The sequence below is a fragment of the Nyctereutes procyonoides genome, unplaced genomic scaffold (assembly GCF_905146905.1).
Source record: "Nyctereutes procyonoides isolate TBG_1078 unplaced genomic scaffold, NYPRO_anot_genome, whole genome shotgun sequence".
NCBI classification, from domain to species: domain Eukaryota; kingdom Metazoa; phylum Chordata; class Mammalia; order Carnivora; family Canidae; genus Nyctereutes; species Nyctereutes procyonoides.
The window spans coordinates 5612276-5684364 of record NW_026575119.1 but is presented as its reverse complement, the minus strand read 5'-3'; positions in this window follow the sequence as shown (position 1 = coordinate 5684364).

Sequence of the window (72089 nt, the reverse complement as noted above, 5' to 3'; positions counted from 1 at the left end):
CTTGGGGAGCAATCCAGTTACCTCTATAAAGACCACTTCCTAAGTCCAGCTACCTCTATAAAGACCACTTCCTAAGGCAGTTGGTTCTCATTGAAAGATCTTCTTCAGGGTGTATGACAAGATAGTGCTATCTACCCAGGGCATAAACTGGTGCATGATGGGGGACATTATTCTTCACTACTAACATATTTCCTAGATTTCATCTACTGAGTTCCAGTTATTTCCAACAACTCCGGGGCTGTATGACTTGTATGGTCTCTAGGTAAACTGGCCATTCCACTAGATTTTGAATCCAACTGGCTTACATTTGGAATGACGTCTTCTGCTATCTTGGGTCAAAAGATATTCATCACCAAGGGAAAGAAAATTTGATACTTTGTACAGTATGCTCTGAGGGTAACCTGCTTCAAAATTGCTTGCGATGCTCGGTAAATATGAAGATTTTCACGCCTGCTCCAAAGACACTGAACCAGAATTTCTAGGATTTGAATGCTAGAAATTACATATTGAAGAAACACTGGCTAATCCTTATACACACACAGCAAATTTTGAGAGCCCTGAGACAGATGATCAAAGAGGTAAAAGCCAGAGAAAATATACTGTTCTAAAAAATCATATTTTCTTTAAACCTTTGATCCTGAGTTTTTTGCCTGGTGACCTCCGCTTCTGCTTTTTTATATATGAGGTTGAATTTAACAACTAAGAGGTAGGAGAGGGAAAGAAGATATAAAAATAAGAGTAACAAAGGTAAATTTCCCATTTACAAGGAAGAGTATTAAAAGATACCACCTATAGGTGTTGAAACAATAAATAAAAGCGTAAGCATATGATTTCAAATGATAAAGGTCATCTCAAAGATCTAAAAGTAGTGAACAAAAGTGTATATTTTCAAGACCAGAAGCAGTATTAAATAAGCTAAATCTACAGGATAATTTTTAATATAGATAGGTATTATTTTATATTAGCGTTTAAATATACTTTTCAAAATAAATTTTATTAAGCACACTGATATACAATGAATTCTAACTTTTAGTGTGACTCCTACAGACTCTTCCTCCCTTAGGGTCTGAGGGATTGCTTCAGGCGTGTCTTCTGAACATTCCAGGACCTTCTTTTCCTTTTAGGTCTGGAATGCTTTGAAATGTCTGCTTTTGTGCTCTTATTAGCTATTTCATTGGTGAAATCAGCATCCTTCTGCTATCAAAAAGGGAAGAGAAAATGAAAATTAAACTGTTTCTTTTAAGAAAGTGGATGAGAAGGAACTCCCTGTTTCCACAGAGCAATGACACTGCCCATAAACACTATTAAACATCCCCTGTTAACAGTTGCACAGAACATAACAGTTAAATCATTTCATGCTCAATGTAGTAGGAGTTGTATTCCCTAGAGCACTGATAGGGTGAAGGCAAGACCTGACCATTGATCATAAGCTTTTATTTCCACTAGATACTTTCCAGTGTTTCCAATGATACATACACTATGGGAGCTCTTTCCCTGAGAAGGTTCTGGGTGAAAGATGGACATTTGCCTTAATTTTAATGTAAAATGGAAAGAATGTAAGAAAGGAAACATTTATTGAGTTCTGATAGTATGCTCAATATTTTAAATTACTTTATTTCATTTCATTTTTATCCTGTGAAGTAGATTATTAATTTCACTAATTTATTAGATTGGGGAGACTGGTATTCAGGGAGGTTAAGTAGTTTGACCAAGATCCATTTAGAAAGCAGTGAAGTAAGATTCAACCCTCAGTCTGTCTAAAAATCTATTCAGGGCTACTGGCACTGGTAGATATGCTATGGGAACTCCATCCCATTACAGGATTCTTTCAAGGACTAAGTATTGTATACTGAATAGAAAGGTTTCTAATCAAAATACAGCAAATGTTAGTTTCTTTCTCCTTCAAAAACAAGGCCTCCAAAAAGACTCTCTTGGGGTTAAATGAGATGAAATTGTCTCCCCAACTTGAATTCAGACTCCTTTGCAGGCAGGAAATTTTGTGTTCATCATGGTGTCCATAATGCTTAAAATCATGCACAAGGCAGATATTTACTATTTTCTCCTGAATATTAAATGACTAAACAATAAGATGAAAGAAGATGGTATTAAAGATTCGATTCCTCATCCAAAAGATCAAAGAATTAACTGAAAAGTCTAGAAAACAACAAAAGAGATAAAGATGGACATTTTGATATAATCAGCCTGAGGCACTCATGTTGACATTGCCTAGGCAAAGAGTCATGTCAAAATGAAAATACTGATTTTTTCTTCTTCTTTTTAACCAAGTATTGCATGGCATAGAAATTGCCAGCTTCTTTCTTCTTTTCTTCCTGGGGTCTAATCACAGATATGTTACTTATAACCCCTGCTCCCCTGTTCATGAATCTGGCATCATGTCTACAACCTATAGGGCAGCTTATAGTGTGAATGTGCGATAGCCAGGCTGGTATTAGCTGGTGAATTCCCAAGAACCCTTGTAACTATTGGAGTCACTATGATAATGGTCATAAATAGTGTTTATGAATTTCAAGAGATGTTTGGGCTTTGAGTTGTACATGTGTCAACCAGAATTCAGCCTGTGGTATATAGATAGCTCTGTGCTTAACTCCATGGACTCCTCCAAGAGCTTGAGTAGATGACTATAAAAACCTTCCAGACTGGTCAACGTGTCCATTATACATCCAATCGCCCTGGTTAACTTGAAATTCACTTTCACAAATCCACATTTTCTTTACACACGCTACAACACACATCTACAAATACATGTAGACAGCTACAAATGAGGAATGTGGCTGGTTGCTGAGGGAGGAAAGATATATCAAAATATATTAAATCTAAGATTATGTACAAAAAATCAGTTGTTTCAAGTGGAACATTCACACTATGGTGAATATCACTTCTGTCCTTCAGTCTTTAATCAAATAGGACATTCTTCACCTCGATCTTTAAAAGTTATCAGCTATTTCTGATGCATTTTTTACACTCAAAATTAATCCAAAGTCTGTGCTATGACTAACAACTTCCATTATAAACAGTAGCATCTAGCAATTGATTTATTATCTACTCCCACTTGCCATAATACACTTTGGATCCTTTTTTAAAACCTTGTGAGATTCACCTTGGTCCTACATGGCTAAGTAATAGAATCAAATCCACTGTGGTCACAGCAGAATCCAGGTGCAATTTTACTTGTCATCTTGAAAAAGCTCAGACCTTGTTTCCAGATTCAACTTTCTCTTGAACTTGGGGTCTGTTTTGCCTGGTTTGCTCTTTGGTGAGTTATCATTTTTTCTACTTTAATGCAAACCCTGCAAAATGCCAACATAGCTGGTCTTTTTACTGACTACATTTGAACAGTGGTCTGCTTTACTACCTTTCTGACTAGCTCCATTTGTCTTCATGACAGCAAGTTAAATAAGAGCACTAATTTTATACAGAGAAGAGGGTTTTCCTAATGAAAAATGAGCAATGTTAAATCTACAAAGCATTGTGGGAAATGAGTCCATTTTGTTTCTCTGAATTTCAAACCCTGGAAACATCACTCTGAAACCAGTGGAGACCCATTTGTGTATTTGGAGAGCACCCACTGTACTCTCTAAATAGATTAAACAATTAAAGTCCTGGAAGATCTACTGAACCATACAATCTACTCCCTGATAGGACAAGATACCTTGAAGTAACAGATGTTGGATTGGTTTGTGGTATCAGGATGTTCCTGCTAAAATAGATTCTATAACTTCCCTTGAAGAAATGATAAATAGACCCCTTAATATCATTTCCCCTTAATCTCCATACGATATAATAATAAATATCATTGCACAAGTAATGTGACCTAAATATCTGCCTAACCTTCTCTACCTCCTGTTTAACTTCTTTCTTATGACGTAGAATGTGAATTTCTTGTTATCAAGGCATAAATGAAAATGACCTGCCTCTCCAAGAGAAGAAACGCTTCAATTAAAGAAGAAAAAAGAAGGCAAAGAAGAGAACTCTGACTTCTTAAACCTATCCACTTGAAGTTCCACCCTCAAGAGCTGGCAGGACATTGTAAGACAGACCTGGCATGTGCTCCATGAGTTCTGTGTGCTGTAACATGACCTCTGTTCATAAAAGAGACAATCCTTCAACTCAAAATTAGAGTGAAAAGAAAGAAAATGAATAGTTCCATCCTACATAATTACATATTGTTCTGCTTCCATTCTAGTGGTTCTTAACGTGGGACCTATAGATAGAACTGAGAAAGCCCATGAGATTGGACTAGAAAAAAATAAATCTTTTATTATCTTAAATGCCTTTAATTGAAATTTAGCATTGCATTCAATTATATAAATGTAGAAAAGAAGTATTAGTGATATCTGTCATTTTGTCACATATCATACTATAGTTGTCACAGACATCTCAAAATATTATTTATGCTCATGCCTAATTTTAAATCATAGTAGTTATTAAATCTACTTCCAGACTTCATCCAATTTTCCTGTTTAAAGATGCTTGTGCACTTGCTGTGATGAGGACCAGGTGTTGTATCGAAGTGTTGAATCACTCTATGGTACACCGGAAGCTAATACTACACTGTATGTTAACTTACTGGAATTCACATTAAAAACTTCATAAGTAAATTAACCAAATAAATATGCTTCTGCAACAGAGCTGGCCAAATACTGGATAATTCCTCTTCTCTCATAGATATCTAGTTAGCAGTGAAATCAAGTATTTGCACATCAATACCCAGAAAATGACTATGTTTCCAGTGTTCCTTGTCTACACCCATTTGTGGACCAAATGCGGAAAAAGGAAAACTTACGTGTTAATGTTTTTAAAATCTAGGTGGATCCAGTTTCAATTCCTAATCTTCCATAGGACAGCACAGTTTCTGAAACATGAATAGGTCACAGTCTACAAGTAGTTAGCCTTCACATTGATAAATATTAAAAAGATAACAATGAACTTCAACTTCCTATATTTTAAATTATTTTGTCAATTAATATGTGAATAGAAGCACATTTATTACTAGATCACAATCATGTTTAATCTGATGGTAAAAGCATTTTAATACAATTGATTTCCTTTTTAATTCTATAGATTTTATCATCTGAATAAATTTTACAATATTATCCTGAGAATGGATTCATAGCCTTCACCAGACAGCCCTAAGGTGTCTGTATGAGTTCCCTATGCTGCTGTTACAAATTACCACAAATTCAGAGGCTTAAAAAAACACAGATGTATTATTTTACAGATCTGGAGGGCAGAAGTCGAAAACGGGAATCATGAAGCTAAAATCAAAGTGTCAGCTGAGCTGTGCCCTTTCTGGAGCCTGCCAAGGGAACCTGTTTCCTCACCTTGAGAGAGGCACACATGTCTTGGCTCATAGCTCCCAGCCAGCAAGTACATCTCTCCAGTCTCTGCTTACATCATGGTAGCTCCTTTCACCATCTAGCCTCCCTCTTTCCCTTACAAGGAAACTTGTCATTACATTGGGCCCACCCAGATAATCCAAGAGAATCTTAATCACGTCTGCAAAGTCCCCTTTGCCAACTAAGGTAATATAGTCACAGGTTCCAGGAGTTAGGACATGCACGTCTTTAAGAGACTACTGTTCTACATACTATAGTGTCCATAACACACACACACACACACACACACACACACACACACATAGACATAAAGTTAAGAACTCCTGTTGTATTTCCTACCACCCTGCTGATATTACAAAGATTTCAGTGACATCCTACACAATTCAAAATAATGTGCCATGCTCTTTAATTTTATTCAAAATCTTATTTAGCTAATAACTACTCTTGAGATTCACAGTCATGTTCTGGAGAATAGGGTAAACATTGTAAACACAAAATCTGTAACATTAACTCCAAAAACTCAATGAAAAATGATTATATACACAGATCTAATAAGTTGAAGTCTGGAATTTGTGCAAAGTTGGTACAATGTATTGAATAAAGCAAAATTATTTCAAGAAGAGTGTTTTTCTATTGTATATCCCTTTGACTCATCCATGTAAAACCTTCAGTGAACAAATTCAAAAGTCTGTTTTTCCCAACAAGAGGACACCTAAATAATCTGTCCTTAATTCTAGGTCAAAGTTGATTAACAATAGCAGCATTACAAGAAGTAGTTAGAAGAGTTCCATTTTATTCCATTTGAATTTTATTAAGTGTCTCTCAACTTGCCATGCAATGCTGGAAAACTTGTGCAGAGCTGGTTTGCTCAAAGCACACATGCATTCTCCCTCTCTCTTCTTTACTAAGTAAGTATTGATAAATTTACTTGGTATTCTTAGATATTTAAAAACCTTACACAGAATGTATAAGCACAGTATCAAGTGTTTGTAACTAATGATCAGCTTAAGCTCTCCCACTCTCCCCTTCATACCTAACAAGAGATTAGAACCTCAATGATGTTCCAAGAGCCTGCCTGGTTTGACAGCATGAAATCACCCTTCCTATTTCTTCACCATTGAACTGATATCTCTGTTGTGGTCTTTTGTAAAGATCTGACTCTACAATTGTTTAAAACTACAAAGCATCTTCTTAGAGATTACCGGTGACTACCTTCAAGTAATAAGCATTAACATGAATTATCTTAACATGTAATTTGCTTATATGATTCTAAAGCTCCAAAATAATCATAAGTTTGCTATTTTATAATAATAATAAAAGGTGGGATCCCTGGGTGGCGCAGCGGTTTGGCGCCTGCCTTTGGCCCAGGGCGCGATCCTGAAGACCCGGGATCGAATCCATGTCGGGCTCCCGGTGCATGGAGCCTGCTTCTCCCTCTGCCTGTGTCTCTGCCTCTCTCTCTCTGTGACTATCATAAATAAATAAAAATTTTAAAAAAATAATAATAATAAAAGGTTTTCTTTTTATTCCTAGATGCATATGCAGAGACATACACACATCATAGTATATATACCTCATGTCAAAAAGTCAGATTAAAAAAGAATGGGGGCACCTGGGTGGCTCAGTAGTTGAGCGTCTGCCTTCGGCTCAGGTCATGATCCTGGACCGGAGTCCTGGGATCGAGTTCCACATCAAGCTCCCTGCATGGAACCTGCTTCTCCCTCTGCCTGTGTCTCTGCCTCTCTCTGTGTGTGTCTCTCATAAATAAGTAAATAAATAAAATTTTTTAAAAAAATAAATAAAATATTTTAAAAATAAAATAAATAAAAATAAAAGAACGAATTGGCAGAAATGTCTCTACTCCCTGGTATATATGGTTATAATGCTCTGTATAGTTCAGGCAGGCAGGCAAAGTTTTCAGACACTTTTCACCTTGTTGCTTTTTTATTACAAAGCTGCTGCAGAATTCATTTTACTCTAGAATAAAAATCACATTATTATCCTCAAAATAAAGAATTTTAATAGAAAAAATTCTCCAGATATTCTTAAACATTTTTGTAAAGTCATGGTTTCTTAATCAAACTTGAAGCTTTCTAGAATCAAAGGACTTTAATAGTCAATTTCTGCCCTTTCCCTCATTTACATACAAATTCTTTTCTCCTACTTAAATGCCATCAAGTTATCTTAAATTAGTGATGAGGTGGGGAAATAGGAAGAGCAGAATATTCTAGGAGGTAAAATAATTATTGCTTTTGCAGTCCAGCACAGCTAATTGTCTTTGGTGCTGTGCTATTTAACAAAGGAAGCTCAGGAGAGGTACTCTGTCTACCTGTCTACATGCGCAGGAGTGCTGTTGCCATCTTAAGTAATTCACCAGTAATTCTCTCCTTAATGACTTTCTACAGTTAGCACCACAACAGGACTGTTATTTTGGACAATGTGGCTCCACCAGATTAAATATGTAACATTTAGAGTTTGCTTATTTGTTTATTAGCTTTCATTATTCTTTGTCCGGAGAAAAGCTAAAAGAAATGTGGGGAATTAGTGTGGTATAATGGAGATAAGTCCTGATCTTAAGTGAACAACTACCACTATCCACAAGTGGCAGGACTTGGAGTGAATCATTACCTCTCCAGGCCTCACCATCCCCGACCTGCTCCGTGCTTCTTGGCAAACTTAACATATAGATTTCAATTTTTTTTTAACTCTAGCTATATTGTTTCTTAAATATTTTAATAAATCTTAAAGCAAAAAGTAGAGTAAAGCAGCTGACACACCATCAATGAGACAATGCTTTTTGTTCAATGTCATTAAGAAAAAATGGATCGGAAGATAGGAAATGCAGTCCTATTAACAGTTGGAAAGGTTTCCTCATTGGAGGTAAAAATGTGCCCTGAGAATGCTGGTGAGACCCTAAGAGAGAATGTTTTAGGTGAAACTGAGCTTTATTAGATATGGAATGAAATCTGCCAGACACTCCAGACAGGGAGAGGGTCAGGTAGAAAAGGGAAAAGAAAGCATGGGGTGTGATCCAAGAAAAAAGTAACAGAGCATGCCTGCAGTGTAACTTCTCCTCAGATCATGATCAGAATAATTACTAAAGTCATTAAAGCCGAGGTGGGAGTGAATCTTGTGTAGAATACTGAAAGACAAGTCTTAGGTTCTACACCAGAGATCAGCAAACTTTCCTCTAATAGGGCCAAACACAAGTTATTTCAGTCTTCATGGGTCACAGGGTCTGTGTCCCAGCAACTCAACCCTGCCCTTGTATCACGGCATAAACAACATGTAAATGAAGGGGTGCATCTCATATCTGTCCTAATAAAACTAACATTTGAATTTTATATAATTTGCATGTTCCACAAAAGATTATGCTCCTCATTTTTTCAACCATATAAAAATGTAATATCCACTCTTTTTTTTTTTTTTAATTCATGATAGACATAGAGAAAGAAGACATAGAGAGAGAAAAAGAGAGAGGCAGAGACACAGGCAGAGGGAGAAGCAGGCTCCATGCCGGGAGCCCGACGCAGGACTCAATCCCGGGACTCCAGGATCGTGCCCTGGCCGAAGGCAGGCGCCAAACCACTGAACCACCCAGGGATCCCCTAATATCCACTCTTAATGCAAGGGGGATTACAAAAATAGTCAGTAGGCCAAATTCGACCTATGGTTCTGGTCATAGTTTGCCAATTCTTGCTCTAGATCAGTGAGAAGCAGAGGAACCAAAGCAGCATTTATCTAGGTAATAAAGAAGTGACCCCAGCCACTCAGCAATTGAAGGAAGAGTTCTAAACTATCACTGCCTGGGGAAGTAGGTTTGATTGAATTTAATCAGATCCTTAAGAAGTAGCTTGGGCCCCAAATGATATTTAGATTACAGATTGAGCAGACTGGGAGTGCTGGCCAGGTGTATTCATTGTAACTCTGCAAATAACTCAAAATAACTTTTATCAGTATGAAAGAAAAAAATAGGAAGGTAGAGTTAGCAAAAGGATTCAAGTGTGTCTCACTGAACACAAGTACAAGATAGTATGAAGTAAGTCTCTCAATTCCCGAGAGACTCTTGGAAGAGATAAAATGACAAAAGCCTTGAAAGAGATGAGTCAAATTTGGAAATCTAAAAAGGATTCCAGGAAAGAGGAACAGCTTGAGTGACGGCCCAGAGGCACCTTATTGTCAGATGTGCTGTGAGTCACCCAGAGAAATTAGACTATGTTAGAGGAAATGCATGGTGGCCCACCCATCCCATCTCCTGCCTGAGCTCTGAACCCCTCTCTTGCTTTAAGGCAGGACCACATCTGAGACCAGAATATAGGAGCCGAAGGCAGGCATGCCCAGGAGCACTCACTCAGCTGCCCTCAGGTAACGTGGCACACAGAACTCACCCAGGAACCAAGAGCCTGGGGAAAGGCCTAAGGTTTGAGCAGCTGAGGTCATGAAACTCCAAAAGGAAGGGGGGAAGGGGTGACCAGGCCTATGCCAAAGGCTGGTGTATGCACCAAAACAGAGAATACACTGAATTGTTTGAATTATATTGGCTGGAATGACTGACTTCCAGGAACGGGTCGGTGCTTTTCTTTTTCTCTATCTATTCACCTCATCCACCTCCAAGGAGGAAAGTAAGTTCTAATAATAGTCAAGGTAGAAAGGGCTCCAAGGACACAAGCGTACTGCAAAAGGGTGGGGATTATTTTAGAATACAGAGAAAATAAAAGGAAGTTCTGAAGTAAATAACCATTCAGGCTCTGGGTCCTCTGTACCCTTTTTGGTGGCTTCTTCCCATGGGAGCGGGGCTCAGTGTGGCAGAAGCAGGGAGACCAACCCTGAGCTGTTCTTTGGAGGGGAGGAGCCCCCAGCCGGGAACACCTCACAGAACTTTTCATGGGTTTATCTTTCCATGCCCTTCTTCATCTTCAGAGTGATAGGATCATGCAGTGTCAGGATCAGAGGCCCCAGGCCTCTCGGAAGCAGAGGCTTAGATGAGAAGCCAGATGACCCCAGTCAGCCCCCTTGAGGTCTGCTCACCAGGACCACAGAGGTGTGTAGCCAAAGTCCTGCCTCGTGGTAAAGAGGCATCCTCTGCTGGACTATCCTCAGGTCACTTTGTCTCCTTCAGGAACCTATGAGGAGGGACAGAGCTATAGTTGAGTTACTGATGGAAAATTCAGGAATTTAGCATCTGAGTCACATCCTGTTCCATCAGAAACTAATTTGTTTCCATGCTGGAGGTCAGGTTGACATTCTCTACCTGAGCCAGGAAGAGGGTATGGGCAGGGGCTGGGCACACAGCATGGCAGCAGGCCCAGGGGCAGGGCAGCAAAGGAAGGCACAGTATTCACCTGAGGGGAGGAAATGTGATGGGGAAAAGGAGCTCACTCTGTTCAAAAGAGGTTACTTTCCTTTTAAAAGACTCAATAGGTAATCTTGGTGCTGTATCTTAAGGCCTGGGGAGGAAAGAAAAATCTCCCAGATTGGTCGTCAGAAAATAGTCCAAGTCTGTTTCTATCGTGTGCCTTAGGGAGAGATCTCTCTGGACACCTTCCAGGATGAACACAGCATCTGTGCTGGCACCAATAAGGCAAAAATAACCAGGACTATCAACCCTCCTCCCTTAGATCAGAAACTGATCATTAGTTGGAGAGAGGGAGCAGTTTTTGCCCACCTGGGACTATGCAATTAGAAACAGTCTGGAAGGTTTTATGTTTTTCTCCGAGGCAGCCGAAGGGATGAAGAGCAGAGAAATGAGAAAGATCGACAAGGGACAGCGCTCTGCTGAATCTCACATCTTCTTGTCGGAAACGTTTAGAATGCAAGGAGTTACTGGGCCTTGAGGAATATGACTCCCCGGAGCGGGCTCTCTTCCTTGCTTACATAGGGATGTAGCTATCCTGAGGTGGTCAGAGGCCCCAGGGCATGTGACAGTTCTGAATAGTATTCTTGAGGGGGGAAAAAAAATACTTGTGCAACTTATGCTCAAAGAGAGAAAGACTATCAATGCTCAGATTTCCCTACTGTGTGACATTCAGTTTAGGATAGAAAAGAAAATGCAAAACTAAAGGCATTGTGAGTCTTCTGCATCTTTGATTCACTCACCGGAGGCAACAAACAATAGAGTTAATAGGTGTTCTCTAGCTTTTGGCCTGCAGGCTTGCCTATGCCATGCTATTCTCAGACTGAAAGGATAGAAAACAAGCTTTACCAATGGCGTCCTCCAGAATAACTTTAAAAGTCGTTGCTTTAAGAGCTGTATTAAGAAATAAAGATGTTGGGGACACCTAGGTGGCTTAGTGGTTGAGCGTCTGCCTTTCGCTCAGGTCATGATCCCGGGGTCCTGGGATCAAGTCCCACATCGGGCTTCCCATAGGGAGTCTGCTTCTCCCTCTGCCTATGTCTCTGCCTCTGTCTGTGTGACTTTCATGAATAAATAAAATCTTAAAAAATAATAATAATGATACTTCCTGAAACCAGTGTAATGTAGCATTTGTCTCTGAAAATAGGCTGCATACAATCACTATTCAACAACCACTCATTTTCTCACTTACTCTCAGCATATGTCTATTACATATGTATTATATAAATATCTTCTCTTCCAGTAAAGGCTGTAACACACATACACATCAATACACACATACAAAGACTCAGTTCCTTTCTTCAAGGGGTTTACAAGTGGTTTGGAATTACTGTTGTAATTATTCAGTATCACATGATACCAGATGCCACTTCCAAAGTTATTTTTTCAAACAAAGCTCTTAAAAGCTGATTTTAGAGAAAACGATTTTATTGCAGGAAAACTATATCATTGGGAATTTCTAAAAACACAGAAAGATAATATGCAAATAACAGAGTCAAGAAGCAACAAAAGTTCTTAGACTTTTACTGCACTCCTCTCATCACTGCTACAAACTTTCAAATTAGTAAATTGGGGCTACAGAACAATTGGGCTAAAATCCAGGATGAAGTCAAACTTTTCTACCAAATCATTTTAATTATCAAAAGGAAAACATAATTTCACAAATGTTTCTGTACTAACAAAGGCCTAGTTCTATATGTAACCTACCTTACCATCTTAACCATGTCTCTATCTTAGAAGGGCTACATGTTTTGTTGAAAACCAATCTTTTCCTAATATTATATAACTGAATATTTCTTTTTTTTTCAATGTATTGCTACGGCATTTGATCAAACAATAAAATTAATTTTAATGGAAGGACCTCTGATAAACTTTGAGCCTTTAAGGAAGTGATTAATTATAATATGAGGAAAAATAAAGCTAGTTTCAGAAAGAATAAGAATTAGGGATCTAGAATACTAACTTAACTGCCACATTGGAAATATCATCCGATCTCTTTTTTTCTCCAGTATGCAAATTCCAACTTAGGGAGAGAAAAACAATAGTGAAGTATATAAGGTTAATATTTCTTTTCTTTGAAGAGAATTGGTAGAGAACTGGAAAAAAGAAGTAATGGGGAGAATGGTAAAAATGATACATTTCACTCAACATTTATTCAGGGTAATGATTCTGCCAATCACTGTGCTAGAGACTTGGAACACATAAGTGAGCAAAATTCAGGTTACCTTCCAAGGAGTGACCTATTTGCTCACACTGGAGAAAACATTTCTTAGTAAGATGCCTGCCTCCTCTATGTCTTTCATCCCTGGCCACATCCCTAAAGTCTCTTTGCTAGTGGAACATTAATTAACAGAAAAATGACTCAATTGTCCTTCACTGTTTCATCGTTCCAGGTCCCTCAAGCTAGAAGACTCTGGGCTAGCTTCAGCTCTCCACATTTTCTCTCTTACCTCTGTTACATTGTCAGGCCAGCCTAATCTATCACAGAAATGGCTCTTCAGTGCATCTTCTCATCCATCTTATGCTCTTTCCCTAATTTAAGAACTCAAGACCTAGGCGGTGAACTGATGAAACACTCAGTGCCTCTTCCAAGCTCTTTCTCTCCCCCTTAATTCCTTTGCACTAACACAAGAGCTATCTTCCTGCAGCACATGAAGATCTGATGGTGTCTCACTATCATAACTTGAAAACCTCAGCTGAGAAATACTGCCAAGCTCTTTTGAGTGGCATTTAAGCCCCTACAATATGGCACAGCTTAACATTTAGAGTCCACTGCACTGTATGCATCCTCACACCTCGTGCTATGCTGAATTATATCCCATTCTTCCAAAAAACAATCCAGATGCTGCTACTTGTAAACCTCTCTCCCACTGGTCTATGTGCAGAGTGCTCTCTTGCTTACCACCACATCCCCAGACTACACTGGTCGGAAATTTCTGGTTGGATGCCAGAAAAAGAGTAGAGGCTTATGGAAAACTAGTCCTTGAAGCAAACGCATGTGGATGGACATGATCTGGTCAGACATTGGCAAGGTTTGAGATTAAAATGACAAATTTGAATGTATAGGGACCTTAAAATCTGAGGGGAACAAATCCAAGTGCAAAGCTGGCAAAATCTAATAAGGAAAAAGGCATACTTTCCCTACAAGGCATTTGATGTATCTGTAGAATGGTCACGAACAGTGATTCTCGGCCTGGTGCTTCTGTAGAGGACCCAGGACTCCACTCCTGCATTCTCAGGGGTGTTCTCATAAGCACAGACCTCAACGTGGTTGGAGCCTGACAAAATGTAACATTACAGCCCATTCATAGCAGCTGAGCATTAGGCAATGTCACTTGCTTCGAGAATAAGGAACTATTTCTCTTACGTTGACTAACAGGTGGGTTTCAAATGTTTTTGGTAGCATCTGCTTCATAATGTTCTCTCTTTGGCATACTTCCTAACTCTAAGATTTTTTTTTAATGAAAATATTACTGCCATGCAAAGGAGAGCTAAAAACAGCATATGCAATTTTATATAACCAGGCTTATCCTAGCATATCAGGTCACCTTAATCCCTCAGTGAATAAGCCCTAGTTGAACGACTGAGATATTTCCATCCATTATAGTCTCATTTCTTGAATGTCCAAGGCATCTGTAACCATGAGCCAATTACCATTGTAGTTCATTAATCATCAGCTTTGCTTAATGCCAAGAACTGGAGTGAAGCTGCCTACATTGTTTTACTTAAGTTTCTCTAACAAATGCACAAAAATGAATGGCTGGTCCTATAAGAAGAGACTGGTCTTGTCTAGGCTCTGGATAAACTGCACATTAAGCTTCATAAAACATTTCTTCCAACAAAATATGGCATCTCGTGCAGTTTATGTGTGACTTTAATAAGTTTTAGCAATAAGCCACAAATTCAAATACCATGTATAATATTTTTGTTTTATAAAGTAGATATTGGACTATTCAAAACATATCCAAAGTTTTTACTGTATTTAGAGATCAGTTATGGGAGTATTTTTTAAAATCTATGCTATCGGGATCCCTGGGTAGCGCAGCGGTTTGGCGCCTGCCTTTGGCCCAGGGCGCGATCCTGGAGACCCAGGATCGAATCCCACATCGGGCTCCCGGTGCATGGAGCCTGCTTCTCCCTCTGCCTGTGTCTCTGCCTCTCTCTCTCTCTCTGTGACTATCATAAATGAATAAAAAAAAATAAAACTTCATTTAAAAAAAAATAAAATAAAATCTATGCTATCAAAAAGTGCAGCCTGTGATGTGCCCAATGAACTTAAATTTGAAGCCTAAGCCATCTAAAGTATTTTTTTTCCAAAATGAATACAACTTCCCATATAGAAGAATGTTCTTATTTTTTAGAAAATTATGTTTAGTTTAGCACATACAGAATTTTAATGCCTTCATAGAGCCGTAAAAGAGTAACACTGCAAAGGGGGTGCTTCTTGTTCTAAATGGACCCCACATATTAGAAAAAATAATTTTATACACAAATGGGTAAAAATTCTATGAGATGGATTTTGGCTCAATAATGAAAGCATGTCCTGATCGTCAGATGTTCTAAAATAGAATGCAGTACTTTGGCAGAGCCCCCAGGGGGCTCAATCCATTAAGCATCTGATTCTTGATTTCGGCTCAGGTCATGATCTCAGGGTCCTGGGATTAAGCCCTGCATCAGGCTCCATGCTGGTCTTGGGGTCTGCTTAAGATTCCCTCCCTCTCTCTCTGCCCAGCCACCCCCCCACACACACACACACACACTTGCTCTCTTTCTAAAAAAAGGAAAGAATGTAGTATCTTGGCAAAGAGAAAAAATTAGGACCATGAAAATAAAGGGAGGCTGAAGCTTGAGTACAGGAAACCATCATAACTTCCCAGTGCAGAAAATTATGACTTTTAAGAAAACAGATACTTAAAATTTAAATTTATGTGTTGTTCTATAATTTTAGGTATTGTCATATCCCCCAGTATTCTGAATCTCTAACACAGAACTTCAGGGAATGAAGGATATGAATCATACCAAATAGGCCAATAAGAGTAGAAAAAGGGAAAGCAGAATGCAGAATGGAAATGGAACATTCAGAGGAATAGCAATTCAGAGTCAGTAGAAACTGAAAAGAAATAGCAGTTTCCCAGGACTCACAAGGAGATAAACACAAAGTGAAAGATTTAAGCCAATTTTGATTTGGATTTCAGAAGACACTGTGAGTCCAGAACATATCTGGGTTATTACCATTGTTTATCCAAATAGATTCAGCACCTATTATGTGCCAGCCACTAATCTCAGCTTTGGAGATAAGGTATGGCAAGTGGAGCAGAGAGAGTGGAAGCTGAAACTGGAGAGCCAACAGGAGCAGACCATGGGGCCTGATAGGCCTTGAGAAGGGCTTCCGTAGTGAGTGGGAGTCTCTGTGAGAGATGGAAGGATGCTGGAGAGCTCTGAATGGAGGAATAACTCAACCTGACTTCATTCTGTCCAAGGTGTTTGAAATAGTCTAGTACCATGGAGCAAGGGAGGAAACAGATCAGCCTGAAGGCCAGTAGTTTGAAGGTCCTCCAGGTGAGAGATGGTGGCAGGATGGATGTTTTCAGTGGAGATGGTGCGAAATGCACATCGTGGATATATTTTGAAGCTAAAGAGGACAGAATTGGCTGACAAATTGGACATGGGGTACAAGAGAAAGAAAAATCAAGGAAGAATCTAAGGTCTTTAGGCTGAGCAGCTGCAAAAATAAAACCCAATTCAGATCTCCAAATCAGGGACTTTTTACCCTCCCTTTAAAGTCTAGGGAGATGGGCGCCTGGGCAGCTCAGTGGTTGAGCATCTGCCTTCCATTCAGGTCGTGATCCTGGAGTCCTGGGATCCAGTCCTGCATCAGGCCCCCTGCAGACAGACTGCTCCTCCTTCTGCCTATGTCTCTGCCTCTTTCTGTGTCTCTCATGAGTAAATAATAAAATCTTTAAAAATCAATCAATCAATCAATAAAGTCTAGGGAACTGAAAATGTGCAAGTGGCAATATTAGAATAGGCAAGGATTTTTCAGCCACATTAAGCCAGTTTCCTTCCTCATTCTCAATCTAAAACATAAAAAAGGCAAGGTTTCTCCATTTTTAACCTACAAAGACTTAGGCTTTCAACAGTTTTTAATAGTACTTTGTAAATAATAACACTTCATATGTTTTCATTAAGTGTAATTAGCATCTTATTTTTATTTTAAATAACTTTTAAGCAGGTTTTCCTTATTTGCAATTTTCTCATTTGGAGGAAAACTGCCTTTACTTGTGAGCAGTCTATATAACTTTCGAAGTTCCTTGGATGAATATTAAGGTAGCTCTGAAAACATGACCATAAGTCTGACCCTGCATTAATTCTGGAGGGGTATGGAAAAAGGGAACAGAGCAAGTTAGAATCCAACTATTAGGGACAATTTGGACTATGTAAGGCTACCGAAGACACACTAATCTCTGGGCCTGTTTCCAGTTGCAAATTTAAGGTGAAAAATGTATCACAGCACTAACATAAGGAAATGTCTTATTTTTCAGATAAAAGCATTTAATGAACTATGTTGATATCACCAATGTTTGGGGTCTATCTTCACTAACCAATAAAAATAAAATTTGGTCAGAGAAAAAAAATCATGACAGTTTACCTGCTTCAATCTGACAAACACCAGGACCAACTTCTTTTTGGGGAAATATGACCATTTTTAGCCATAACTAAAGCCAACATATCCAAGAGGGTTGTTCCCAGAGTCACACGGTGCTGTGCCCACTCTCCTTCATGAGGATGGGTGAGAGCCCCCAGGAAAGCAGACTTCAGCCTGGCTGTCCTTCAAGCTCTAGCCTCACCCTCACACACTGGGAAAGGTAGGACCAATCAGCACTAAACCCAAACTATTATAGTTTTTGTTGCTTCTATTATTTTAATCACTGTATTCCTTTTGCCACTGTTGCACAAAATGCTTCATTTCCTTTCAGCAGCTCTTAAACTTTCTTGCCTTATGGACCTGTCAGGCAGGCTGGGGAAGCCTATAGGTCCTTCTCAAAATCATGTTTTTAAATTTATTAACATGAAATGCACAAGACTACAGAGAAACCAGTTACCCTTCTATTACCCATAGAAGGCAGTTCTATGGCAATCCCCTTGGCAGTCCACGGACAAAGTAACGGTTCACAATGATTTCTCTTTAGTCATCTTGGAAACCCATTTCAAAATTACTTATATTTTAGCTCTCAGTCTTTATGCCAAACAAATGTTTCCTAAAGTAAGATTGTTCATCTCAAGCTTTAAATAAATTGAGAATTAACACAGACTTTGACAGTTTTGGCCATTAAAGGAAGTGGTTAAATTGTCTGATGCCCCCCTAACAACCCAAACTACACACAGTGCAGGTCTATAGCCCTCATCCCAGCATTTCATAATCTACATGTCTAACACACTTGCCATAAGGTAAGCATGAGATACACTCAGACCTGCACAAAGGCAAACATTCCAGACTGCTTTTTCATACATTAATGCAGGCATGATAGCATAAGAGTATAATCTGGAATAACAAAAATATAACCAGGGCAATGGCAGGAGCCTCCAGAGCATCTTTATTATTCACCAGGACCTAGCACCTCCAAGCTTTTACAGGTTTAAATGTAGAACAGCCTGAAACAGAAGAGTTGTACAATAATTCTTTTTTGAATCACTAATAATGACTATAGAGCCTTTACCTCATAAAAGGGATTCACACATGTTGGATTCATGTATTTTATTTTGATGTACAAGCTGGGTTCTCTGTTGAACAAATTCAAACAATCAACTGTTAAAGGTTCTGGTACTTAAAATATATACATTACATATATTTTTGTGTATATTACACATATGTATTATACAAGATTACATATGTATTATTTTATTATATATAAATATATTAATTGCCTGAGCTGTGTTCCATTTCTTACTAATTTTTTAAAGAAGATGACAGAAAGCCTCTGTGGCTTTCAAGACAATGACCAAAGAGGTACACATTCCTGGTTGATACCACAGGGTCTAACAAAATCCAAAAAGACTTCAGATTTCAAGAATTGGCGTGTCCAGAAATTTTATATTTCAATCAGCTTTGTGGTCTGTCAGATAATAAGCAGAACAAAAGAAAGATTTCCAGATCAAGAATGAAAATCCAGCAGAAATTGGGTTTCTGTACAGTGAGTGTTACCTGTGTGAATAGAAGGGGAAATAAGAATGGCCTCCTTTCAAGTAAATTATGAAAATAAAAGAACAGTTATCATCCATAGGTGATCCAGGTGAATCTATCCTCCTACCTCCATAATTATTAACCCTACCACATAGTGTACTACATGAACCTAACCTCCAGTCAACTAGAAACTTTGCTATTTTGTAGTTTTTTTCAAAGGTTCTAAAACCCCAGTTCTATTTCTTGAGATGGTTTTGATGTGCCCTTTAATTAGGGGCAGAAAGATGACCTAAACTTTAAACTCTATAATACTTACTGAGTTCCCTTCCAGTGTATGATTAATATGACTTTCTGCTTTGTTTTTAAATAAAACTGAAAACCATCGGCTAAATTTGATTATTAGAACTTCCCTGAAAAAAAATATTTAAAGTGTTTTTAAAGTTCTCAATGTCTCAAAAAAAAAAAAAGGTATTCTAAAAATTACAGTTGGAATTGTTTGGGGATTACTTTCTATTAATTCCGTGAAAATCGTTTCTTAAATATCAATTTGCCCTTTAGAAATATTCTGATTAATACATATCAGTAAGAGTCTACTTCTTAAGTTGGCTACTTTAGGCCACAAATAATAGAAAATCTGACTTGGAGTAGTTAAACCATAGGCTATTTCTTGTGTATTAACAGAAGGCTGGACAAAGCAATCCCACAGGGGCTCCAGGATGACTCTTGGGTTTGCTTGCTGGGTCTTGGTTTTTCACATCCAGTTTGGCCACAGCCAGTTGGCTACTGCCAGACATAAGGAGTTTCAACACCAGAGAGAACATTTCCTCCCACCCTGTCCTTTCAGGGTGGACAGCCTCTCTTAGAAACCCCAGATGTCTTCTCCTTACGTGTCATCATCCAGAATGGAATTTCATGCCCCCAAATCAATCATGGCACTGGAAAATGGGATTACCATGATGGCATTAAACAATCACAACTAATCCTCTGGCCTAGGCATGCTGTCACTCACATAGCCTCAAGATTCTTTGGGCAAGAAAAGAGTAAGGAAACCCAACAATGTCTGCCACACACAACATATGCTACATACTATGTACCCATTTTTTAAATCTTTAAAATACCGTAGTGCACATACTCTTAATTCATAAATGAAGAAATTAAGGCTTCGGTCAATCCAATGATTTGACAAAGAAACCCTAATCATAAACAGGCAAGTCTGAGCTGAGGACTGACTGGCTTCAAAGATTCTATCCAAACTACGCAATGGCTAATACAACCAAACCACAAAGAAAACAATGGACCGAGTTACTGTGGCTTGAAAGCAGCAACTTTAGGCTCTGTTCGCCAAAATGTGATTCAAATTTCAGACCATTTCATGGAAAAAGATGTTCATGTGTATCTTCAAGATATCCTCCAAACACTAGTGGATTCTTCAAAGAAAAACTCTCTCTGAAGTTGAGATGACAGGAACCATCAGTCCAGGAGAGGAAAAATATGACCCCTTCTACAGTCTCCATAAACTGCTGCCATGCGCCTTGAGACCAGAACAGGTCATATGTCATAGGTGGCATCTTTCTGATGATCTGAGAGCCTCATAATTGTTTATTGACTCAAGCCCAGCTTCACTTCACTTCTGCTTTAGAAGAAACTATTGTTCTATAATTTAGTGGTAAATGATTTTTGAATAATGAGAATTTGAGGGAGGAAAGAAGTTATATGAAGCGAGGCAAATAATTGAAGATGTTCATAATATAAGTCATTTTTCTCCAGAAATAGCACCTGCTGGATTCCCTGTCTTTTTTCCCTGAGTGAGGAAAAAAAAACAACAACAAAAAACAAGCTCTATGTGTATGTGTGTTAAAATATTGATGCTTGGGTATCACATGGCACAGCAGCTGCTATTCATAAAATTAGACAGTAACAAAATTGAATATTCTCAACAAGATGCTAATTATTTATTCTTACTTGATAGATTCTTCCTAAAATCTCCTATTCCTGTTCTGTCTGCAATCCTCCATCAAAGAAAAGCATATCACCATCTTTCTGTGTCATTAACATAATGTTTTACAGTAAATGTTTACTTTAGAAATACTTTCAATCCCAAATGCTAATGAAAATATAATTGTATTTGATTAGTGAGTAGAAGTGATAAAGAAATGACACCATGGGGCCATATCCCCCCATAGCACTAGCATTCAGCATTGCTAGTTGTCATTCAGTGGTAACCCTTGTCACATTTCCTTTTCCTTAAAATGGAACTTGTAAAAACTGTTTTAAGAAAACAGTTTATTTTGGTACTGGTGGTGCAAGAGGTTACCAAAGGAAATGTGTTACATATATTTTACTTAAAACAGCCGCATAAATGATCTGTCCCAGATGCCTTCCCGTCTACTTTTGTTGGCAAAATATAAAAACAGCTCCAAGAGGCAGAGTTAGGAATATGATAGACTTCGGTTGTTTGTGGAAAATGAGAGAAAAGAATGAAGCAATCTGCAATCTGAAATTGCACAAAATATAAATTCCATTTTTCCTTAATTTCTATGTTCCATGCTTTTTCTAAGATATGCCAAGAAAATCGTTTTCATGTTTCATGTAATATCTAAGGAAATTTGTCAATTCTCCTCACTATTTTTATTCATGCCTGTTAGCTTAGAAATGTATTTTTAAGTGCCTTACATAGCCCTGATCATCAATCATAGGTATATATGGAAACAAAAACAAATGTCAGCTCTCTCAGCATTTTAAATATCTCTCTGAATGTTTACAATGAGCACACAGCTTTATTTGGCCTATATAAAAGCTTTACTTTTAAAACTTGACAGTTTACAAAGTTCTGGGCGCTACATACTATCTCATTTGTTCTCACATAACCACCCAACCCTTGAAGTAAATAGGTGGGTAAGAATTCCTATTCGACATATTAAGGTGGGTTCCAAGATAAAGAGTGGTGTCCCACAGGTGGTAGCAGAGTCTGGAATATAACACGGGTCTTGGCATTACAGCCATCATACACAGCATAAGGCTAGAAAAAAGTGGCTGGCAAATACCTTAATAGAAATGCAAATGAAAAATCTAGTTGCTTCACTCTGGTTTGTTTACACATAGCCCTACAAACACTGTTCTGGACAAATGCTTTCTTCAGTACTGATGCCCCAGTCTTCCTGAAGTTGGTGTTCAGAGTAGCTTAGCATTAAAGTAAGCCCAATAAAGTAAACCCTAATGTCCTATTAATGACATTCTTCTCTCTTGTTGATTTTTCTGTTTTGATTTTTTTAATATATTAACATTCTTATCAAAAACCTATTGTCATTTTGTATGTCTAGAGATGCAAAATTAAAGAGTCCTGCCATGACATTAACTTCGCCATATTTGTAAACCTGCAGATCAAAAGCCTGCTATTCATTAGCTGATTTAAATGCAAATTATTTGTGATGTAAAAACCATGATTTTTGGGTTTTTTTATTTTTGTTTTATATAGACATTTGTAGCTATGAGAAAGTGCCTTTTCATAATTTTAACTGTGTACTAACATATTACAGATTTGTGCAAATGTAGTCAGATGTATTTTTAATTGCTCAAAAGTTGCCATGGTTCAGAGTGGTTATCAACATAAATTTTAACTTTGTTTTAAAAACAAACTAGTAGAAAAGTTTGACTTCAAAATATTAAGCATAGGTCTAGTTATCATATGACCCAACAATTCCATTCCTATCTATGTACCATGAAAAATAAGAATATAGATGCACATGAAGACTTTGTTCTCAATGTTAAGAGCAGCATTATTCATAACAGCCAACAAGTGCAAACAACCTAAATGGCCATCAACTGATGAATGGCTACACAGATGTGGCATGTCTCCCCAGTGGAATATTATTCAGCAATAAAAAGCATTACATGGAACAACAGAAGTGCTACATGGAACAACAGATGAACCCTGAACCATTATCCCAAAGGGAAAAAAGACAGACACAAAAGACTGCATGTTGTATTGATCGTACATGTAGAATAGGTAAGTCCATAGAGACAGGGTAGACTAGTGGTTGCCTAAAGCTGGGAGGTGGAGGCAGTTGCGGATGAACAGAGAACAAGTGCTAATGCAGACGGGTTTTCTTTCTGGGGAACAGATATACCTCAGAGATACTGTGGGTTCAGTTCCAGACCACCGCAATAAAACAAATGTCACAATATTGCAATTCAGATGAATTTTTTTGGCTCTCCAGTACATGTAAAAGTTATGTTTACACTATACTATACTCTATTAAGTGTGCAAGAGCATTAAGTCTAAAAAGCAATGTGAGTACATTCATTAAAATCTACTCCATTGCTAAAAAATGTTAACCATCATCTGAGCTTTCAGCAAGTCATAATCTTTCTTGCTGAGGGAGGGTTTTGGCTCAGTGTGGATGGCTGTGGAGTGATCAGGGTGGTGGCTGCTTAAGGTCCAAGTGGCTACAGTAGTAATTTCTTAGCATGACAGTGAAGTTTGCCACATTAAATAGACTCTTCCTTTCACTTGAACAGTTAGAGGCCATTGTAGAGTTATTAATTGACCTAATTTCAATATTGTTGGCCTCAGGAAATGTGGAGGCCCAAGGAGAAGGCAAGAGATAGGGGAACACTGGAACAGTCAGAAACCAAGGAACAGTTAAGTTCATGGTCTTAAATGGGTGAGGTTCATGGTGTCTCCATAGAACCACAATAGTCACATCAAAGATTTCTGATCACAGATCATCAAAACAAATATAATTAATAATGAAAAAGTTTGAAATATTGCCATGAATTATGAAAATGTGACACAGAGACAAGAGGTGAACAAATGCTGTTGGAAAAATGGTACCAACAGACTTAATCAATGCAGGGATGCCCCAAATCTTCCATTTGTAAAACAAAACAAAACCATGGTAATCTGCAAAGCTCAATAAGACTAAGCACAATAAAAGGAGGTATTCTGGTACTGAAATATTCTAAAAGGTGATGATGCTTGCATAATTCTAAATATATTAAACTGGGATGCCTGGATGGCTCAGGGGTTGAGCATCTGCCTTTGGCTCAGGTTGTGATCCAAGGGTCCAGAGATCCAGGCCCAAATTGGGATCCCCACAGGGAGCCTGCTCCTCCCTCTGCCTATGTCTCTGCCTCTCTCTCTCTCTCTCTAGGTCTCTCATGAATAAATAAATAAAATATCTTAAAATAACAATAAATATAATAAGCTGATAAGAAAAAATATATTAAAAAACACAGAACTGTACACTTTATTTAAATCAGTGAATTCTGTGGTATATCAAATATATCTCAATAAAACTGTCAAAGCAAAACAAATGCAATGCTATAGCATTCAGGCTGCTATAACAAACTATCACAGACTCTGGTTTAAACAACAGACATTTATTTCTCATAGTTCTGGAGGCTGAAAATCCAAGGTCAAAGTGCAGCTGCAGTGTCAGGTGAGAATTCACTTTCTTTTCTGGCTTTGTGTCCTCACATGGCAGAAGAGGCTAAGAAGCTCTCTGGGACCTCTTTTATGAGGGCACTAATCTCATTCATGAGGGCTCCACCATCATGGCCAAATCAACCCCCAAAGCCCCCACCTCCAAATAGCATGACATTGGAGATTAGGTTTAAGTGTATGGATTTTGAGGGGCACAAACTTTCAGTCTATAGCACCCAGTACACCCAGGCCGAGTTTTCCGACTGGATATTTAAGAGTAACTGAGTCAAAAGACCTGGGTTCAGATCCTGACTTTGTTTAAGCAGTGTATGACCTGGACAATCACTTAATCTCTGCTGTTGCTTCCTCTTTTTTATGAAAAGTAAAGTTTCACTAGTGACTAAAGCTCAACTCTAACTCTACAAACTAATATTCTGTTGATTTTTATTTTCATAAAGGCAGACTAAGAAAAATGTTTTGTGATAGAGACAGGCGGGGATGGCACACCTTGTGCTGCTCCAGATGCTTTTCACTGGGAGTCTCAGACATGGTGAAAGAGGGTATGCTATTGCTGGGGCAGCCTTCCAGGTAAGGGAAGTTTGAGCCACGTAAATCATATGGCTGTAATGGAGCCAAGATGTATGTGCACCAACTGGCTTGTAAGACATTTAAAACTTCACTTTTTAAAAATCCATTCTAATATGTGTCTGACACTTTTTACTATAATGTCATCAGATTGTATAGAATCTGCAGACTTACGGAATTTGAATTGGAAATATTTTTCCTATCTTACCTTTATGTGTTCCCTAGACTATGGAATCTATATTGTTTTTGTTTTTTGATATTTGCAAGAAGATAAAACTCATTGTTGGGGAACCTGGGTAGGTCAGACAGTTAAGTGGTCAACTTTAGATACCAGCTCAGATCATGATCTAAGGGTTGTAAGATCAAGCCCCACATTGGGCTCCTCCTCAGGGAGGAGTCTGCTTGAGATTCTTTCCCTCTGTCCCTCCCCTCATTCTCCTCATTCTCTCTCTCTCTCTCTCTCCCTCTCTCTCTCTCTCTTCTACTAAAAAATAAGTAAATCCTTAAAAAAATTTTTAAAGGATATAAGACTTACTGTTACATAGGTTAACTCATATTTCACTTTATTTTTTTAAAGATTTTATTTAGGGATCCCTGGGTGGCGCAGCGGTTTAGCACCTGCCTTTGGCCCAGGGCGCGATCCTGGACACCCGGGATCGAATCCCACGTCGGGCTCCCGGTGCATGGAGCCTGCTTCTCCCTCTGCCTGTGTCTCTGCCTCTCTCTCTCTCTCTCTGTGTGACTATCATAAATAAATAAAAATTTAAAAAAAAAATAAAGATTTTATTTATTTATTCATGAGAGACACAGAGAGAGAGAAAGCAAGAGAAGCAGAGACACAGGCAGAGGGAGAAGCAGGCTCCATGCAGGAAGCCTGATGTGGGACTCAATTCTGGGACTCCAGGATCATGCCCTGGGCTGAAGGCAGACGCTAAACCGCAGAGCCACCCAGGGATCCCCCTCATATTTCATTTTAGATGCCAGCTGCTCATTCTGACTATTTAAAAAGTAAAGGGAAAACACATCCTCTGGCTGTGCAACAATGGGGCTTTAGCTTGTTATAAATTTAGCAGTTCTTTTTATTTCTTTTCACCCACTCCAACCCTACATCTCTCCCTTTCCTCAAAGCAAAAGGAAGTCTAGAAACCAAACACGCAGAAAAGGTTTGTTACGTGATTAGCTCCCTAACCACCACCTTCCCCACAATGCAACATAAACACACACATAATTAAGATGAGAAACAGTACATGTATAGCAATCTGAAAGACATACAGATATATTAATAACACTAATATTTGTTGTTGTTGTTGTTGTTTTTAGAGAGGGACAGAGAAAGTTGGGAGGGGTGGAGAGAGAGGGAAAGACTCTTAAGTAGGCTCCATGCCCAGCATGGAACCTGATGAGGAGCTCAGTCTCACAACCCTGGGATCATGACCTGGGCTGAAGTCGAGTCAGATGCTTAACTAACTGAGCCACCCAGGTGCCCCATGCCACTATTATTTGTTAATGTTCATTGCAGGCATTTATCCGAATACATAGGAGGCCCCACTCCACAGGTGGAAGAGTTAGATAAGATAATGATATGCACACTTTCTCTAATTCCCTCAAATGAATAAACTCATTTACTCTTGAGAGACAATAATGGGATTGACTGGAAAAGACCTGCCTTTCAATGCTCTGAAATCATATCACATTTCTCTCCCTCAATTCTTCATTCTCCAGGAGCCCATAACTCGAAGCACAAAGCATACATAGGGAGCTCTTGAGATATTGTCCCGTGTGTGCACCTTACCTGAGAAGAAAAAAAGGCTATTAATGCTCGAGTCCCAAGGATGCATTCATTTTGATATATATATATATATATATATATATATATATATACACATATATATATATAAAGGGGAAGAAGAAAAAAAAAAAAAAACAGGGTAGCCTAGCAATTCCTAGAGCCTAGTTTGATTTTTATCCCATATACTAAGCATGCTCTAACTCACTGCTACAAGAGGTCATATCTTAAAGTGGCAAAGTGATGACTGAGGATTTTCTATATTTAAAACTTCATTGTCAGGAAGATGCACAGGTGTACCTGCTATAAATCATAGAACAAGACTGAAAATGAACGTGGCACACCCTTTCTGCCACACACAATAAAGAGTCCTCTCCTCAAGCTGCAGGAATCGTTGTTTGCAAAGCACTTCAAGGCAAGCCAGGGAAGCATGTTTGGAAAACAAAGGACTTTTTAATTGCTGCTGACATGAATGAACTCTCTGAAACAACAGCTGTGTCTTGAGATTACATTACAAGGCGTGTGAGCAGGATGCAGAGCATCCTCATAAAAAGACAAAGCCCGAGAAGCCTTTTATTGTTCCCCCCCAAAAAATTCCCAAGCCTGGGATGCCTAATTTCAATTCCTGCGGGATGCAGCAATCATATGTTTACAGAACAAAATTGAGAAACAACCTTTATATTTACTGTGGCTGATAAAAAATAAAACCTGGTAGACAGTTTGGGTAAGAGAAGAATATCCGTTGTCAATTAAAATACTGTCCCAGGAGATTATTCCCTTTCTGTCTTTCTAGTCACAGAATGTCTGCTGCTGGGTATAAATTATGGACAAAAGAACTCATTTGGAGAAATATTGACCCAGTCATACTTCATAGGTTTATTACTACCCTGAGAGAAATGAACCTTGTGAAATTAGAACCGCTGAACTACAACCAAGAGTCTTTCAGAGACAAACCTCAAGGGGAATGGAGGAGAAGGTTAAGGGTGGGGGCGAGTGAAATCAAGAGTGCTTAAAGAGGAAAGAAAGGAGCCAAGGAGATAGGGATTTAGTAAGCAGACCAATGGATCTGACATGGAGCCAATGATTGGAATGCTATTTCCATAATTCCTCTCATCAAGAGGCTTTATTTTAAACATTCAAGTCTTTGGGGTAGATGTTTCAGTCAAAACTGCATATAAATGTGGTGAGAGTTCATTTCCCCATAACCTTTATTAGATTCTCAGAAGGCTCCAGAAACTAAAAAATAAAATAATAAAATAAAATAAAATAATAAATAAGATCACTGTATGAAGGATGAAAGGAAGCTATAAAACCTTTTATCCTTCTCCCATGCAGAAGTGGATTCTATTGCCCCTTCTCCTGAATCTGAACTGGACTCTGGCAGCTTTCAACAATACAGAGTATGAGGGATGATGTGACTCTGGACCCAGAGTCAACCTACAGGAGGAAAACCAGCTTCTGCAAGGGTATCCTGGAGCCCCAAGCTGGTATCCTGAGACCACTGTGAGAAACACAAGCTACACGCAAAAGGTCCTGGAGGATGAGATGCTATGTGGAGAGGCCAAGCAGCATCAAGGCACTTATGTGTCTTGATGTGTGAATGGTATATGAATGGTGAAGCCACCTTTGAGCTGGATCCTCCAGTTCCCACCACTGCCAAACTGCTCAAAAATGAATTATCCAGCCTGGTCTTTCCAGAAATCCTGATCTCCCAGAGGAGAGGAGGTTTCACACCTGACTAGTATTGTTGAAAGCTTCCTTCCTGCTTTCTGGACCCAGCAGGTTTTTACAGTCCACTCTTTCTTTTGTGGGTTCTTCGGAAATTCCTCCACTTCTGCTTTTCCCTTGATGTGGATCATGAACGCTACACTCTGCTCATGTTTCTTTAAACCCCTACAAATCCAGAAGTCCATCTCTAGCTTCTCCTGTGGGGCTCCCATCTCCCCTGGGCATCTCACTTAAACAAGATCTAGGACAACACTAAGCTGCACTTCTCATGAGAACAAAATAATGATAGACATGAGACAGAGAGAAAGAAATTTTCAAACCCATATTGCAACCCTTTTCTCCTCATAACTGAATCTTTTCATTTACCTGGCCATAATGATTTAGATATCAAATTAGATAATAATACAGTGCAATTCCATTCCAAAATATGCACATTTATGCTCATCTAACCCAACTGCCTGCACTATTTTCTTTTTCACTGCAGAGAAAACATCATAAAAGACTTTAGGATGGTTTTTTTCTGCAAATAATATTTACTGTTTCCAAGGGTTATCTGATGACATTTTTTAAAGATTTATTTATTTTAGAAACAGAGAGCAGGGGGTAGGAGTGGGTGACAGGGACAGAGAGAGAAAGAGAGAATCTCAAGCCAACTCCCTGCTGAGCACAGAGCCCAAAGCAGGGCTCCATCTAAGGATCCTGAGATCGTGATCTGAGCTGAAATCAAGAGTCAAAGGCTTAACTGGTTGAACCACCAAGCACCCCCAAAGGTTATCTGATTACATTTCATCATCTGTAGTAGGTGATGTTGTGGGTCCCAGAATTGATGCCAATTCAAAATCACTTTCCCAAGTTGCCTATAAATGGCTTATAAATCATGGCTTTGGCATTTTCAAATCTTCCAATTTAGTGCATCATTTCAATGATATGAAGGTATAATGAAAGACACCTGCCAATCTAACCTTTTCTGGACCCAATGCCTTATTACCAGTCCTCTAAAGTCTAGGGGAAAAAAAAAAAAAAAAAAACAACTTCTCTTCACTCCTTCAGGATAGCACCAAGGAGGACAGAAATCAAAAACCATGCTCTATACTTCTAACTCAAGCTTTGTTTTTTAAATTGTAGAAATAAAAATAAAAATTGTGTTCATTAGGGGATCCCTGGATGGCTCAGTGGTTGGGCGTCTGTCTTTGGCCCAGGGCCTGATCCTGGAGACCTGGGATCGAGTTCCGTGTTGGAACTCATGGAGCCTGCTTCTCCCTCTGCCTGTGTCTCTGCCCCTCTCTCTCTGTCTCTCATGAATAAATAAATAAAATCTTTTTTAAAAAAATTGTGTTCATTAGCAGTCATTTGGTATTTCTCTTCTTTATATCAAAGATGACAATTTATTATCACCACCTGAAACACCTGTATTAACAGTTTGGAATTTCTTGTTTGCCTTTTCATTTTTTACAGAACTGTAACATTCCCCAAAGAAAGTACTCATTATTTTTTCACTTCTTCTTCAAACTTTGTATTACTCTTCTTCATAAAGGAACTTGTAACTAGAATTTAAATTAAAACTTGGGGGAAAAAAAGACACTTGTAAGAAATGTCTTCAATGTGAAATGACTCTTTGTCAAAATGCTTAGAATTTGAGGCTTTTCAAATCTCATTCCTTAATCTGATTTGATACTTTCACACTGCTACCCTAATTTGAAAATACAGTGATGAAAGAAAATATTATTTTGATGAAACAAAATATGATTCCTTGTATATTTGAGTAAAAAGGTGCTGATCTTGGGACGCCTGGGTGGCTCAGTGGTTGAGTGTCTGTGTTTGGTTCAGGGTGTGATACCAGTCAGGGATCGAGTCCCATATCGGGCTCTCTGCAAGGAGTCTGCTTCCCCTCTGTCTATGTCTCTGCCTCTCTTTCTGTGTCTCTCATGAATAAATAAATAAAAATCTTTAAAAAAAAAAAAGGTGCTGATCTTCAAAATCTTTCTTCCAAACTCAATCAACCAAAATTCTATTTATTTTCTTTTCAGTATAATGTGGCAATCTAAGTGTCGAAATACATTGAAGTAGTTTGGTAAAATACAATGTCACAACATGATGGAATACACATTTAAATTCTCTGTAGAAATCTAGATAATGTTGATGTTTTGTTAAATTAAAACAGAATACAATATAGTATATGCATAATTTATTGGAACAGTTTAAACATGGGAAAAAATGTAAGGCAATATACAAAAATAAAAAACAATTGTGTCAAATGATTTTTGACAAGGGTACCAAGATAATTCAATGGGGAAAAATAATCTTTTTCACAAATTATACTGGGACAACTGAATATCCACATGTAAGTTAATGAAAATGGATTCTTATCTCTCATCATACAATAAATTAACTCAAAATGGATCACAGGTATAAGAGTAAGAGACAAATCTATAAAGCTCTTAAAAGAAAGCATTGAGTGAGTCTTTGTGACCTTGACTCACACAGTGGTTTCTTGGTTTCTTAGGCAAAGCATAGGTGACAACAGAAAAAAAAAATATACAAACTGGACTTCATCAAAATTTAAAACTTTATAAACAACCTAACCTTTTACCTAAAGGATCTAGAAAAAGAAGCAAACAAAACTCAAAGCCAGAAGGAAGGAAATAAAAACAATCAGAGCAGAAATGACAAAAGAGAAATTTTTAAAAACAACAGATCAATGAAACCAGGAGCTGGTTCCTTGAAAGCATCAACAAAATTGACAAATCATTAGCCATAGATTCATCCAAAAGAAGAGAAGACTCAACTAACAAAATCAGAAATGAAAGAGGAGAAATAATAACCAATACCACAGAAATACAAAGGATAATAAGAGAATATTATGAAAACTTATATGCCAACAAATTGGACAACCTAGAAGAAATGGATAAATTTCTAGAAACAAAATTGAATCAGGAAGAAATAGAAAATTTGAACAGATCAATTATCAGCAATGAAATGGAACCAGTGAACAAAAAATTCCCAACAAACAAAAGTCTAGGACTAGATTGCCTCACAGGTAAATTTTACCAAATATTTAAAGAAGAGTTAATACCTACTCTTCTCAAATGATTCCAAAAAATAGAAGAGGAAGGAAAACTTCCAAATTCATTCTATGACATACATTTACCCTGATACCAAAACCAGATAAAGACACTACAAAAAAAGAGAACTACAGGCCAATATCTCTGATGAATGTAAATGCAAAAGAATGAAACATACGTGATCATTTCAATAGATGTGGGAAAAACAGTGGACAAAGTAAAAAATCCATTCAGGACAAAAACTATCAACAAAGTAGGTTTAGAGGGAATATATAATAAAAGCCATATATGAAAAACCCACAGCTAACATCATATTCAATGAGGAAAAACTGAGAGCTTTTCCTCTAAGATAAAGAACAGGGCAAGGATATCCACTCTCACCACTGTCACTAAACATAGTACTAGAAGTCCTAACCACAGCAATCAGACAACAAAAAGAATAAAATGCATCCAAATTAGTAAAAATAAAGTAAAACTTTCACTATTTGCAGATGACATAGTAATATAGAGAGAAAATCCTAAGAATCCACCAAAAAATTACTAGAACTGATCAATGAATTCAATAAGTTCACAGAATACAAAATAAACATACAGAAATCCATTCCATTTCCATACATTACTAATGAAACAAGAAAGAGAAATTACAAAAGCAATCCCATTTACAATTGCCCCCCAAATAATAAAATACCTGGGAATAAACTTAACCCAGTAGGCTGAAGAACTGTACTTTGAAAACTAGAAAACATTGATGAAAAAAAATTGAAGACAACACAAGCAAATGGAAAGGTATTCCATGCTCATAGATTGAAATATCAAATATTGCTCAAATGCCCATACTACCCAAAGAAATCTATAGATTCAAGGCAATCCCTATCAAAATACTAATAGCATTTTTCACAGAACTAGAACAAATAATCTTAAAATTTGTATGAAACCACAAAAGACCCCAAAAGTTCGAACAATCTTGAAAAAGAACAACACTGGAACACTTCACAATTACAGGTTTCAATGTATACTAAAAACCTGTAGTAATCAAAACAGTATGGTTCTGACACAAAAATAGACACATAGATCAAAGGAACATGATAGAAAGCCAAGAAACAAACTCATGCTTATATAGTTAATTAATCTTCTACAAAAGAGGGAAGAATATGCAATGGGAAAAAGTGTCTTCAACAAATGTTGTTGGGAAAACTGAAGAGCTATGTGCAAAAGAATAAACACAAGAATAAACTCAAAATGAATAAAGACCTAAATGTGAGATCTGAAGCCATAAAAACCCTAGAAGACAGGGCAGCCCCGGTGGCTCAGCGGTTTAGTGCTGCCTTCAGCCCGGGGTGTGATCCTGGAGACCCAAAATTGAGACCCACGTCGGGCTCCCTGCATGGAGTCTGCTTCTCCCTCTGCCTGTGTCTCTGCCTATCTCTCTCTCTCTCTCTCTCTCTCTCTCTCTCTCTCTGTCAGTCATGAATAAATAAATAAAATATTTTTTAAAAAAAACAGAAGACAGGCAGTAAGTTATCTGACATCAGCTATAGCAACTTCTTTCTATATATGACTCCTGAGGCAAGGGAAACAAAAGCAAAAATAAACTATTGGGGCTACATCAAAATAAAAAGTTTCTGTACAGCAAAGGAAAGACCCAACAAAAGTACAAAACAACCTACAAAATGGGAGATGATATTGGCAAATAACATAGCTAATAAAGAGTTAGTATCCAAAATATATAAAGAACTTACACAACTCAATACCAAAAAGCAAATAATCCAATTAAAAAATGGGCAGAAGATATGAACAGAGAGCTCTTAAAGACACACAGACAACCAACAGACATGAAAAGATGTCCAACATCATTCAATTTTAAGGAAATGCAAATAATAACAATGAGATATCACCTCGCATCTGTCAGAATGGCTAAATTCAACAACACAAGAAACAAGTGATGGGGAGAATATGGAGAAAAAAGGGATCCTCTTACACTGTTGGTGTAAATGCAAACTGGTGCAGCCACTGTGGAAAACAGTATGAACATTCCTCAAAAAAATAAAAAATAGAGCTACCCTATGATCCAGTAATGGCAGTTCCCAAAGATTATGAAAACACTAGTTCAAAAGAATATAGGCACTCCTATGTTTATTACTGCATTATTTACAATAGCCAAACTATGAATGCAGCCCAAGTGTCCATCAATAGATGAATGGATAAAAAAGATGTAAGATATATATATAAGTTCATCCATTAGAAAGAATGAAATCTTGCCATTTACCATTTGCTACAACATGGATGGAACTAGAGAGTATTATGTTAAAGTGAAATAAGCCAAAGAAAGACAAACACCATATGATCTCACTCATAAGCGGAATTAGGAATCAAGACAAATGAACAAAATAAAAAAGAGAGATAGACAAACCAAGAAATAGAATCTTAAGTATAGAGCACAAACTGATGGTTACCAGAGGAGAAATGGGTGGGCGGAAGTAAATAGGTGAAGGGGATTAAGATTACACTTATCATGATGAGTACTGAGTAATGTATAGAATTGTTGAATCACTATATTGTACACCTGAAAAACAAAATTGAAACAAAATTTTCTGAAATTAATATAACACTAATATAACACTAATATAACACTGCATAGTAACTATGCTGAAATTAAAATTTAAAACTTAAAAAAATAATATAAAAATAGTAACTTTTTAAAAAAAATTTAAAACTTTTGTGCTACAAACAGTAACAAAAAAGTAAAAAGACATCCCACAGAATGAGAGAAAAAATTTGCAAAACATATTCTTATAAGGACTTATGTCCAGAAAATATAAAGAACAATTACAACTCAATAACAAAAAGATGAATAACCCAGTTTAAAAATGGGCAAAGGATCCGAATAGAGCCTTTCCGAATGGCGAGCAGGCACATGAAAAAAATGCTCAACATCACTAGACATTAGGGAAATGCTAATGAGCACAATGCTAATGAAAACGCACTAGTATGGTGATGGTCAAAAAGACAAACAATAACAAGCATACACAAAGATTAGAGAAATTGGAGCCCTCATACTTTGCTGATGAATTGTAAGACAATACGGTCACTTTGGAAAATAATTTGACAGTTTCTCCACGTGTTAAACATAGAGCTTCTGGAACACGTGAGTGCCTTAATTAAACCACTGACACTTGATTCCAGCTCAGGTCATGATATCAGGGTCATGAGATCGAGCCCTGCATCAGGATTCATGCTCAGCAAAGAGCCTGCTTGGGATTCTCTCTCTCCCTCTCTCTTTGCCCCTGCCCATGCTCGCTCTCTCTTTCTCTCCCTTTCTCTAAAAATAAATAAATAAATCTCTAAAAAAAAATAGAGAGCTTCCATAAGAACCAGTGATTCATTCCTACATATATACCCAAGCAAAATGAAAACATTTAGCCACATAAAAAAAATTACATTTGAATGTTCACAACTGCATTGTTCATAATAGCTAAAAAATGAAAACAATCGAAATGCCCATCAATTTGTGATGAATAAATAAAATATGATACAGCCATACAATGAAATATTATTAAGAAGTAGGAAGGAATGAAATAACTAATAATGCTACAACATGATAAATTTTAAATAATTCTGTTAAATGAAGGAAGCCAGTCACAAAAGACTACATATTGTAGGTTCCATTTATGTATAAGGTTCAGAATACGAAAATCTATAAAGACAGAACATAGATTAGCAGTTGTCAAAGGCTGCAGGCATTGGGAGAAATTAGGAGTGAACTTTAGTGACCAGATGATTTCTTCCGGAGTTAATAAAATGCTCTAAAAAATTAGATTGTGATTATAGTTGACTAATGTGAATATAGTATTATATATACTGTGAATAATAATATGCTATAAAGTTAAAATATTAAAAACCTTTGAATTATACAACTTAAATAGGTAAATTTTATGGAATATGAATTGTATCCCAATAAAAGTGCTTTTTTTAAAAAAGATGGTGGATAGTTGCTTTTTTTGGAATGTTCTTTACCGGTTGTATATATTTTATTTTTTTTTTGGTTGTATATATTTTAAATACATAATTATTTGTGGAAATAAAAGCACACTAGTCACTAACATACTAGAATTCTACTGGTTTTTTTAAATTGCATAGTAATAATGAGGAATTTTCTAACAATTTAAATTCGTGAAAACAAAAATAAAAGAGAAATTTAAGCCAGGTTTGAAAATAAAGGTGCCAAATTAAAGTAAAAAGAGAAGACAATAAAAATATGGACTTAGAAAATTGATCACTATTAAAATTCTTCTTAGTAAGACAGTTTAATTCATGCAAAATTAGAATGAGCTTGTGAAAAGTGGCAGTAGAAAAAATGCAATGGTATTAAAGAGGCTGCATCAGAACATTCCATTCCTAAAGCTACATCAGACAAATCCACTTTTGCCTCCCTGATCCCCACAACTCTAAGCATTGTTTTCTTGGTTCCCCTCAGTCTTGCTTTCTTCAGTTTAAATATATTCCATAATCATTTTTGAGAGGCAATAATTATCGGACTATCCAATATCCTGATTTCCCATCTCTGTTCTGTCCATGACACTAGAAGATACAGTGTCCAGATGTGGTCTGATCAACACAGAACATCATGAGACTATCTCCTCTTTTGATCTAAGTTAGCAGGTTGGCAAATGTGTGGCATGCATGTAACCATTCTCCTGTCTCACATCTGTGTCTATGATATTCCTTCTACAGGAAGCCTTCTAACCGGTTACTGCCAGCATATGGAAAAGCAACTAACTATTGTCTGTTCATCTGTATCTGGGTATTTGACTAACAGCTGGTCAGGGTAGAGGGCTGAGTTCAACTCCCACATGAGACCCAGGTAAGTAGGGAAACTCTGGGCACCAGAAACCTGGTTAGTCACAGATTGGATCCTCTAGAGTGACAGTGCTGATGGTTCCATGACACATCATGTTATTACTCTTGAGTTTGCATGCATAACACAGCAATTACCTAGAAAGTAGAGAGAGAATCCCTGACATCCCCTCTAAGTGACTTCTCATCAGTAGGAAGGGTGACTGGGTGGTCACTGTGGGACCATCCAGACAGGGAATATCAGATGTTAAGAAAAAAAAAATGAGAGTACTTCTAAAGGAAATGATCTACATTGATTTAAAGCAACTGGCAACATCATATATGAACTTAATTTGCTCTGAACATGTTACTTAGAAGACTGATCATAAACACATGTTTCAACATAATGAAATAAGCCACTGGAGAAGCATGGTCACATGACAAAGTCTGCATTTAATACCTAGACAATAATTTTGCTTGATTCATTCAGCCAGAAGTCTAGTTGGAGCCTATCACCATTAACGTATTGGAGCTTTTGTCATTTTCCTTGTTTTTTCATTTAGTTCTATGGTATCTTGTTTGTATATCTCACTTTCCTTCCTTATACCTTTTTCTTTGTTGTATCATGGCATGCTGCAGAGCCAGAAAGCTCCACAGAGAAGTACAATTAATAAAATCTCAGATCCCAAGGATTCCCAAAACCTAACTACTGACCTAAGAAATTCAGGATCAGGGGTAGGAAGGGAATTTCATCACATCAAGCCTGGTGAGCCATACCCTGTCCTAATAGAAATGTCCATGGGCCAGAGGTTCATGATCAGAGGCCATGCTCTCATTATCAACTAATACAATAGGACCTCAGAGGTCTAATATTCTTTTTTCTTTTTTTTAAAGGTTTATTTATTTATTTTCAGAGAGAGAGAGTCCGCACAAGAGAAGGGGCAGCTGCTGGGAGAGAGAGAATCTCAAGCTGGCTCCATGCTGAGCACAGAGCCCAACATGCGGGCTCAGTCTCACAACCCTGAGATCATGACCTGTGCTGAAATTAAGAGTTGGACACTTAACCGACTGAGCCACCCAGGTGTCCCTAGAGGTCAAATTTTCTAATGCCTACATTTTATAGACGAGAAATTAAAGTCCAAGGAGATGTAAATGATAGTTACATAGCTAGTTAGTGACAGAGTTAGTACTAGAATCTGCTTTGGGCTTAACAAATAGTTATGGGTTAAACTGTCTCTCCCCAAAAAAAGACATATTAAAGCTTCAACCCACCGGTACCTCAGAATATGACCTTATTTGGAAATAGGTTATGACAGATGTAATTAGTTGAGGTCATACTTGAATAAGGTGGGCTTCTAACCAGTATAATTGGTGCCCTTTTAAGAAGACGGCCATGTAAGGGGCATCTGGCTGGCTCAGTCAATAGAGCATGCAACTCTTGATCTAAATTCAAGCCCACAATTGGGTGTACAGATTACTTAAAAATAATAAAAAAAATTAAAAAATAAAAATAATAAGTACGGACAGACAGACATGTGAAGACACAGGGACATGAAGGTAGAATGTCATGGGAAGATGGAGGCAGAGGCTGAAGGTATTCAGATGCAAGCCAAGGAATGCCAAAGAGTGCTGGCAAATACCAGGAAGTTTTTTCAGAAGCTAGAAAGGAGCAAGAAAAGATTCTCCTCTAGGTTTCAGAGGGAGAGTGGTCTTGCCACACTTTCTAGACTCCAGAACTGTGACACAACAAATTCTTGTTGTTTTAAGCCACCTAGTTTGTGATACATCCCTGAGAAACTGATACACACATGGTCAGAAAAATGTCCCTTCCTACCACCTCATACTGAACCCGGGTTTGATTAAGGAACTTACCAAGGGGCTGCTTCTGAGTAGAATAATCTTGTCTTTAGATCACAGAAATTGCAGAAATACTACTCCACCTCCCCAATTATTGTCCCCATAACTTCACACTCAAATTCGGACACCAAAGTTTACCAGCCTGCAAGTGCAAAGAGTATTTTTCTTTTTCCTTTGTGCTACATTTTAAGTCACATCAGGACTAGGGGAATAGGAATCACTGTGGCACTCGATATAAAAGATAAGGAAAATATTCTTGATGCCAAAAATCTCCCTTCCTATTCCATGATATTATGTCATCAGACAGAAAGTCCTTTAAATTAAGAACTGAGCTTTCCAGAGTCTCCTCAATTACAAATCAACCTGGGAAAGGCCATAACATTATCCCCTTGTGAATTAGTCCATCTGAATGCACACAGCAGGGCAGCTGCAAACGGGGCTGGTATTGTAGAAAGAGCATAGGCCTCAGAGTTACAGAAATTCCAACTGGAATTGTGGTTGTGTGTGTGCCCCTAGGAAAGTCATTTTAAATCTCTGAGTTTCATTACGCATAAATAAAGATGTTAACACCCACCGTGCTGGCCCCATGTAATGAGTAAAGATAACATTAAAACATATAGCTCATTTGGATATACAATAAATTAATATGGTTTTGTTGATATTTTCATTATTCTTTTATTAAATCCCAGTCCTGGACAAAGATCTTGGTGGAAAATCTGTCATCTCAGTTCTTCTCCATCCTATTCTGGAAGCCTGAAACAAAATATAGGTGCTCCCATTTGACTCTGGGTTTATTTGTCTTACTAGAGTGAACATTCACAAGGCTATTGGAATAAAGACCAATGCCTACCTAAATCCTTGGCACTGAGCACAGTACTTGGTACATAATAAACAGTCAAAAAATTTTGTTGCATGTTGAACATATGCTACATGATCAATTTTCCTCAGGATTCACAATCAATCACTTAAAATGGGCAAGTTAGAGGCGCCTGGTGACTCAGTCACGTAAGTGACTGACTCTTATTTCAGCTGAGGTCATGATCTCAGGGTTGTGAGTTTGAGCCCTGCTTCAGGCTCCGTGCTCAGCTGGGAATCTGCTTGAGATTCTCTTTCCCTCTCCCCCTCCCCCTCCCTCTCCCTGTCCCTCTGTCCCTCCCCTCACTCACACTCTCTCCTCTTTTTATCTAAAATAAATATAAACAAATAAATAAATAAAATCAATCTTTAAAATAAAATGGGCAAGTTAAAGATTTGTCCTAACACTGATTACTTTTGCTATTGAGGAGCATCAGTACAAACTTCATCAAAGTTTACCTGGACTCAAACCTACAATAAGTTGTGTTGTACTAGAGCTTTCCAAAACCAATGTTGCATTAATGATACTTTGCTTTAATCATATTTTAAAATAAGTCATAGTCCTTTGGATACAGAAGACTAAGAACAGAATATTCATAATCTCTGGATTTCCTCTCACCCCAAATTTGCATCCATAGACTTCCAAATACACATTCTCTTTCACAGAAGAGAATGGTCTCAGTTTCTCAACTCACCCCAGTTTTTAAATCTGAAGTCTTCAAAGAGGATGCAAGCACAAAAAAATGTGGTACCTGGCAACACAGAATGGGATCAAATTTTAAACGATGGGATTTATTTCTCTTGATTCTCTACAGATTCCTCATGTCCCTTACCTTCTTGTCTCAATGTGCAGTCTTGAGATGTGCATCATTCTCTATGTTCAACCTATGGTATCTCAGGTATGTCTGTTTCCTGAGTTAACACTCCCAACACCATCATTTGAGCCCTTTGACAAAAATCCTTGCTGTGGAAGCATTCAAGCATTCTTAATGTGGCTTTCAACAAGAGCAGCTTTTTAAATTCTATGACTTGACTGCCATCTAGAGAAAACTAGAGATAACTAAAATTAACCAAGCTAATCTAGTATATTGATGGGTTCACTTTTCTCTACCCCTTTAGTGAAAAACCTTAAAGAAAAGCATTTTAAATAAGAAACAGAAAATACTTAAATGTACTGTGGCTTGGGATGGTGCCGTTAATCTGTTTTTTTACACAACGATATGCAGCAATTGTATTATTTCTAAGGAGAAATGATACTATTAGTGATAGCAATCTGCTTGCCCTTGAATTTATTTTATGGATTCCTTGTGAAAATATACATCAAGGTAATGTAATTATTTTATCTGCATAATTATAATGCTGTAATTAAAACTGGGTGGCTGCTCTCATTAAATTCTCCAGATTGTTTGTGGTTTATTTTCTGCTGGTATGAGGTGGCATCTTAGAACATATTTTAGAATCTCTATATGCTGTTCTTGTTGTAATAATACTGATATTACTAGACAAGAAACTTTCTCCAGTTTTGTAAAATGGTTTTTTTAGCAATTGTATTGTGAAGTGGCTCCAATAAAACTTAAAGACCCAGAGAATTTAGAAAGGATTTCTCTCAGGAAAATCGCCCTAAAGTGTCCTCTGTTTATATGCAACAAATAATTGCAGGCTTCTAATCCCAGGAAATCTAGAAGGATCAGTGGTGTTCATTGTCTTTTATATCACCGTGGGAGTTATCTGTTACTCAAATGTCCAAAGGTCAAAACCTGAGTTTATTGAAATTCTCAACCATTTTCAATGGGGTTTTTATTTGTCACAGTTTACAAATAATGGTGATGAGAGTGTTAAATTCAGGAAATTGGAAAAACTGAAATATAGCAGGGTGAATTACAGTGAATCATGCACATCTTAAGACTGTACATTGAGATAAGGAAAGGGACATGAAGACTTCACAGAGTATTAATTTAAAAACCACAGACTAAATTTTGATTCCAATCTTTGTTGCCAGGTATCACATTTTTTGTGTATTGCATCGTCTTTGAAGATTTCAGATTTGAATACAAACTTGAGCTTCTATAAAAGAGGATGTATGCTTGAAAGTCTATGGATGCAAATTGGGGACAAGACAAAATCCAGGAAGTATGAATATTCCATTCTGAGTCTTCTATATCCAAAGAACTTTGACTTATTTTAAAATATGATAAAAGTAAAGTATCATTAATGCAACATTGGTTTTGGAAAGGTCTAATGTAATACAACTTATTTCATTATTGTATCCAGGCAAATATAAGTGAAGACTGGGTACTGCTCCCAATAGGGGCCAGCAAACTTTTTCTTGAAGGTTCAGGTAGCAAAAATTTTTTACTTTCCCAAATATATGGTCACTACTAATCAATTGTCATGGTAATATGAGAGCAGCCACAGACAATATGTCAACAAACAAGTGTAGCTGTGTCCCAGTAAAACTCTACCTACAAAAATAGACAGTTGTAGTTTGCCAGCCACTGTGTTAGAACAAAAATCTTTAATTTGTCCACTGTAAATTACTGTCAGATTGTGAGGCCTAGGAATTATCAGTTACTCAAGTGTAAAAGGACTCAAAACTTAATGTAGGAGACCAATATAGCTTATACCAGCTCCAATGTACTGGAAACTAGACCTGGTGTTTTATTTATTTATCTTTTCATGCATCTAGTACATCTTCTAACTGTACCAATCTTAAAATACTCTCAGAGAAAATAACTTTTTCTTAGATAGTGAAAACTTCAACACACAAACACACATACACACATACAAATGCTCTTCTCAGATTAGTAATAGAAGCAAAGTGAAAGACAAGTAAATTTGGAGTAGACAAACATTTATGTGTATCTCCAAGCCTGTTTTAGATTACTATTATTATCCTATGACTACACTCTATATTTAGCAATCAGACACATTTTCATTTTTAAAACTTAGCTTCTGGGTTGCCTGCGTGGCTCAGTCAGTTAAGCGGTTAAGCGTCTGCCTTTGCCTGGGGTCATGATCCCTGGGTCCTGGGATAGAGCCCCATGTCCAGCTCCCTGCTGAACAAGGAGTCTGCTTCTTCCTCTCCCTCTGCCTGCTGCTCCCCCTGCTTATGGTCTCTCTCTTTCTGTCAAATGAATAAAATCTTTAAAAAAAAAAAAAAAAAAAAAACCTAGCTTCTATCTCACAATTGGTATTCTCCCATAAGTCATGCTTCTGAAAAAGGATCACAGGAAAGACTCTTTTCTGTAAAACTCTAAATACTGAAGTAACTGTACTGTGTTAGGAATTTCCATATAACCACTTGTTCTTGCACCCTAAGAGCTATTGATATTAAGTGGAGCACATATGAAGAGTCAGGCTGTGGAGAAAACAGAAATCAAGCACAGTCTGAAAAGTTCTGCTTTAATCAAGTACAGACATTTTTCCAAGTTTGTTGGTCTGTTTTATCATTTCAAGGATGATAAGAGAAAGTTTGACCTCCAGTTTGATAGATTATCATTTTCACTTCCTCCTCTGTGAAGGCATACTACTACTGCAAGCTCTCATAATCATTGATTTGCAGAGTACTTCTTTTTTCTGCCTATTCACGGCCAGTGTAGTGTAGAGATGGAGCTCAGACCGTAAGGAGGAAAGAGCGGAGTTGAAATCCCTGATGCTATTTATCCTGGCCTTGTGACCATGGGATGCTACTTCTCTTCTCTGAGACTCAGCATTCTCTCCATAAAATAAAGATAATACTAGCACTCCATACCAATAAAGGTAATGAGTATATTTCAATACTTTCATTAAGATTACATAAGAACATTTGCCAGGGATCTTGTCCATTGCTCAGTAAATGTTAGTTTATCTCCTCACTCCACTGCCTGGTGGAGACATAGACTTCTCTAGGACATAGACTGGTGAAGCCTGGAACTGATTTATACATATCCTGCCTCCCTACATGCCTACTACCAAAATAGCAGTGGGTTCTCCTATTTTGCTTTGTTATTGAAGATCTTACCATTTCAAACTGCTATAAAGATAAATGAAAAAGTATTCTCTGAGTTGTGAAAACAAGTTTTGTAAATTCAAAAACAAAAGAACCTACTCATAATACTGATATGTTATACAAAAAATAGGCACCCAGATACCTGCTGAAAAATGATGATACATAAGTATGTGGAGTGTGTCTGCAGTAAATAGACACAGTCATGATATTTTGCTCTGCTCTTCAAGAGATGATCTGGCTCACAATATTATCAAAACTGTGGAATAACAGGGTGCTTCTCAAGAGGTTTTATTAACTATTGTTAACTTCTGGAATTCTCATCATAACTCATTGGTCAAATTTATACACTGCTTAACTGCTCAGGGCAGAATCTTTATGTTTATCCTTCCTGTCAAAACTGGCCTCACATTTTAAATATTTTTTAACCATACAGAGGACTACAGGCTGAAAAGTTTATGAAAATGTCATTCAGGGAATCACCAAGATTTCATGTAACAAATTTGGAGTCGTTCAAGCAAAGGAATTTTGAACAGAAGAGAAAATTAAAGTAAAAAATTATCTGTGGTGAAAAAAAAAGTAGAAAGAGAATGGAAACTAGAAGTTATTTAAGGACAAGAGGAAAAGAAATAGAGCCAGAGTTATTGAGAATGTTTAAAAAAAAATCACTAGCTGTGGGGCACATGAACAGAGGAGCTAAGATATCCATAAAAATAAAGTGGGATTTGTGAAATATCAAAAGGGTATATAAAAAGAAACCAATTAAACAGAATATTCTCCTTTGTTTTTCCATATCTATTCTGGCTCTAAAGGAAAAGAGCTACAAATTTGTTTCCTTCTCTTTGCTTTTCTAGCTCTATATGACATATAAGAAGCAGTTATGCTGACTCAGAATTAAATTTTTATTAGTCACTTTTAAAACTTGACTTTTTGACATGAAACATAACTGCTGCCTATTCTGGCTATCATAGCATATATGATTTTCTAGAATATCAGCATAACAATAAAGCAAATTGTCACACAAGTATTCTGATTATATGAATAGACTTACAGAACTTTTATAGCCCATGCTGTACAACATCCCTGATAAGTTATCTGTCTGGCCATAGAAGTCGGAAGCTGTTTGCAAGAGTGATTTTACTTACCGATAATCAAACATCCAATCCAACTTTAAAGATTCAATGTGGTCGTAGGGATATTTACATATACAGGAAAAAAAAAAACACATGACCTCCATTATACCCTGGCAAAAATTCTAACTATTCACATATTTCCCTACCTATCTATGTCATTGAACAGATTATATCTGAACAGCTGTGAAATAGTGTGCTCTCCATCATTTTAAAACTTATTACACGTTGTTTCTTAATCTCTCCTGGCCTAGACAATAACTAGATATCTAAAAGGAAGAGGGGGCCTAGGAAAGAGGAAATTATAGCTCTATCCCCCAACAACTTTGCCTAGATATAGTGGTTTTTCCAAAGTAATAAAATTCCATACATGCCAAAGGCAGCCATTCAATATTTGCTAATGGGACTAGATTTTTCAGAACAACTCTGACATGTCCTCACCAGTTTCCATCGAAAAAGATAACAGCTGACACGGAGCATGTGCTACATGTCAGGCACTGTTTTAATACCCTGCGTGTCATTAAGTCATCCAATCCTTGCGACAACCTCATTAAATAGGCTATTACTACCTTCACTCTGCAGATGCAGTGAGACAGAATGGTTAAGTAGCTTACCCAATGGCACACAACTGGTAACAGAGCCAGGTTCCAACGCAGTCTGACTCCAAAGTTCACTCCTGTAACACCAGGCTCCCAGGCAGACTACTGGGAGTATCCAATACCATAGATTCTTAGAAACCATTTTAGGATAAGCTACTCATTACTCTTTAAAACAACACAAAAAATAAATAAATAAATAAGAATTAACCAAAGACCTTAACTCAAATTGGTTAATCAGCACCTGTAAATTTTTTTTTAAATAAAGAATCAAGGATACGAAAGAGTAAATAATGGAGAATGATCTACCTGTTTTTTGCAGCCTGGTATTTAACCAGTGTTGCATAAATTTTTATCAACAAGTTCACAGAAGATTTAAAGAAAGAACTCAAGCAGGGTAATGGAATTTATTTCCAAATTTAGCCATTTTTTAAGAACTACATCTTACCTATAGGTTCATTTTTCATTTATGCCCTCTTCTTGTAACAGGTGATTTCTTTTTATAAAATAATTGCAAGCAATTTTCCGACAGTAATGATCATGAATGATCTTGAAACTCTGAATTACGGTTTTAGTTCACAGCCATCTTCTGAGTGAATAATTCTGTATTATTATACAAGAAAAAAGAACAACTGACCCACAGAAAGCAAGTAACTCCAGGCAGGCCCTGATTTGAGCTTGCTATCAGATTAATAACCTCAATAGTAATGTAAAAAAAATCAATCCTTTGAGCAAAAAACTCTACTGGATTCCCTTTGCCTATAGGATGAAGTCAAACCATTTATACTAGTCTTCATAGAATATGATGAGTCCTTTATTTTTTTATTTTTTATTTTTATAAATTTATTTTTATTGGTGTTCAATTTGCCAACATATAGAATAACACCTAGTGCTCATCACGTCAAGCGCCCACCTCAGTGCCCATCACCCAGTCACTCCCACCCCCGCCCACCTCCCCTTCCACCACCCCTAGTTCATTTCCCAGAGTTAGGAGTCTCTCATGTCTGTCTCCTTTTCTGATGATTCCTTTTTCACTTTTAGTTCCCATCACTCTCCTCCTTGTTACCTTCATGCCAATTTAAGGGCATATAATTTTCTATACCCACCTTGCTTTTTCTCATTTCCCTCCTTTTTACATGCTCTGCCTTCCATTTCAAATATTTTCCCTCAACTCTCCTTTCAAAATCCAACCAAATATAATTTCTTATACACACAACACACACACACACACACACACACACACACACACATTTCTCTCAGCTATTTGTATGTGTAGTGGTTACTTTTATATATCAACTTAGCTAAGCCATTGCACCCAATTTTAGGTCACACGCCAGTCTAGATGTTACTCTGAGGGTATTTTTAGGTTGCAATTAACATCTAAATCAGTAGCCTTTGAGTAAAGCAGATTCCCACCATAATGTAGATGGGCCCCATCCATCAGTTGAATCCTTAAAAGAAAAGACTCAGGTGTTCCAACTCAAGATTACAGCCTCAGGTGCTCTGGGTCTCCAGCCTGCTGACCGGCCCTGCAGATTTCAGACCTGCCAGTCCCCATAATTATATGAACCAATTCTATTAATCACCCTTCATAAATAAATAGATATGTGTATACATCAAAAGAAATAGACCAGAAATACAAATGTATATTACACATACACATATGCACATAAATACAAATGTGTATATACACACGTGTATACACATGTATACACACACACATATATATTCTATTGGTTCTCTTTTTTTTAAGATTTATGTATTTATTCATGAGAGAGAGAGACAGACAGACAGACAGAGACAGAGACAGGCTCCATGCAGGGAGCCCCATGTGGGACTCAATCTTGGGACTCCAGGATCACACCCTGGACTGAAGGCAGGCGCTAAACCGCTGAGTCACCCAGGCATCCCTATTGGTTCTCTTTCTATAGAGAACTGTAATTAATACAGTATGATGTCTGATTTCCCTACTGGAATGTAAGTCCCTCAAAAACAATCATCTTTCTATTTCTCAAAGAACAATGCTTTAAAAATAAATTGTGTTTAATAAATGTTAATTGAATGATTAAATGTTTGGTCAAAAATGAATAAATATTTGGTCAATTCCATCTGTGAAATAATTCAATTTAATTTTGTATTCTCTCTTTCTCTTTCCTTTGGCAGTACTGCAGCTCACATTCCTTTATCTACACTATTTGAGATTTTCATGGACGTCTTTGCTTCCAGACACTTCCAATCCCTGCCCAAATGTATCCTTCACATTGCCACTTAGCTTCCTCTACAAATCATACATACACACACACACACACACACACACTTCAGAGTCTTGCAATAAAATATGTAATGGCTTTCTATTGCCTGGAACCCCTTTACAGGTCTCATGAATACCTACTTTGCCTTTATGGCAAGTATTATCTTACTAATAACTCATAAAATTGCTCTTAATAGGTTGTTTGGTTAAAAACAAGTTTTCTGTGTACATTATTTATCTGGTAACCATCAAAGGTAACTGAAAAAAAATGATTTAAAAGTTTTAAGCTCTTTCTATTTCACAGGGAGTGGCCTTTATTATATGGCCCCAAGAGGCCTGGGCATTTGGGCTGCATGCATGCTCTACCATTTTGGGACCTCTGTCAGCCTATCAATGACTTACCTATCCTTAAAATTCAGAGGTTACCTCCTCTGGGAAAGCTTCCTTTCCTTAATCAGGTAGTTGATCCTCCATTTCCCATATATAATCTCCATGTATTTGAGGGGATGTTTGTCTATCCCACTAGAATAAAGTCTCCTCCCAGACTTTATCCTTATCTCATCTACTGTATATACTCAGCCATTTAGCTCATTGCCTAGATAATCCCCTGCCCTCTCCCTAAAGTATATTTTATGTTTTCATACACATGCAGGAATGTGCAGAAGTCAGTAGCAATGCACAAATGGGTTGCTTTACTTTGGACATTTTTTCTCAAAACCAGAAGTAAAATCAGATAACATGAGGAAGCACCTGATGCTGCACACTGATGAACAACTGTTTTTCTTCCTTTTTTTTTTCTTTTTTTCCTTTTCATCTGAGCATGTTGACATGGTAGAGACCCAGTTGTAATTCTGAAATTAATACCTCTGGGTTTCTCATGTTTCTTCCTGCAAAAATTCTGAGTATTGCCTGCTTTGCATCTAACCACTATTACTCCTATGCCAAGTTCAAAGTGTTTGTGGTGTCATCTAGCCAGGAGCCATGAGTTGGCCAGGTTCAAGAGTAAATATCACCACTTGTTAAAAGTGCTAATATTGAATTGTGTCATAAATGCCTAACTTTTAAGATGGCTGAGCAAAATAAAGCCAAGAACAAAGCTGAAATCTTTTGATAAATGTCGAGTTGCTATTATAATGTTGTTCATAGACTTCAAGGTACAGTTGATGTCATCGTTCTCACCAAAGAAGCAATTGCTTCCTCTCGATAACTTGACAGATTTGCATGAGTCCATAGATTACCACTGCCTTCAGAAATCTTTACCATATATTTTAAATCTGTTGAGTATGAAAAAATGAAGTGTGCTTCACAAAACAAGTTCATAAAAAATGAACTTGGCCAGAGCTGTCTTTGATGGAAGATTCTGAATCATGTCCTAGCTAAATCAAAAAGAAGATTAGGAAGTCAGCTGACATATCTGTACAAAAATGCTAAATACAGCAGAAGGGTTTAAGTGCAAGAAGATGTGCCTGCTCAGTTAAGGGCAGACAAAGCCCTGACACAAAATAGAGCCAAACTCTTGAGAAAGTTGTTCAATAATGTCTGCATGATTTAATCCACATTTGGACATGTATACAGATCAAATGATTTTACATATATTAAAGGTAAGTAATTAAATACTTTAAAATTCCATTTATATAAAGCCCTCTTAACTACCTTCTACTTTACCTACTTACTTAAATACCTTCAAGTAAGGCTTTATTTTCTTTTGCAAAACATACTGACTGCCAATGACATATTAATGTTTCTCACCTGCATCCTCCACGTTTCCTTTCATCCACAACTACTTATCAATTCTATTTACAAAATGGTATGTGTCATTTTGTTATAACTAAAATTTTATTAAACATATGTAAACTGATAAAATTAAAATGTAAGAAGAAAGGATGCTTTCTCAACTTTTCTTAAAGCCAAGAAAAATCAATGGAATTCACTAAAAAAATTGCTATTATTTGATGTCTGATTGAGACCATTGTAACAGTAAAAAATAAAATTCAGTGGTTATGTTGCTTCCAAAAAAAAAAAGAAAGAAAAAAGCCAAACAAAACACGTAGTGCAGAGAGGGTGGGGATATGCCTCTGCAACTTCCTTTATGCCCTCACAGTCAAGGTGCTGTAATGCTAGAGTATTAAATCTGCTCGAATGCCCTATCTTTTCTGTCATATTCCAGGCTTGTTGAGCTGTTCATGACTAATACTAATGAGAGACATGCCCTTTCAATTGTTACCTCAAAAATATGCAAAAACTGCCCTGATGTGCTCTCTAGCCTGGCCTAATTTCTCATCAAAGAAATAGAACTCCAGCTACTTGACTGACTTTTCATATTGACTCTTGAGAAATCAGAGATGCTTCATGAGTCTGCAACACTCAAGGAAATAAAATAGCTCACACTTGGTCATATTTGATGTCTGGATTCACAGCCTTTTCATTTTTAACATAATTCATTGCTTTGCTTTCTATCTTACTTCCTCTGGTCTTTATTCCGCAATCAGGATTTCTATCTTTTTAACCTTAAAAATTTAGCAACTACGACAATGCCAAATGCATCGAAGTGTATATTTAATGATAACTTCATTTACTAGGGTGTGTGTGCATGTGTATGTGTGTGTTATGCTTGGTGTAATTTGAATTTTGGTGGGTGCTGTTTTGACAACTTTGGAATTGGCTTGTGGGGCTTTTCAATGAAATTATTTCAGTGTAATCATGGTTATGCAAAAATTTAAAAACACCTCAGATTAATAATCACAGATTATGTTATTTCTGAAATGAGAGAAACTTACTATTCTCATATCTAGGGAAAAGTGACCAAGTGGAACTTGGGTGAGTAACATGATAAAAGTGAACTTGGCCTTCCCTCCATCCCCTGAGGTGCACACAATAATAGATAATAAAAAAGGAGGGGATCGCTGGGTGGCTCAGCGGTTTAGCACCTGCCTTTGGCCCAGGGCGCAATCCTGAAGTCCCAGGATCGAGTCCCATGTCAGGCTCCTGGCATGGAGCCTGCTTCTCTCTCCTCCTGTGTCTCTGTTTTTCTCTCTCTCTCTCTCTCTCTCTCTCTCTCTCTGTCTATTATAAATAAATACATCTTTAAAAAAAAAAAGAACACAGAGGAAAACTAAAAATGCTAATAACCTGTCACTGCTAATCCAGCAGAACAGCTAGGGAAAGAACTGTGCTATACAGCTTAAAAGCCACAACTTCCTGTGTTGCCTGTCACAGAAAGAACAAGAAAATAGCCAACAATGTGGAAATGGGGATAACAGAGCCAAAAGGAGCTGAAGTTCAACCAAGAAAATGGGCACTGATAAAACCAAGATGGCAAAACCACTAGGGGCATGTTTAAGACTGAGATCACTTACTTATTTAACCACATTTAGGGATTACCCTGTTACTGTGGAGAAACTACAAGGAAGGCAAACTCTGCACCTTTCAGGAGTTCACAGTCTATAAGGAAAGGAGAGGCACAAACCTAATCCCAGCAGCAGAGAGCTACAGTATAATAGGTATATTCAGACAGGCATGAGAGCAAGTTCAGTTGTTCTCCCCTCTACACCCTGATAAGACATCTTTTTTTTTCACATTTTCTTTTTGGAGATAAGTCAGTACAATGGACTGAATTGTACCTCCCTAAAATTCCTATGTTGAAGCCCTAAGGCCCAATGTGATGGTATTTGAAAACAGGGCCCTTGGAAGGTAATTAGGGTTGGATGAGGTCATGAGGGTGGGGCCTTTATGATGAGATTAGTGCCCCAAGTAGAAGAGACACCAGAGAGCTCTCTCTCTCTCTCTCTCTTTCCCTGCCATATGGGGACAAGCAAGAAGGCAACCATCTATAAGCAAGGAAGAAAGCTCTCACCAGAAACCAGCCATGCTGGCACCTTGCTCTTGGAATTGCAGCCACCAGAATAGTAAGAAAATCAATTTCTATTGTTTAAGTCACCCAGTCATTGTATTTTGTTATGGCAGCCAGATCTGGCCAAAACAATACGAATTTTTTAAAAATTAGAAACAAAAATACTAAAAGGAACTAGAAAAGAAAACTCCGAAGAGTGAGTAGAAATCATTATTAACCTAGTATACAAGTGAAGAAATACTGTATAGTGAAGAAAGGGAAAACTCTGTGTGATAAGGAAGAACTTCAGACTCTATAAGAGAAACCATCAAATGCCCATAGACACTAAGACAGTTCAGGAGAGAGAGAAGGACTTCAAATTAGTTGGCTACTTCCCACCAATAAGCATTAGCCTGTCTCAACTAGAATACTGGAGAAATGCAAACTGGTGCTGCTACCCCGGAAAACAGTATGGAGATTTCTCAGAAAGCTAAATATAGAGCTACCCTATGATCCAGCAATTACACTATTAGGTATTTATCCAAAGGATACAAATATAGTGATTTTAAGGGGCACCTGCACCCCAGTATTTATAGCAGCAATGTCCACAATAGCCAAAAGATGGGAAAAGATGGAAAGAACCCAGATGTCCATCAACAGATGAATTGATAAAGAAGATGTGGTATTTAAACACACACACACTGGAATATTACTCAGCCATCAAAAAGAATGAAATCTTGCCACTTGCAACGATATGCATGGAACTAGAGGGTATTACACTAAGTGAAATAAGTCAGTCAGAGAAAGACAAATGCCATGATTTCATTCATATGTGGAGTTTAAGAAACAAAACAGTTGAATACACAGCAAGGGAAGGAAAAATAAAATAAGATGAAAATTAAGAGGGAGGCAAATCATAAGAGATACTGAACTCTAGGAAACAAACTGAGGCTTGCTGGAGGGAAGCAATAATTGGGTGATGGGCATTAAGGAGGGTACTTGATATAATGAACACTGGGTGTTGTTACATCCAATTGATAAATCAGTTAAGTTCTACCTCTGAACAGAAAGAAAGAAAGAAAAGAAAGAAAGAAAGAAAGAAAGAAAGAAAGAAAGAAAGAAAGAAAGAAGAAGAAGAAGAAGAAGAAGAAGAAGAAGAAAAAGAAAGAAAGAAAGAAAGAAAGAAAGAAAGAAAGAAAGAAAGAAAGAAAGAAAGAAGAAAGAAAGAAAGAAAGAAAATAGAATACTGGAGAAAACCAAAATATATACTATTTTCCCAGAGAGAGGATGTAAGAACCATAGTCAAAGCCATCATGCTGTGCACTCCAGGAGTACAGCCTTTAGACCCATGTAGGCACAACCTTCCCAAACTCTGGCCATATCATCATCTGATTCAATGGTCACTGCCTACCAACATCTACTGATGTGAAGAAGGCAATCAGTAAAACCAGCAAGCTTCTCTAGACACTTTGAAGCTTAGAGCAGGACAGAAGACTCCTAAGCACAAATAGTGGTTTTATCACTTCTGTCACTTGATGACCATGACCACAAGAAAAAAGAAACATGGCAGGAAGAGAACAACAGTCTGTGTACATGACATGAAAGCAAAAGAGTTTGGCTTCCTGGACTCTGGTCTTTAAAACAATAACATATTCCTGCTAAAAGACTAGATACATCTTACATAAATTGAAAGAGTACACTTGTCCAAAGACCCTATGACCTAATCAAAGATATTAATGAGAGGAAAGAGAAACAATGACTAGGAAGCTGTAGTAGAATAATATTGAGGTTATCAAGCATGCAACTCAAGCATCAAAATGCAAGTATTATCTAGTATATCCCACATGAAAACTAATTAGGACAATGTGTTCTCTCATATTTGCCCTACACAGAAGAACTACAAAGCAAACAGATTTTTCTTAATGTTAAAATGTACAGCCACCCCAGGAAGACAAATTCAGAACTCAAACTCCCCAGAAGGGAGTTCTGAGAGGCAAGTCTGTAATCACAACTCTGGAGATGTCCCATGCCACCTAAATCATGTGAGTCACCAATGAGTACAAAAAGGGACAGTTAAAACACAGAATGATGAATTCAGTGCAATTAAATTCTAGTTTAAAGAACTTGAATGTTTTCTCCATGGAAATGGTAGCAGAGTATAGTAAAGCCACTCTGCCAGAAACTCCAAATGTACTATAATCTCAATATCAGCATCTAGTGATGAAAGGTGTCTCTAAAGCTTACTGTTTGCTAAGTACACATTCAAAATATGAAAACAAATAAAATCCTAAGATGAAATAAATTTGGTGTGATTAAACATAATAATGATACCATATCTAGAGAACACAGTTGAAATAGAATAATATAAACCATTTCATTATAACTTAAAATGATTTGTTATTATTTTCAGAACTCATCACATTAAATCTACTGTGTAGGTGCTATACATGACAATTTTTGTAATTAAATTTAAAGGCATCTTATGGGGTGCCTAGCTGGCTCAGACAGTAGAGTGTGTAACTCTTGTTCTCCAGGTCATGAGTTTGAGCCCCACGTTGGACATAGAGATTATTTTTAAAAAATAAACAAAGGTATTTTAAATAACATCAAAAAATGCTAAATTTAAGAAGTAAAATATTTAAAGGAAAAATTAATGAAACTGCTACATGATGACACGTCTCTTCCAGGTAAGTAATGCAGAAAAAATCTGAAAATGATGGTATTATTTTAAGTCTGCCAGACAAAAGTAGAAGACACCGTTGTTTATCTACAATCTCAAATACATCCATGTAAGCAAGTGGGAAGAATACTATGTAATTCATCTAATCTCAGGAATTTCATAATTTAGATATAATTATTATCAGCATTTACAGCTAAGGAAACCAATGATCAGGGAGGGAAGATTTATGCCAGCAATTAAAGAAAAAAAAGAAAGAGAGATGGAAAAGAAGGAGAGAGGGAGAGAGAGAGAGGAACGAAGGAAGGAAGGAAGGAAGGAAGGAAGGAAGGAAGGAAGGAAGGAAAGAAGGAAGGGAAGAAGGAGAGAGAGAGAAGGGGAGAGGAAGGGAAGAAAGGGAAAGGGGACGGGAAGGGAAGAAGGAATCCATGGAGCAGAGCAGTTAGGATTTGTACTCAGACTCTTCAGCTCTAGGATCTGCACTCCTCACCACTACACTAAACTGTCGAGAAATAGAAGACCTAGTAAGGAACAAAATAGGACCATAAGGGCTATATCAGAGGAGCAGCTGGGTGGCTCAGTGGCTGAGAGTTGCCTTGTCTCAGGGCAGATCCCAGTTCCGGGATCCAGTCCTGCATTGGGCTCCCCGCAAGGAGCCTGCTTCTCCCACTGCCTATGTCTCTGCTTTTCTCTATGTGTCTCTCATGAATAAATAAAATAAAATCTTTAAGAAAAATCCACTTAAAAAAGGGCTATATCAGAAAGCCCACAGTTCAAAGAAAAAAGGTGTCAAGAATAATGCCAGGAATCCATATAGATTTGCCTTTTCAGAAAGATTACTACAGCCCATACTATTCCCATGCATTGTATACCACAGAGTTCTTATTGGGTCTAGAAACAAGAAGTAGCAAAACCTGTGATTAATTGCCATGGCTTGAAAAGGATGTTCAAAACCATAAATCCTGATTCCAAAATCTGGAGGGTTTTCAAATAAACACCCTCAAGATGCTGCCTCAAGGTTGTACATATCTACTCTGATGTCTACAGAGACTGCACAGCAAGGCAATTTCCCAGGCTGAATCTGCTGAAGAGCAACTTCTATAGACATTACATTATTAAAAGGCTAAGGGTAGAATTGGAAGAAAAGCTCAGGAGCCTAATTCTTTGCTCTTCCGAATTCAAGGGAAGGAGTGAGCATTCACTGCTTGAGAGTCACAGTTGTATACGTATATATTTTCTTGCCAGCCTACCTAGCTTCCTTTACTTGCCTGTATCACCATCTTTTATAAATTCCCTGTGGTCTGCAACACCTTCCCATTAACATTCATTGGGATTCTTACCTCTGGGAATTTGCTCTTGGCACCCCTCATCTAAACTTCTTCCTACTTATATTTATTTATCTAATTCCAACTCAGCCCTCAAATACAGTTCTGAGTACTATCCCATCTTGAATCCTTCTATGATGATTCTGGAAGTGATTTCTCCTTCCTATGGATTTAATCAAATTAGTAGTTGAGCATATGTGAATCTATAGTTCACATCTGACCTTTAATTATGTACTTCATAGAGTAGTTGTAAAAATTAAATTTGATAGCAAAAATAATTAACATAAATGGTTCAGCACAGTTTGTGTTAGCTATTGTGATTATTTCTGATATTTTTCATTATTAAATTATTTATGCTATTCTTAAACTATGATTTTCCTTTAATTTCATCAAATGTATCCTTTGTCTTTTCAATAAGGATAAAGGCAATATTATATCCAAAATTTCCCCCAAATTTCCAAACCCCTAACATTGTACTGAATGCAGAATGTATTGCCAGGAATACTTAGGTGGTTAAAAACAGGACACTAAACTTGTTAACAAATACTACCTTTTTATGCTCTCCAATTTCTGAACCCTGTTCAGGTAGTAAAACAGGTGGGACTATTCTTATCAAAAGATTTACAATACAAAATAGTTGTTAAAATCTCTGTCAAGGCAATAAACTGTCATTCCAACAAATAACTAGGTGGTCCTGACCCTAAGATCTCATGGGAGCTATAAATTCTAGGGAGAAGATGGTTTATTGCCAACCATCAATCTGCAGGCATGTCTCCACATAAATTTCAGAAGGCTAGTAGTGCCAGCTCACAAATTTCCTTGTCATATGTAGTCCGAAAGATTATAAAAACCCCAAGTAGGTGGACATGTCCACAACGTACTTTGTGTTTTAGAAATATCATTTTGGAAGTGGCCCAGAAAAAATGGATTGTCTGTGAAAAGATGAAAACAACGAAAGCTTTGGAGTCTACTACAAGTGGCCAGAGGAGATACACTGAAGACTTGAACTTAGGCTATGCGAGTGAAGACCCAGATGTCTGAAATGCCCCCTCTATTGTGCCTTTCCAAATACTGCTTTCTCTGCACTCAAGTCCCCCTACTTTATAAAGCATTCCAGAATCTGGATTCTGTGAGTGGCTGAGGTCACATGTCTGCTACCACAGATCTCATATTTTTCTCACAGCTTACAAGTTAATTTATCATCCTAGGGTTCAATGATATTACTCAAAGTACAATTCAGTACTCTGAGAATTTCTATTTGATTTTTTCTCTCTACATTTTCAGTTCAGATTTCACTTTACTTTTCACTTATTCTTTCCCAGAAGGTAAGATGAAATTAGTTAATAAATAAACACACAAGGATAATATTTTACTCTGCTATAATCAAACAATTTAAGGAATTATTTAGCTGTTTAGCAAAAAGTTAATTATTTTCCAATGACAACAAATACTTCCAAAGGTGAAGTAAAATTGATAAATTCATATCTGCTGAAGGCAGTGCAAACAGTTTAGAAAACAAGCCATAAAAAGCTATGAGGAACCCCATCCCTCTCCCCAAACAAGTGCCATGCCCTTTCACCTTGGAATTTCACCTGTAGAAAATTATCCTCAAGAGATAATCAAAATGGAAGAAAAAACTTTGCTCACAGAATGTGCTTATTGCAACATTGTTTAAAATAAGCAAAAACTGAGAGCAGTTTTAACAATTTGTTGATTACCTATTGTATGATAACATAGCACCTGTGTTTTTCCTTTCTTAGCACCTAATTCATTTCTAACAACATCTAGTAACTTTTTCTAAGTAAATGGAATCAAGACAAAGGAAAAAATAAAGCAAAAGCAGAAATGAAGTGAACAAAATGCATATGAACCCAATTATCCAAGGGTAATTGCTATTGCTGAAAATGACACTGCACAAAGATAGAATAATAGTAAAGTGATAGAACCCAGAGACATGCCCCCAGATAGTCTGCTCCAGAGACTAAATGTTTAACCATGTCTTTCTACTGCCTCCCCATTGTTTGCCCTCCAAATTGTTCACAATTTAAAAATATGATAGCTCAATGAGATTCTGAATGCCAAACAGAAATCCCCATATACTGCTGTAGAAGTACAAATTCTAAAACTCTTCTAGAAAGTAATATTTATCAAGAGATTTATTGTTCAAGAAGTGATCATTCACTCCTAAAACTCTACTACCTAAAATAGGCATGACATATGGTGACTTTTTTAGGTGTAGTATGGTAGAGTTGCTGTAATTTTAAGATTCCTTATCTTTCAGATGTACATATTGATAGTACATATTGCTGATTGACATGTTAATAATGTCTGGAATTTGCTTCAAAACAACCTGGGACATAGAGTATGTAAATGAAATAGATTTGGCCATGAGCCTTTAATTGTTGAAGCTAGATAATGAGTAGATGGAAACTTTACTATTTCCCCCTCTTTTGTATCTATTTGACATTTTGTATGATAAAATGTTGAAAACTCATCAAAGATACACATGATCTGTGTGCAAGGATAAGTGTTAGGGAAGCTATGCAAAATAGGCATTATAGGTAGTAAATGAAATATTCCACAGTGGGGAAATAATCATATAAATTAGAGTATATCTATATGTTCAAGTATAGGTAACCATTAAGAATTCTTCTTTTCAATGGCTAATTAATGATTTAATAAAAATGTTCATAATAACTGAGAAACGATTTATATAAATATGAAAACAATGTGTACAGTTTTAAGGAGGAGGACTTTTTTCTATAGAAAAAAAAAGTTAGCAAGAAACATACCAAAATATCCACAATTGTTATCTCTATGTAGTCACAGGTGATAGTTGTGTGCTTTTTCAAAAAAGCATTTCATTTTCCAACATTTCTACCATGACAGTGAACTATTTTTATATTCAGAAAAAAACAATGTTATCAAGGAATTTAAAGAGCAAAAGAGGCACCTGGATGGCTCAGTCAGTTGAGTGTCCAGCTCTTGGTTTTAGCTCAGGTCATGATCTCAGGCTTCTGAGATTAAATCCTGCATCAGACTCCATATTCAACAGGAAGTCAGCTTCCCCTCTCCCTCTGCTCCTCCTCCTACTCACACACTCAATCTCTCCCTTAAATAAATTAATTTAAAAATAAATAAATAAAGAGCAAAAGAAACCTGACTGTGCAGGGAGTAAAAGAATCTCAGGACACTGTATTTTCATATTCTTACCATTATAGCCCTATCTTTGGGGCAGAGTCTCATTATCTCCCTGATCAACTGTGCTGGCAACTACTCACTTGCTGGCACCCTAGAAGCAGGGCTCCTGGATCTGAATGAGACATGCCTCATCAAATGTCCTCGGTCCACATGTTTTCCATATCAGAAAGATAAGGACAGTGGAATAAATATAAAAAGAAAAATTATAAAAAGGAATAAAAGACTGATAGTCATGAAAAATGGAGGCGTATTACACATTGTGTACAGATGTAAATAGTACTGTTTCTAGGAGTCTTAATAAAAACAGAAAATTTATTTGAAGTGTGCTTTAAAAAAAAAGACAACCAGGGTACAAGATTTAGTAAATGTCAAAGAAAATGTGAATTTTCGGGATGCTTGGGTGGCTCAGTTAACAATACTCTACTGTATAACTGAAAGTTGCTAAAAGAATACATCTTGTAACTTCTCACAACAAAAAGACGAAAGGCAACTATATAAGGTGATAGAAGGTGTTAACTTCCTCTGTGGTGATCATTTCACATTAGACACATTTATCAAATCACTAAATTGTACACCTTAAACTTATACAACATTATATGTCAATTTTATCTCAAAAACTCTGGGAAATGAATACATTATAAATAAATAGGTCTCCAATGCTGGGAGGTCAAACAGCTTTGGTTGGTGATTTAATGATTGACAAAAGAACAATGTGAATGCTGCCCTAGTTTAAAAATTCCCAGTCCAAAAATGTTTGTCCTTCATCCTCATTTATATTCATAACAATGTCAAAAGGAAGCTCCTTGCCAAGTACTGGTGACTGGGCACATCTGATTGTCATGTTACTGTTAAGGACATCACATCCAGAACCAGTGTGTTTGCCTGAGCATTAGCTTTCAGACAGTCTGAATATTTTTTAATGCTGGATTCATCCTTGGATTTAAAGTAGATTTTAAAAAGCCCTTGTCCCAAATGATCCTCTGGCCTTTGAACATATGAACTCAGTCAAAAAAAAATTTTTTAAGTCTAATCTCAAAAGAGTAACTTCAGTAAGAGTATGAACTTATAGCACCTCTCTTGCTAGGTATTAAAAACTTCACGCTCTGTCTGTACCAAATTGAAAAGCTCCTCCTTATATTACAGTTCCTCAGCTCATTGGAACTTATATCCAAAAACCATTTAGAATGATTAGAGAGGTATGTAAAAATCATTCTAGTCTTTGTTGATTCCTCAGCTTATATAGTCTTATTTCTTTGGCCTCAGAATTGGTCAAAAAATATATAATATCCGTATCTTTCTCACTTGCTTTACAAAAATTCTTGTTAAGTAAATTCTGATCTTCAAAGAAAGTTTCCATTTCTTTTTATCCTCTTCAGAAACTGATGTTCAGTAATGCATATTACAATACAACTCTGCACAATTCTGAAGAATGAAGCTTTAACTCATCTAATGGCTGCTATCCATCAAAACTCTTAAGCATCTGTATATCAAATATAGCACAAAAATATATTCATTTTGCCAAAAGGCTTCAGATTGAATAATCTCATTTTGTGGGTAAAGTTTTCAAATACTATCTTGAAGCCTTTCTACAGGAAGGAAAAGGGCAAAAAAACAAAAACAAAAACAAAGACAACCAACTATTTAATTATGGTTAATCTTTTAAGTAAAAATGATAATTCCAGAATTCTAAAATAAACATCCTTCTTTGTCACATGGTATGAGCTATAGAAAAAAAAGAAAGAAACAGATATCTGAATCAGTAAATGAGTCAGAAAAATCTCAGAAACATTCATAAAGCCCAGGACCTTCAGAAATCATATTAGTGAACACCTGTGCCATGGAAGATTTATATATTAAAGTTCATGCTGCAAGCGGAGGTTCCCTGCAGTATCAATTTCAAATGACAACCTGAGGTTTTTTTGCAACAGCAATTGTCAGAAGGAGTTATTTCCTTTCTTATTATTCATTTCATTTATACTATAGCATATTAGCTGGATACGGTATTGATCCTTGCTCCATTGAATTTTGGCTTTCACAACGCAGACAAAAATTTGGTTTGAAAGATAAGTCAGTATGATAATCTACTCACTGATAACAGTGATGACATTGACAAAATTATGGCTGGTAGGTTATGGAATTTAGGTGAGTTGGAAGGAATTCCTCCCTCAGAATAAAAATGCCTTTTATCTATACTCCTATCTTCTTGTGCATGTGTTAGGAGATTACTTAAACTGCTCCACAAATCAGGATAAATGTATAGCCACATTTTTATTTTTCTAGTTAATTAATACCTTGAGCATCACTTGTGCCATATTAGCAGGAAATTCAGTATTCACTTAGTCAACAAATATTTATTGAGTGACTACTACAAGCCAGTCACTGCTCTATGCTTGGAACATGTCAATAAACAAAACATGCAAGAATCCCTGCCTTCAGTTAACTGACATTCTCCTGGATCTGTCTTGGGAGGCACACCGTCCCTAAAGTTCCCAAAACCTAACTGCTTTCTCAGTCCATATGTGAGAATGTCAATCCAATTTCTACACCAAGCAAAGAGAATCTTTATTCCTCTAACAATTCCATCATTGTTTCTTTCTGCTGAGATATTGTGCTGATACCCCTGATCACAGTTCAATAGATAAGGCTGATGCTAAATCTGATTTTGATGCTAAGCTGGGCTGATATTCATTTGGTTACCACATAGCCCCAAGTGGATCTTAAAGAGAAGATAACCCAACTCCCTTTAAATTGGAACAAACCAGAGCAAGGCTCTGTATTGCCTGAATTCCCATATTTTCCAGCTTATAGTCTGCCCCAAGGGGTCAAGTCCAGGAGCACTAGGCTTAGGCACCATCCCTTCATTGACCTTAGACTCTAACCCCGCCCTTCTAAGAAATACACCTTCTCAGACATCAAGCAGGTGATCCTCTTCCATCTGGAAAACCCAAAAAATCTGATTATGCCTCTCTCCTTGGAAAATAAAATTATCTTCTTTAACCTGTAGAAGGCATTACAAGATTCATTCATTCACTTACCAGTACTTGCTGACCACTTATTTTCTGTCAGGTACTGCTCTCAACCCCAGATACCTCTGGGAAGACCCTTTGTGGAGGAAACTGCCTTTATAACTACAAGACATGATAAGATGATTTTCTCACAGTTCTCTCCCTAAAATAAAAGGGAAAAAAAACACCATAAATGGGACCTACAGCTGGGCATCCTATTATAAACAACAACAAAAAATGTGTCTAAAATTTTAAACATTCAGGTGATAGTGAAAACAGTGACCATGGAAATAATTATCAATTCCTTTACAAAGAATAGATTATTAAAATTATTTTAGGAAGGAAACATACCTGAATTCTGAAATTACCAAGCTTTGCAGCTGTCTGGTTGCTTTTTATTTTTTCTCAAAGATTCACGTGAATTATTTCCACCAACATGAAAAAAAGAGACAAACAACAACAAAATGATTTAGTCAAGGGTTCACTTTTTTTTTTTTTTTTTTTAAGATTTATGTATCTGGGGACACCTGGGTAGCTCAGTGGTTGAGTGTCTGCCTCAGGGTGTGATCCCGGAATTGAGTTCCACATCGGGTTCCCTGCGAGGATCCTGCTTCTCCCTCTGCCTGTGTCTCTGCCTCTCTCTGTATCTCTCATGAATAAATAAATAAAATCTTTTTAAAAAAAGATTTATTTATCTGAGGGAGAGAGAGAGCACAAGTGGGCGTAGGGACAGTGGGAGAAGCAGACTTCCTGCTGAGCAGGGAACCCAATCTGGGGCTCTATCCCAGGACCCCAAGATCATGAGCTGAGCCAAAGGCAGACACTTAACTGACTGAGCCACCCAAGTGCCCTTTAAGTACTCATTTTTAAAGAAAACTTTCTGCTTGGGACAAGTCATTGACTTGGAACGTTAGAAGAGTCCAACCCAGTCTTAGCTCCTGAATGCCCTAGACCATGGCTCTTGTGACCTATGCATAACGCCTCCCTCCCCCATGAGCCCTTCTCCCACCCCCCCTGCTTTAATAGTGCTGCGAGTAACAGCATCATAGTATCTCTCCCTGTGGCTTCAAACCATTGGTACTAAATATTATATTTTGGAGTCATATAATTCCTCTTCTCTCTGTAAAAGACCCTGAAACATGTAAAGAAGCTTTTAATCCCCATTTTTCCTCTTGCAACTATTTTCAATTCTTTTCAATTCAATTGAAATAAATATATTTCAATATTTACCTACCTTAATGTTCATCACAGCATTATTTACAGTATTTAAGAATAATAGCATGATATTTAAAGCATATGTTGCCAAGGAGAACAAAGAGATTACAAAATAATGTATAATAAAATCATTTGTGTGTATGTATCTCTGTATGCATAAACCTGAAAGAATATATAATAAATGTTAACAGTGGTTCTCTCCAACTAATGGGATTATAGAGGATTTTCCAGACTTTCCAGATTTTCTAGAGTAAAAATACATTATTACTCTGTAATGAAAATAAATAATAAATGTTATTTTTTAAATCAGATTGCCAAAAGCTGGAAGCAAAAACTGAAGGTGTAGCCTCATCAATTCACAGCAAGTGGAGTACCATGTCCTTACCTAATCCACTTGCACTAATACTGCATAACATATTGCTGGGCTGCAGCCATATTACACAGTTGATTCATCTTGAGAACATTCTTCTTTATAGCCTCTAAAACATTTCACAACTATTACTGTCAAATCTCTCATCTTGTCCTTTTTTTCCAAAGATTTTATTTATTTATTTGACAGAGAGAGAGAGCACAAGCAGTGAAAACACTTCCATCTTGATAAAGTAAGATATTAGTTTAAAGATGCTATCCATGGGGCACCTGGGTGGCTCAAATGGTTAAGCACCTGCCTTCAGTTCAGGTCATGATCTCAGGGTCCTGGGATAGAGCCCCACGTCAGGCTCCTGGCTCAGTGGGGAGTCGGCGTCTCCCTCTGTCCCTACACCCACTTGTGCTCTTTCCCTCAGATAAATAAATCTTTTTTTAAAAGATTTTATTTATTTATTCATGAGAGATAGAGAGAGAGGCAGAGACACAGGCAGAGGGAGAAGCAGGATCCTCGCAGGGAGCCCAATGTGGGACTCAGAACTCAGGTATGTTTCCTTCCTAAAATAATTTTAATAATCTAGTCTTTGTAAAGGAATTTATAATTATTTCCATGGTCACTGTTTTCACTATCACCTGAATGTTTGAAATTTTAGACACTTTTTTTGTTGTTGTTGTTTATTAATAGGATGCCCAGCTAGGTCCCATTTATGGTGGGGTTTTTTTCCCTTTTATTTTAGGGAGAGAACTGTGAGAAAATCATCTTATCATGTCTTGTAGTTATAAAGGCAGCTTCCTCCACAAAGGGTCTTCCCAGAGGTATCTGGGGTTGAGAGCAGTACCTGACAGAGAATAAGTGGTCAGCAAGTACTGGTAAGTGAATGAATGAATCTTGTAATGCCTTCTACAGGTTAAAGAAGATAATTTTATTTTCTAAGGAGAGAGGCATAATCAGATTCTTTGGGTTTTCCAGATGGAAGAGGATCATCTGCTTGATGTTTGAGAAGGTGTATTTCTCTGGAAAAACAGTCTTGTAGATAATTTATATGCAGTACCTATAGTCCACAGTGGATTCAAGAAAACACCAGAGTGGAGAACCATATCATTGTTTTCTCTAATTACAGACAGACTCAATACTGAATTTACTTTGATTCACAAAGAAAGGGGTGGATAGGGTGGCTTTGTTTGATGTTAAAAAGTGTGTGACTATCCTTGTGAACGACAAGGCTGATAACTTCTCACCAATATGCCACATTGAGGACAGCTACTCTTGGCTGAAACCACGAAAGTTTAAGATATTCTTACCCATGGAATCTTCTCCAACCAGCTATTTCCAGAATAAATAAGGCTGACTTTGAAGCTGTCATCGTCAAAACTACAGTTCCCAGAGAGGACAAAATGAAACCATCCTTCAAAATTCAGGTTATTGCAATGTTACCGATCTTGGTGAGGCAACCTAGAACACAAAAGGTGAATCTGTGTCTTACCTACTTAGTCATGTCTCACTGTAAAGTACTGTGTTTTGAACTATTATACTAATTACATAATTATATGTGTTCTAACAGTACAATTATATATGTTTGTGAATGTATGTGCTCTGAACTATTACACCCTGACATATTTTTGCTTGTCTTTCATTTGTTATGCTTCTATGTTAAGGCACTCTAATACTAAAGCAAAAAAAATTATATAGTGTTTCCTATTTATCCCTATCAAACTTCTCTTACTGTTTGGCTCATCTCTCTCTCACATTAAGACCTCTTTCATCTGATTCCGTCATTTAGTTTCTTTATTAATCCTCTTAACCCTACATTACTCACAAATCGGACAAATATGTCTTTTATCTCTTTATCCAAATTCCTGATGAATATATGAAGCGGAATATGAGCCAGGATAAAGCCATGATACTTACCATCAGAAAGCTGTCATCAGATAAACATCTTCTTTCTGGATGAAGATATTCAACCAGAAACTCATCAAGCTATCAGTATTATGATTTAGCCCATAATTTTCCCCTCAGGGTGATATCATATGATACCAACAAAAGACTTTACAGAGGATATTTGACTCTTTCAAGAAATTAAAGTGAATTCTTTGTTTCAAACTTATACGAATGAGGTCAAAAATTTATTAAACCAGGGGTGATCCCAACCTGAAGAGTAAAGAGACCTATTCAAACATGATTGCAATTACTGTCTCAAGTAGAAAAATGCCTCACCCAAAGCATTCACTTCCTGATTTGACATTTCACCATAGACACATGGTATTTCTTCTGTCCTATAAATAGAAATCAGAGAGACCAAGTTTTATTCATCTCCATTTATTCCACAATGCCTAGAATGTAGCCTTATTACATGATACTGTGGAGTCTACTCCCTGCCTTTCTCAGATCAAGATGCTCCTGCCAAAATAGAAGTGTCTGTCACTGCCCACTAGAAGTCCAGGGGTCACTTGAGCTTACTATTTCCTGCCTCACTGCAGAAAGAAGCATATAAATAGATCAACCAAAATGTGTGTCATGCTCAAGGCAGGAGGCATAACACCGATTCCCTACTCAACAGATGAGGTAATTGGCTAAAAATATCTCTAGGTGTAGGTAGAGAGATGTTGCTACTATTATGCAGCCAAAATTTCAGTTGTTGACATTAGCTGTAGATGACTGAACGACACACAGTAATGCCTCCTTTTAATAACAATAATGGCCCCTTACTTCAGACAGCCGGTCTAACAAGGTCATCCCAGAGCCACAAGGCCTGGACATGTGAATGGTACATCCATTCCAGGTAACTGATTACTAGCTATCAGAGTCCTGGGTATTGATCCAGACACTGCCTAGCCTTTTACTTATTTGCTTATTCAATGCTCTCTTGCTGCTTCACCCAAACTTTCATTATCCCTCCCACACAAAAGTCTCCGATCTGCTTCTTTATCTCTGACAATAGAATGCAATATGTCCCCTGTCCCTGAAGCATTAGCAACACAGAACATGTTTATCCTTTTCTAAGGTAGTAACTGCTTATTTTTTAGAAAAAAAAAAAATCATCCAGCTACACAATTTCTGGTAAAGAGATTCTTTATCATGTCTTAGAGAATTTCCATTTACCCCAAAGATTCTAAATCCATCAGGAACAAAAGTTCCTGTATGAACCTTGTGTTTTCTCCTTGAAATTCTTAAGATGAGCCTTTGCTGTGCATAAAATGCAAACTCAAGAAATGCTTGCTTCATGCAGGGATCAACAACTCAGGACAGGTCGTATAAGAAATTTGGAACGGAGTGAGTTGAGAGGACTAGAGACGGAGGTCTAGGCATGTCACACTGCAGGACACTTCTTAAAAAACAAAAGCCAAGATGTTAGGACCTAGAAAAGAGTGAGATTGAGTTCTCTCCCTCAAAAGACTAGGGAGTTGAGGCAGGAGGAGGAAACCCAAGCAAAGATCATAGGCTAGTAGGACATTGGCACAAACATCAGGGAAGAATGTTCAAGTGCAGGGACAGATTCAGAAGGGTTATAAATTATGTGCGAGGTCTAAGCCTGCAACAGCTAGCTGAATCCTCGGGCTGCAAGCAGGTACAAGAAAACTAGCTCCCTAGTGTTCCCAGGCAAGAATGCTGCTTCAGTCCTGCTCCTGAGGCTCCTCCCACCGGCAGGGCAATGACTTCAGGACCCCGCTGCCTGCCAGGGAACACCCTCTCTGTGGGCACCAAAGCCAATACAGTTGATGTATTAAGGCGTTCAGAGATGCTTTAACTCGTCCCATCTCATAGCCCACCCACACATTTTAGGTAAAGAAAGACTGAATTCAAAAGAGAAAACAACTTGCAAGATAGTAGGACGAACAGAAAGAAATCTGAGAAAACCTGCAAGACCAGAACCCAGAACGTCCTCCTTTGCTCGCCCTAAGCTCTTTCTCTTTATTGGGCCACCTCGAGTACCTAAGTGGGAGTTTCAAACTGGTTTACGTAAAAAGTAATAATAACAACAAAAGGCTTATCTAGCACGTTTATGCAAAATAAATTTCCATTTCCTCTCTTGAGCTCACCTGCAGCAGACAGTATTATAATCGTGCTATAGGTCCAAAAAACCAAAAAAGGTGTCAATTGCTATTTCATGACTAAATATGTTTCTGGGAAAGTTATTGCTGTATTTTCACTTGTACCTCCATTAACTGGGGCTAGTTAGCACTTCTCTCCAACAGCAATACTAAATATAAGTAAGTTGCAGTTTAAAAGATTTGGAGTTCCTGATGATGGAAAGCTCGGGGGCAGGCAAGACCGCTTTCTGGACAGCTGCTAATCACAGTATCTACCAATTATTGAAGCTCTTCTATGTGAACCACTCTAAGGAGGAGGTGACAAATGCCACCTCAAACCCTTACTGCCCTGAAATTCGGACATAAATTCTACATAGAAAAAAGTTTCAAAGAGGCAGGTGAACTTTGAGATAAATTATTCATGTATCCTTTGTGCCAGCCAGTCATCCTTCTGGGTCACCTCCCCACACGTACTTCTTTTCCACTTCCTCATGCAATCATCACCTGTCCCTTCTCCTACTCCCTCAGTTCCTACCCACCCAAGTGCAACAAATTGCCTCAGTTATATTCCAGAGTATTTAAGATATTCTCTAGCTGTTTGATCTCCATTTTTAACACCACACAATTTGAAGTAGACAGCTTCTGTAACTGCTGTAATACTGCATGAATTTCTTTAAAAACAAAAACAGACAAACCAAAAACAGACTACCAAATCAAATAAAGCCCAAAGTGAAAACCTCATCCATCTCAGACCCAAACAGAGCCCGAGAGTTCCAAACAGAGTCACCCTGCACTGCTGACCACACCAACTCCATGCATATCACATGCATATCACAAGTTAAGATCCAGCCTCTCTCTTAGAAAGGCTCCATATGCTTCTCTGAATAAAAACAGACACACACACTTTCTCTTTACAAGAACACAGCTGCATAGCAACCAGCATGGAGCAGCTAGGAAAAAAAAATGAACACCCAAATGCCCTGCCAGCCGAGTCCACCAAGTCAAACCTGGAATTAAAACAACGTGTTGACGAAGTTATTCCTGCCAGCACCCACACATCCAACAACAACAGCCAAAACAAAACCCTAGAACCTGTCAAGAGAGCATATTTTTCTATTGTCCAATAAATCCCACTGTCATCTAGATGCTAGCTGTTTACATGGATTAATGCCATGCTCACATAGCCAGTTTTAATTTCAATTATTGCCTATTTGCAAACTCACTGAGAAAATAAACAAAATACAAATAGATCATTCTTCATTTTAAAAATTTTTATATGCCAATTATATTTTTATTTAAATCTAATTTGCCAACATATAGTGTAACATCCAGTGCCTGTCATATTTTGTGCCCTCCTAATGCCCGTCATCCAGTTACCCCATCACGCCACCCACCTTCTCTAAAATTGTATAATAATAAAATTCAAAATATGCATTTCAGTCCTCTTTCTCCCACATGTTGTTAAAGCAACTTTAAAAAAGTCTTATTCCAGGTTTTAACATTCCCCCTGCCCCTCACAGGCCCATTAGCTCAGCAAGCTGTTTCTCAGAGTTGAACATGAAACTTCAGTTGAACACTGTGGATTCACAAAATGAGGTTGAATATCTTATAATATAACAAGACTTTAAATTGTTAACTCAGATGTTGGTCAACACTCTTCCAAACACCATATAGCATTTTCTTCTGCTTAAAAAAAAAAAAAAAAAAAAAAAACAAGACTGTATCCCTTATAAATATCTTTTGCACACATAATTCTATTTTTTCCTACCTTTATTGAGATAAAATTGTACAATGTAGTGATTTGATATCCATGTATTGCAAAATGATTACCACAATAAAGTTAATTAACATATCCATCACCTCACATAGTTCCATTCATTTTTTTTTTTTGTGGTGAGAACTTTAAAAATCTATTAAGTAACTTTCAACTATATAATACAGTATTATTAATTGTAGTCACTCTGCTGTATATCCCCAGAGTTTATTCAAACTAGTTTATACATTTTGACCAGTTTCAAATTTTCCCCCAACCCCTCCCCTGCCAATTACCAATCTAATCTCTGTTTCTAGTAGTATAACGTTTTTAGTTTCCACATATGAGTGAAATCATTCAGAATTTGTCTTTCTCTGACTTATTTTACTTAACATATGCCCTCTGGTTTGTTTATCCATGTTATCACAAAAGGTGTGATTTCCTTCTTTTTGTGCCTGAATAATTCCATTGCATGTGTATAAACCACACCTTTATCCATTCATCCACTGATAGACACTTATGTTGTTTCCATGTCTTGGCTACTGTGAGTAATGCTGCAGTGAACACAGGGCTGCAAATGTCTCTTCAAGACACTGCTTTCATCTTCTTCAGATATATACCCAGAGGTAAGATTGTAGTCCTATTTGGAATTTTTTGAGGAGCTTCCATACTATTTTTCACAGTGGCTGCACCAGTTTACATTCCCACCAGTAGTGCACAAGGATTCCTTTTTCTCCATATCCTTGCCAACACTTATCTCTTGTCTTTTTGGCACTAGCCATTATAACAGGTGTGAGATGATATCCCACAGTGGTTTTGATTTACATCTCCCTGATGAGTGATGTTGAGCATGTTTTCATGTACCTGTTTGTCATCTAAAGGTTTTCTTTAGAAAAATGTCTTTTCAGGTCCTTTGCACATTTTTCAATTGCCTTGTTTTTTTTTTTGTTGTTGTTGTGTTGTTTTGGGCTTTTTGTTTTTGTTTTTGCTATTGAGTATGAATTCCTTTTATATCCTTTTGGATATCAACCTTTTAGATATATGGTTTGTAAATATTCTCTCCCATTCCATAAGGCTGCCTTTTCATCCTTTGATGCTTTCCTTTGCTGTGTACAAGCTTTTTAGTTGTGTAGTCCCATTTGTTTATTTTTGCTTTTGTTGTTTGTGCTTTTGTTGTCATATTCAAAAAAAAAAAAACAAAAAATTGCCAAGAACCATGTCAAAGAGTTTTTCCCCATATTTTCTTCTAGAATCTTTAGTTTCAGGTCTTACATTTAAGTCTTTAATCCATTTTGAGATAATTTTGGTGAATAATATACATGAGAGCTTAGCTTCATTCTTCTGTGTGTGATTATCCAGTTTTCTCAACACCATTTATTGAGGAAACTATTCCTTCTCCCATTGAGTATTTTTAGTGCTTTTGACTATCTAGCAGGGGTTTACTTCTGGTTCTTGATTCTTTTACGTGGATCTATGTGTCTGTCTTTATGCTAATACTATACTGGTTTGCTTATTATAGCTCTGTAGTATAGTTTGAAATCAGAAAGTATGATGTTGCAAGCTTTGTTCATCTTTCCTAAGATTGCTTTGGTTATTCAGAGTCTATAGCAATTCCATATGAATTTTAGAATTTTTTCCCTATAAAAAATGTCATTGGAATTTTGATGGGAATTACATTGAATCAATAGATGGCTTTGGGTAGTATGGACATCTTAACAATATTAATTCTTCCAATCCATAAACACAGGATATCTTCCATTTATTTGTGACTTCTTCAGTTTCTTTCAGAAGTCTTACAGTTTATAATGTATACATCTTTCACCACCTTGGTTAAATTTATTCCTAAGTATTTTTTTGGTGTTATTGTCAATAGGATTTTTTTTTTATTTCTTTGACAGATGTTTCACTGATAGTGTATAGAATGCAATTAATTTATGTATGTTGATTTTTGTATCATGCAAAATGCGCTGAATTTGTTTATTAGATTTAAGAGTTTGGGAGTTAGTCTTTAGGATTTTCTTAATGTAAGATCACACCATCTTCACACAAAGACAATTTTACTTCTTTCTCTCTGCTTTGGATGCCTTTTACTTCTTTTTATTGCCTGATTTCTCTGGGTAGAACTCTAAGTAGGATGTTGAGTAAAATTGGCAAGAGTGGGCTCACTTGTCTTATTCCTGATCTTAGTGGAAAAGCTTTCAACACTTCACTGTTGAGTGTGTTATCTGTGGGCTTGTTACATATGGCCTTTACTATGTTGATCATGTGATTCTTATTGTGTGTCACATTTACTGATATTCATACATTGAAACATCTTGGTATCTCAGTAATGAAGCATATCTAATCATTGTGTATTATCCTTTTATTTTTTTTAGTCTCACTTTTTTTTAATTTGTTGTTTTGTTTAAATGTTTTTTAATAAATTAATTTTTATTAGTGTTCAATTTACCAACATACAGAATAACACCCAGTGCTCATCCCATCAAGTGTCCCCCTCAGTGCCCGTCACCCATTCACTCCCACCCCCTGCCCTCCTCCCCTTCCACCATCCCTAGTTCGTTTCCCAGAGTTAGGAGTCTTAATGTTCTGTCTCCCTTTCTGATATTTCCCACACATTTCTTCTCCCTTCCCTTATATTCCCTTTCACTATTATTTATATTCCCCAAATGAATGAGAACATACACTGTCTGTCCTCTGATTGACTTACTTCACTCAGCATAATACCCTCCAGTTCCATCCACGTTGAAGTAAATGGTGGGTATTTGTCGTTTCTAATGGCTGAGTAATATTCCATTGTATACATAGACCACATCTTCTTTATCCATTCATCTTTCAATGGACACCAAGGCTCCTTCCACAGTTTGGCTATTGTGGACATGGCTGCTAGAAACATCGGGGTGCAGGTGTCCCGGCGTTTCATTGCATCTGAATCTTTGGGGTAAATCCCTAACAGTGCAATTGCTGGGTCGTAGGGCAGGTCTATTTTTAACTCTTTGAGGAACCTCCACACAGTTTTCCAGAGTGGCTGCACCAGTTCACATTCCCACCAACAGTGTAAGAGGGTTCCCTTTTCTCTGCATCCTCTCCAACATTTGTTGTTTCCTGTCTTGTTAATTTTCACCATTCTCACTGATGTGAGGTAGTATCTCATTGTGGTTTTGATTTGTATTTCCCTGATGGCAAGTGATGCAGAGCATTTTCTCATGTGCATGTTGGCCATGTCTATATCTTCCTCTGTAAGATTTCTGTTCATGTCTTTTGCCCATTTCATGATTGGATTGTTTGTTTCTTTGCTGTTGAGTTTAATAAGTTCTTTATAGATTTTGGAAACTAGCCCTTTATCTGATATGTCATTTGCAAATATCTTCTCCCATTCTGTAGGTTGTCTTTAGTTTTGTCGACTGTATCCTTTGCTGTGCAAAAGCTTCTTATCTTGATGAAGTCCCAATAGTTCATTTTTGCTTTTGTTTCTTTTGCCTTCGTGGATGTATCTTGCAAGAAGTTACTGTGGCCAAGTTCAAAAAGGGTGTTGCCTGTGTTCTCCTCTAGGATTTTGATGGAATCTTGTTTCACATTTAGATCTTTCATCCATTTTGAGTTTATCTTTGTGTATGGTGCAAGAGAGTGGTCTAGTTTCATTCTTCTGCATGTGGATGTCCAATTTTCCCAGCACCATTTATTGAAGAGACTGTCTTTCTTCCAGT